This window comes from Falco cherrug, chromosome 3, assembly GCF_023634085.1.
Source record: "Falco cherrug isolate bFalChe1 chromosome 3, bFalChe1.pri, whole genome shotgun sequence".
NCBI lineage: Eukaryota > Metazoa > Chordata > Aves > Falconiformes > Falconidae > Falco > Falco cherrug.
Window position 1 is genome coordinate 44,693,690 of NC_073699.1, and position 72,089 is coordinate 44,765,778.

Consider the following 72,089-nt stretch of genomic DNA (forward strand, 5'->3'; position numbering starts at 1 on the left):
CAGCCTCTCATATCCCCCCCTTCAGAGCAGACTGGGCTGAAATTGCAGTCCCAGAGCTCAAGGTTTATCCCCGCGCATCATCTCCTCTGCCCTTCATCCTACCTCATGTGGTTCAAAGAAGAGATACACTGCAGTCAGGATTCCAAAAGGCACAACTTTTGACATGCTCAGCAGATGTTTCAGTTTTCAGCAGAAAAAGGCTCTTCAAAGGCATTCCTTATTCACTTGAGACCTGTCTGTGATTCTTGCTTGCTGGACAGGATTGTTCTTACTTTCTGAAAGGATGAGTACTTGAATAAATTGAACAAAAACATGTATGTGGAGACAGAGGAATCTAGCAATTTTTGTGGTTTCCCACAAAATGCTGTTTGCTGAAAAGAAACTTGCTTGCATAAATGTCTTAAGCTGAACGTAAAAGAACGAACATGTGCAACTGAAGAAAATGCATTATAAATTAAAAAAAAACCAAAACAAGTTGTATGTAATTTTCACAGTTCTGTTGCTCTCTGAACTATTTGTCTCCTTTCTGTGCTTCTCCATATTGTGGTATAGATTTCTGACGTGGCAGAATTATTTCTCTTCATTTAACTTTGTACGGGATCTCAGTCCTCATTTCTAATCAGGACCAGTTGCAATCTTCCTAATAAATACTCAGCTTCTGTATTCCCCTAATATTCCAGGCACCTTTGCAGTTTCCATGCAGATAAGCTTGTGTAGTCTTTCATCTTTGCTCCTTCACATCCACACATGAGCCATAGAATAGCCTTCATCTTGCAGGCTCATTTGTTATATCTGGAAAAGCAGCAGTGTTTGTAGCTTAAGATGGCAAAAACAGTCAGACATTTTCACTTCTAATCTCTTGTTTTCCTGTATTTAGGATTTCCTCAAACTTTTGCATCCTTTGGTGACATTTCTTCAATGCCAATGCTTGCTCCATCTCCAAAATTGAGGGAAAACAAAAACATTTTTATTATATGAAGGATATGTATTGCTGAAGCTTGTAACATGATGTAACATGCCTTTATGGACTGCTAGTTGTTTGAAAATGGATTAATGTTAATAGAGTTAGTACCTGGGGTGTATTTATTTATCCATATTTTTGAATCTGTATATGCCTGTGTGCAAATCACCATGCAGACAAAAACAATATATCTGAGCTCTGACATGCATTTAATCATAAATATCCAGGAGCTGTGATTCTTTGCCTGCAGTTACCAGAACATAAACCTTGCTAAATGTTCTTCTATCAGTCCATAAAATCTATAAAGAAATTATCTTTGCCTTTTCCTTATCTCTTTGCTTAAAATCAGAAAAATTAATAAAGATAAAAGCTTTTGAATCCTTTGATTTAGAGAATTTATTTCCAGCAATGTTAACAAAGCCATTAACATACCCTGATTTTCTGTTCCTGTAAGCTTACGATGTTACCGACATACTGTGGTCTATCTTATTATGCAAGTTTTTCATAATGACTGAAGGAACATTTCAAAGAAGGACAGAGGGTTATTTGTATAGCAATGCGTTTAGAATTTTAAAATATTTTTTAAAGGAAAAAAATGCTGATTCAATAAAACCAAACAGTGAGACAGTACCTTTTAATAAATTACCCAACTCAAAAATACCTTGAATGAATGGATTAAAACACCTCGTTTTGAACATTTTTTTTAATTTGAAAATATTTCTCTTCCTTTTCTGTTTCTCCCTGTTTCTCTCTCTCCCGCTCTTCCTCTTTCACTTTCTCTCTTGTTCTTGCTCGACTTTCATTCTTTCTCTTTCTCTCATTCCCTCTTTCAAAACAACATTTTATTTTACAATTGTCATAGTTTTAGAGCCCAAAAATACATGTGAAATATTTTACTTGTTCCAGGCTGAGATCCGTTCTGTTTTTTTCTTTAATTTTTTTTGAGACTGCAGCATGTTAGAAAAAAGAATCAGAATAATCTTTCTAGTAAGTGAATTCAGTTACTCACTCTTAAAATCAGGCTTTTCCTACTTCACCAGCTTATGAGAGGGCTATTTATGCATTTACTTCCCTTGATGCTTAGATTAGTTTGTTGGTTTTTTTGTTTTCTTTTTAAGATAACACTAGTGCTAGCATCCTGTAGTACAATTACTTCCTTGCCTATCCCAGTGTTCTTCCTTCTTGGGTATTTACCAAGAGCCATCATACCTGCCCTCTGACTTCACTTTGCTGAGCTGAAAAATCAAGTTCTTGCGATCACATCATGGACCGGAGGTTCTTCATCCTCTTTGCTGTCTTGGCAGCCCTTTGCCTGACCATAACTCATCAGATTGTACATAATATTCCCAATGAAGGCTTGCCTGCACCTAGGGTTACAGTATAAAATAATTTCCTCTAATAGCAACCAGCTGGCCTTTTTTTTTCCAGGTGAATATCACATACCTGGCATACAGATATCATGCAAGCAAGCGACACGCCAAGTCTTTTTTTCTCCCACTGCCTCCAGCCATTTGTGGTCCTAATTTATAACACGAAACAGTTTCATTAATTCCAGAGTCTGATCTTCCACATTCTCATGCAACATTTAATTCTGTTTCTGTTATTCTCGGTCCTTAAAGTAATTCTCTTCTTTCTTACATAATATCCCAGAAGTCCTTCATTTTTCATAGATCAGAAAAAGTGTTTCTGGGCCACCTCTACTATTATTATGTGTTTCTTCTCTTAATGCAGAATTAATGGTCTGTTTTGTGCATATATAGTATTAGGAAGCCCCTGGATGTGTTTAGTTGACTGTGCTAAGCACGTAGTGTGAGCACTGGCTTTGGTCATACCTGTTACTCGTGTGAGCAGTATGAACCTTCAGTCCAAGGAGATTCAACAGTCCCAAAGTGTCTGTGCAATCCTGGCAGTCAGCGGGACTCTGAGCATCCAGCGGCTTTTACCCTGGTACAACACGGCGGGACCTGAGCACAGCTGGGAACCACAGTATGTGCCGCAGTGACATCTTAAATCAAGGCTTCATGTAGGGAAGGATGGAAATTCTTTCCAAACATGTATTGTATCCTATGTGCTTTGAATCTTCAACCTGTGTGCTCAAACCTCGCTCTTGGTCTTAAGAGTGCAACATCTTGTTAAATAGTCAAGCTTACTAAAACCAAGCTTGTGAACATATAGGTGCAGAAGTTCTACCTGAACAGGCACATAAGTTGTTGTGATTTTATACTAACCATGATAAAATTAACACTTCCATCTTCTTACCTGACAGGCTAAAAGGTCAGGATTTTTAAGTATTTCTTAAATACTTGTGACTTGAAGCCTATACCGGATTTCATTGGTTTGACTAAGGCAGGGAATCTGACATTTGAATTGCTTGCAATTGAGCAAAAGAAATGCAAAGAAGGAACCCCCTCTGATTTTTCTGTTTTCTTTTGGGGTTTCGGCACTTTTTTCAAGGAAATTATTTATTCTTACTGGCCTTTAGAATCCCCTACAGAAGAAAGATGAGGAACTATAAATCTTTAAAATAGGTCAGCAACTCACTAATTATTGCTTTAATTAGTGACCGCCACATCATTATTTTTTTTATTTTGTTCAGTTTAATAGGAGTCAGAGATATCCCAATTTTGCTAATTTGAAAGAAGCGGTGCCCTTGATTTTTAATGGACTTCATCCAGTCTGTAAGATTGCCTGGAAGTGTACATGGTAAAAAATGTAAAGGCTGTGCCTTTAGTTTTCCTGTCACTGCTGCTCTTTTCATTTTATCTGCAAATATTAGTAAACTGAACATATTTGATCTAAAGAAAGAGCAAACAGCAAAAAGGTCTTAATTAGGTTTGAAAAACAACAGTATGAAGGTAAGAGCTTTTTGCAGTGACCTGTACACTCTGTAAAAAATATTCTCTTCGTTGATTGTCTCATACTCTGGATGTATAACAGTAAATCAAATCATAAATCTTTAAACGCCCCCAAAATACTTTAAATTCCTCTAATAGATGTAGTTTGTGAGATCTGCATGGTGTATGGAGGCAGTTTTAGGTTCAGAAAAGACTGAACAGTTCTTTTATGCAGGTTATGCAAAATGACATATCACAGTGGTGTGTCATAACCCTCTGAAGCAGGGAAGACCTACTTACGTTAGGTTTTCCCATGTTACAAGGACTGTAAAGATGTCTCCAAAGAATTCTGTAATTCTCTGCTAAAATTGCTAAGAAATTAATTCTATTGCCTTGCTTACTAACTCCTTTACCAGCTGCATTCATTAAGATCAGTTTAAATGTACACTAGTTAGCTGCTGTGAATAGAGTATTTAATCTTGTATTTTCTTGTATGAAACACTTGCACAAAACCTGTTAGTGATAGAGTTAACAACCTTAGATTACATTTTAAGTACTTTTGTACAAGTATTAACTGTGTATTGAAGTTAATATTTTAAAACATGCAACTTGGACTTCACTGCCTAATAAACAGAATTACCTTAATACAGTGACTTCTAACCTTAGCATGAGCAGTACATGAAGTTAATTGGGTAGTTTCCTGGTACCAATCAAATTGTCCTTAAGTTACATTTTCAAACATTTAATAGTAACAGTGTCTTTCAAATTTTGTATTTCTTCCCTATTTTCTCAGTGTAGGACATCTCTGGTCATGTTTTTTAAAGACTACTTCAGGCACACAAATATTTAATATTAAGAAATGCTGTACTCTTAATACCCATCATGCTAGTACAACAGTTCTTGATTAAGAGAGAATTAATTCATGTTAGATTGCAATTGCAAAATCTCGATTATCTCACTCCTTAGTTATTGTGGTAATTTACCAGCATCAGAGGAGCTAAGCAATACAGAAGAAATGTAAGGCAGTTTGTGCAGAGTATGAAAATGAGTCTCTTGCCATACCTTGCTGGCTGGCTCATCCACTCTTCTGCACTGGGGCAGTTGCGGTCATGCACCAGGCCTTGAAATACCAGACATGGTGCTTCTCCGCACCCTCTCGGTGGAAGCTCCTGCTGCTGGGACAGGCTCTGCGGGGTGGAGGCAGCAAGAGAGAGTGCTTGTTCTGCTGGAGGGCTTGCTTCGCTTTGCGCCTGACTTACCTGTGCTCTACACCCTTTGTAGCCACCACCTTGAATATAGGACAAGCAAAATGAAATGAAATGTTGGCATTTAATCAACCTGATTCATAAGCTAAATTAAAGGCTTCATTTTAACTTTTTGAAGAGGACTGGTCTGTGTGTAACTGGGCAATACCTGCACTTTGCCTCTTGCTATGGTAGGACTGTTTGTCCCTGAGTGAAACTGATGCCCTAGATTGCCACAGCAGCTGTAGTAAGCAGGTAGTAGCCCATATTTTCATGTCACAGCTGGTATTTGAGAGCACTGAATGTACATGAGGGAGATAGCCTTGATTTCCACTGGGCAGGCATGAAAAGATAACTTTCCACACTCTACATCACAAAGCGTTCAGAATGGCGTGCACTTACCGTCTGAAGGCCATTTTTGATTCGGATTGTGGCTTCTTAATTGTTCACACTTGAAATTCCTCGCGTTCCGGCGCGGAAGGAGCGCTGCGCCGGGCTTGCGCTGCGCCTAGTTTGCGCTGCATCGGGCTGCGCTTGGGCGCCGGGCGCTGCCGCCAGGGGGCGGGGCAGCGGCGGCTGCGGCGGCGGCGGTGGCGGAGGCGGTGGCGGAGGCGGAGCGTCCCGGCGCGCCCTCGCGTCCTGCCCGGCCCCGTCTGGGGCAGCGCCCGGCCGCCGTGGGGCCAGGCTCTGCTCTCGCAGCTCTGGGCAGGCGTTGCTTCAGGAAGGAAAAAGAAAAAATAATTAAGGAAAAAAAAGGGGACGGGGGGAGGGGGTGTCTTAGCGCTTCGAACTGCAGAGGGGGCTGGCAGGCAGCGCTCCCCCTCTCCTCCCCCGGGGAAGCCATGATTGAGTTAGTCTCGGAAATCAGGCTACCCCGAGGAAGAATTGCTGAGAGCAGGGTTTTCGTTCTGTTTTCAGAGCAGGAAGGAAAGTGATGAATATTAAATGCAGGTTACTTTCAGACGCCGCCACCAGAACCTCAATACTCCTACGGCAGCAATATGACATCAGAAGGGGAAATGCATGGCTCTGGATGGCACGGTCCATCACTTGGGTCTTCAGACCTTGCTTACATCCATTTTTTATGTGCTACATCATCATCACCACCATTATTACTGCTACTGCAGTTTAGAAGACAGCAAGGTTCCCTGTCTCTGGAAGCTTTCCAAAAGAAAGCTCCATTTACTCCAAAGAAAGTTCCATCTCCTTCCAAGCGTTAAGAAATATTTTAAAGGCTACATTGAGAGATTGGCAGTGGCAGCTTCACTTACATATTTATGTTTCTTTTGCTATGGAACAATATAATGTTTACAGTGAATCTTTAGCATCAATTTCCAAGAAGAAAAAACGAAGTGAGTTGTGCTGGACATAATGCCTTGGTGCAGGGGTGGTTAGCTCACGTTTCTAATCCTGCAAACAGTTTAACTGAGTGCTTCAGGTCGCTCAGGTCACATTGCATTTAAAAGCCCTTCCCACTCTCTACCTGTGTAGGGGTCAATGTCGGCTGCACCTCATCCTGGCTCACACATGAGCAAGTGAAGATGGACTTTTCTCTGTTCCCTGTGTAGCTCCCCTGAGATCCTGCGAAGTTCTGGGTCTTATAAAGGACACATAAGCAAGAAGTGGTGGTGAATAGAGATTATGACAGTCTGAGGCTGCATATATAAACACACACAAATGTGCATATGCATGTGTAGATAGATATATACGTGTACAGGTATCTCGAAGCAAGAAATGAGAAGTGCTATGTGTCATGGCAGGAGCAGGCAGTGCATCGGGAGAGACTCGACCCCAATTTGCTGAGCTGGAGGGGTAGGACAGAGTAGCCCATGTGCTTCATCTGTCCGCTGGACCACGCAAAGACAATTACAAGGGGGTGAAGAGGCAAGAGGCTGGGGAAAGGGCAGGAATTGTTCCCTTTATTCCTTTGCAAAGAAGGGCCACCAGTCAGATGTGCAATTCAGTCTCTGGCAAAAAAACACCCACGGCTATCAGCACTGTCTGCTGAGCGCATGAGGAAAGGGGGTAAAGCCTCCAACCTCCGGGTGGATAGTATTGTTATCATTATTGTTCTTTTAGTTACTTAGTTGGTTTGCCTTACTTAGTGTATGAGAGCATCCCCCGCGCTTACTGGCTGTGGCCGCCGTTTGATAGACGGCAGGGCAGTATTAGGCCGCGGCAGATGGCAGCGGACTGAGCCTGGATGGGAGCGGGACCTGCTTCAGACCCAGCTGTCTCGGATGGGGGGCGGAGGCTGACTTGCCAGGGGGGATACGCTGGGGACCCTCCCGGGGCGCCGCTCCCGGGGGCGCCGTCGGGGCGGTGGCTGTGCACCGCGCTCCGGCGGGGGCGCGGCCCGAGCCGCTTCCCTGCCGTCCCGCACCCCGGCCCTGGCCGCAGCTCGTTCCCCTGCGCTTCAGCACCGTTGGGACGCTGGGCTTTTCTTCCGCCGGGGACGCTCCAGCCGAGCGGCCACCCGATGCCGCAGGGACGTGCCTGCTCGGCCGGGGACGGGCGGTCCCGGCGGGCCGCGGCGAGAACCCGGTGCCGCCGCCAGCACCAGGGACAGCGCCGGCAGCGGCCGACGCCCGGCCCCGGCCCGGCCCCGCCGCTCCTTTGTTCCGCGGGGCGGAACAAAGGCTTCCGCCGCCGACGGCGCGGGGACCCGGCCGCTCCCCTCCCCGCCCCCGCGCTCCCCGCTCACCCCGCCGCCGCGGCCCCGCCACCGCCGCCGCCTCCACCGCAGCCGCGTCTCCGGTGCCCCGGCCGCGCATGCACCTGCCCCCGCGCACGCTGCGCTGCCGCCGCTGCCCTCCCCCGCGCGCAAGCTGCCCCGCGCATCCGCTCCGCTGCCGCCCCCCGCTCCGCGCTCGCGAGCTGCCGCCTTGCGCCTCGCCCTGCCGCCCGGCCCCGCGCACAAAGCCCGCACGCCGCTCCGCTGCCTCCCCGCCGCACCGCTGCCCTCCGGCACCGCTCTGCGCCGCTCTCCCGCGCCGTGCCCCAGCGCTGCCCCCCCGCGCCCCCCGCGCAACCTCCGCACGCCGCTCTGCGGCATTGCCCCCTCCGTCCCCCGGTATCACCCCCGCCGCGCACCAAAGCTGCGCAGGGCTCCGCCGGCCCGCGGCACAGACGCTGCTCCGCTGCCCCCTGCGCGCCGCTCCGCTGCCCCGGGGCCCACATTCCTCGGCTTCCAGAGGAGCCCCGCAAGAGGAGGAGCCATTAGCGAGCGGGCACTCCTAGCTACCGGCTGGGCGATGCGCAAAGAACAATCCTCGGGATGATAATATTAGAAAACGTATTTATTTCCCATTAATCAACTTTACATGGTTTAGCCCAGGAAAGCTAGAGGTCGAGCCACCACTACCTTGACAAACCACCACGGCTACCGCAGCGCTCCAGCACTTCCCCCGGCCCCGTTACCTGCTGCTGACAGCTGCCCCGGCGGGCCCCGTCCCGTGGCAGCCGCATCTCCTTCCCGGGCCGAGCCGTTCAGTCCGCCGGTCCTATTTAGTCTCGATTTCCGTAGGTGAGTACAGGCTGTCGAGCTCTTTATTGGTTTGTCTCTCCCTTCTTAAAATTTATTTTAACTGATTGCTATTATTTTTATTATTAACCTTATTGCGATGCTATGTTCTAGCGAAATCTTTCATGCTTGCTGCCTTGAGGATCCGCTCTTGGCATTCACCGCGTGCCTTAATTGTATGACATTAAATCAAGGTCCGCTGTGAACACGGAGAGTCAGAGCCTTGGAGCGCTCTCTCTCTCCCTCTCTCTCTCTGGAAGCAGAATAGCAACCGATCCCCGAAAAAAAACCGGTAATTTCTCTCTGCCCTAGTCCTATCCTGGCCTGGGCTGCATGTAATTCACGTTCGAGTTTTCTTACTAGCCTGACTGTTGTTTGCAGTGCCCAGGAAGCTGTTAAATACGTATTTAATGGATTATAATAATAATAGAAATTAGGCGTGTGCCTATTACACACTTCCAGGCGAGTGCTTTAATTTCGCCAGCGTCTTCGCGTGATTTTAAACGCAGGAGTTGGCTGTCCCCGACTCGACGTCTGTGATTTGGCATCCCTGGCTGGGAGGGACCGTGTCTCTCCGGCTGCCTCGGTCCGCCTGGTCCTGCGGCTCCGCTGGAGCGCGGGCGGGGGGAGCCCGCACCCCCAGAGCATCCCCGCTCCTCTCGGCCGGGGGCGGGGAGACAGGGTCTTTCGGCGATGAAAAATGAAAGGGCAGCACGTGTCATCTTTCTTTGTAAAGCGGAAAAAAATTTACCTCACTCGCACCTGCCCCTTTCCCGGGAGGGTCTGGGCAGCCCATCTGGCCTGCCTACGCTGAACTGGGCGAGTGAGGAAATGAGGGGTAAAGTAATCACAATAATAACAAAAAAAAAAAAAAAAAGAATCAGCCTAAGCTTTTTTTAATTATTATTACGCTTATTGCCATCTTTCCCCGCTCAGGACGGGGGCCATTCCTTTCCGGTGCTGGTGGCACGTCGGGGAGGAGCGGGGCGGCCGGGCACCGTGCACGGCCCTGCGGGCTCGACCCCGGCCGGACCCCAGGAACCGGGCGGGCTGACCTCGACTGCTGCCTTGGCGCCAGGGCCCGGGAGGGAGAGAGGAGGCGAGGCGGGATGCGCGACGACGGCCGGCGGCGGCGGCGGCGGGCTGGGCTTTCCGGAGACTTTCCCTGTAGGCTTGCCGGGGCATGCGGGGGCAGGCTGGGCAGGCGGCTCCGGCCCCCCTCGGCACCGCAGCTCCTGCGTGCGGCCGCCTGGAAAACAGACAAAGCGAGAGCGTTAGGCAGGCAGGCGGGGAGGGAAGGAAAGGCAGACGGGGAGGGAAGGGCGCCGGGACCCCGCACGCCGCGCCGTTGCCAATGACAAAAGGGAGAGAGGGGGGAGTCAGAGCAGGGGAAGGGCGGGGAGGGAAGGGGAAGGGGAGGAAGAGAAGGAAGGGAAAGAAGGGAAGGGGGGCCACACGGACTGACGCGGAGCTGGGGCCGGCCAGACCCGAGCCTCTGGAGCTGCTCGCTCCGTGGCCGAGGAGAGACAAGGCGGTACGCCCATCACCGCAGCGCCGGGGCGAGCGGGCGCCTGGGTCTCCGCAGCCCGGTGGGAACCAGCTAACCGCGGGGAAGCGCAGAGAGCAACCTTCTTACCCGCCGCTGCAAAAATCCCCGGAGAGCAAAAACGGGAAAGCTTAAAATAAAATAAATAAATAAATAAATAAATAAAAAAGAATGAGATGGAAGGGCGGGGGGACAGCAGTTCCTCCTTCTTTCTCGGCTTGAAGAGCGAAATCCATGGGGAGAAATCCAAGCATCCAAATAAAACCAGTTATGAACCCACTCCAAATATTAAAAAAATCATAATAAAAAAGAAAATGCCCAAACCTGCCGAGGACTGGCAGCTCCTCCGCCCAGTCGGAGCCGCGGAGCGCAGGAGAGGAGGAGAGCCCCGCTAGGTGCTTTCGGGGGGTAGGAAGCGGTCCGGTCTCTCCCCCTCGCTTGCTGCTCCAGAATTAGGGATTAATGCCTCTCCAGCCAAACAAATAAGGCATCTGCCTTCAGTACAAGAGGATTACACGGGGTTGCTGACGTCACCAGCCAGGCAGATGTTGGCTCCCAAAGTCCTGATCATCTCCCGTGTCCTTGAAACCCGGCACAATCCCAGCCCCGCGCATCCCGGCCGGGTCCTTGCAAGGTCGAGGGGGACCTGCTCGGAGGGGACCCCGCCGAGCCGCTCTCTCCCAAAACGTCCTCTTGCATCGTCGGGACAGAAAGGTGTGAAAAGCCGAGCCCGGCAGAAAGTTCAACCCTCCCCCTTCCCTCCGGGTCCTCTCCCTCCCCCCCCCCCGCCTTCCTCCCACCTCCCCAACCTCAATGTCACATGAATCTGTACAGTCATAGCGAGGAAGAAGAGCCTGTTTCCCGGCTCATCCAGAGACCACCCTCCCCGCACAGCAGCCGACCCCCCCTCACTGCAGCACGGCTGCGCCCCCCGGTCCCGCACCGCCCCAGCCTCCGGCCCGTCCTACCGCGGGGCCCGGCACCGGGCCGGGAGGGCAGCGGAGCCGGGCCGGGCCGAGCCCCCGCGGGCTTTGTTCCCGCTGTTCCCGTCGCGGCGGGGAAGCGGCGGGCGGCTGGAGGCGGCTCGCTGGCCCTGCGGGGACAGCCCGCTCCCGCTGCCCCGGAGCTACGCCGTGCCCCTGCGGGCAGGCAGGCCCCTTCGGGCGGGCGGCGAGCCGGGCCGGGCGGGCGGAGAGCGCGGAGGTGGCTCAAGGCCTCCCCTCGCCTCGGGGGCCGGCGGGAGGCACGGAAGCAGAGGGTTTTTTTCCTGGCAAAAGGACTTCGAGGTTGCGTTTCTGCAGTTCTTAGATGCTGGCAGAGCGGCTTGTCGTTCTGGGAGCTCAGCCCTGAGTTTGCTGATGGCTCTTCTGGAGCTGTGGGGTGGGTTGGAAGTGCCGCAAAGTGCATCTGAAAGGGGAGTCCAATTAGACGCGTGATCAAAATAAAAAATTTGCCTGAGAGCCATGTCTGTTGCCTTTGCTGTGGCATAAAGTCCATGACTCATCATCGCTAGTCCCTTTGCATCAAACAATGGTTTCAGTCATTTCAATACCGCAGAAAGGCAAACTGGATGATGTGACATAACGGAGTGGGATGAAGAAGGGATCGCCAGTACCTAGGTTCTTGTTGGGTTGATGTTGTTGTTGTTGTTGTCCGAAGGAGCTGTTTTATAGATCTGTTCCGTATTATCCTTGTCTCTCAAAGTGGCATTTAATTTTTCCAATTGTGGAACCTGGTCACTGATAAAATCAGTTTAATTTACACCACTGTCATTCAGCCGATCCGAGCAGTAGATTTATTTTTGGCTCGGAGTTGAAGGGAAAAAAGCAATCGTATGCAGAATGGAGAGATCCTTTTACTTCTTTTGCGGGCAGTAAGAAGAGAAATCACTAGCTTGGCATTTTAATAGACTTTGCTCTCATGCAGGAGAATGATAAATGTAATTTCTCAAGTCTTTTGTCTGGAAACTTGAGCAGCCACACGAGAAGGAAAACAGGAAAGGCAGACCAGCTCAGTTGCCCAGCGTTTGGGGGGTGGGGGGGCAGGCAGCCCTATTCACCCCCTTTTCTCCCGGGGTGACCACGGGCCCGGGCCCGGCCCCGGCCACGCACCCAGTCCCTGTCCATGGTCCTGACCCGCCGGCGGTAGCGCGGCGCTGCTCTCCGCGCCCGGGCGGGCGGCACTGCGCGCCCCTCCGCGCCCGCGCTGCCAGCCTCCGCCGAGGGGCCAGGGAACCCGCCGGTTGTCCCAGGGCACTTCTGAAAACGCCCGTGCTTTATTTTTATTATTAATAGCAATATTTTTAAATTCAGCACCATGGGAAGAGGTGGTGGTGGGGCATTTGCCTTTCTTGGGTTTTATTTGCTAGCTCGCTTGTTTCAAAGTGCTTTTAATCACTGGCGCCTGGGCAAGCCCACATTATAATGAAAAGTGTTTGATATCGGACAACGGTCTTTAAACCTCGGACTCTGATTTGTTTCCTTAAACGGATTAATGTGGAAATTCAGACATGGGTTTTGGTAACTGGTACTTGCTTACCGGCTGACCTGAAAAGAACTGACAACACTGCAAACTATTTCTTTCATTGCATGTTACAGGGGGATTAACTTGCACAGAATGGTTAAATATGCTCTAAAATCTCACGTTACATATATACGACCTCTTTCCGAGACTGAAGTTCTTCCTTGCTATGTGCCTGCGTGCATATGCACATACTCTCTCAGAAACACACATACATGTATGCACACATAAAGTTTAAATAATTTAGTGGAAAAGTCAAACTGTCGCTCAACGGTTCACAAGTCTTTCCTCAGATGATCACTACCACCCCGCCACCACCACCACCCCCGCACTGGTTAACGTTGCTCCTTCTTATCATTTTAAAGCAAGGACAGGTCTCTGATTATTATTTCTTTGGTCCCCTCTACTCTCATAACCTGCTCCCCTCCGTTGAATAACGCGGGCTAAGAGCAGTTGAAACAGCTGCTCCGTTGCAAGAGGCTCTGAATGCAGCAGCTTTAGGAATTGTGCACTAGCCCTGCAAGGAGCAATGAGTGGGCTCTCTCAAATGTGAGGTACTGCCGGCTGGGGAAAAGGCAGAGCTGCAGCCATTCACACTTCGTGGGCTGGGAGACTTCTTTCAAAAGAGCCCTGAAGTATTTAGGATTTGGGGGGAAACCCTTGTACCGGAAGAAAATGGCCTAAACACAATAGGACTCGCCATTTTCTCCTTCCAAAGCACAAAGCAGCGCCGCGGCTTCAGCACCACACAAAGAAAGCCCGGACCCTCTGAATTCTCTTACATTTTCCCCCACGTTTTCAAAAGCCTTCCCCTCTAACCGATCCACTTTCCCAGGAGCGCTCACACAGAAATAAAGAAAGAAAGGAGGAAGGGGAGGGGGCGAAAAGCGGCTAGGCTAGGCGAGAGCGAGACCGTTCTGATTTAGTTTATTTAAATCAAATCCTGCCAGGGAAAAGTACCACTATTGGGGGGCAGATCTCAAAAAAACGAACCAGCTGTGGAAAGCTGCTTTGACCACCGCATTCCTTCAAGCTGGGCAGACTCACGTTGCACCACACAGACTCGAGCAGGACCACACTGCCGGAGGATGTGTATGTACACACACAGGCGCGCACATCCCCGTGCCAGGAAAAATGCATTTGCAGCCCAGCTAAGCCCACAAATTAATGTGGAAAACAGTCCTCTGCCCTCTGCAGCGCCGGCACCCGGCATTCCTCCGCGCCGCCCGCGCCCGCGGGAGCTCCGCACCCCCGGCTGCTGCTCTGCCTCCGCGAAGCGCTCAGCTCGGCTCCGCCGCCCGCCGCTCTCCCTCCCCAGGCTTGTACCTTCTTATCTAAGTAACTCGGCAGAAGATTGATAAAGAGGGGATGATATTTAAAAAAAAAATATAAAAGAAAGAGAGAACAACAAAGAGGCGAACTAAACCCGAACAAGCCCAACCTAAACCACAACAGCCTCTCACTATCACTTTGAAAAGCAACAAGAAATTTTGTACTTACAGCCAGCGCTGAAGTGAGTAATCCTCATCCCAGCCTGGTTGGATGTATTTGTTTTGGGTTTTTTTCCTCTCTTTTGGGGTTTTTGTTTGTTTTTTCTTTTTTTTTTCTTTCTTTTTTTTTTCCTGTTTTTTTTTAAGTACTCGTTTGTTCCCATCGTCCATGGCTCGGAGTGGATGCAAGCAAAAACGGCCCGTTAGCAGGAATAAAAATAGAAGTGCTTTCATTCTGTAAATGCAGCAACGAGACAAGATGCTGTGTTTCTCCTAATACTTTCTGCTTGGGAACCAGAAGCTCTCAGCTCAGGAAAGCAGGACTCTGAGTCTCCCCCTCCTCTTCTCCCCCCCCCCCCCCCCCCCCCCCCGCACACGCGCGCGCACACACACACACACACACACACACTCTCTTACTTTTCTTGCTTTTTTTTTTTTTTTTTTTTTCCCCCCCAAAAGAGGGCAGGTCGCTCCCTGAATCCCAATGAGTTAAGTCAGTCACTTTCCTTCGCATGCATCACAGCCTCCTTAGAGCTGCAGGCACAAAAGAGCATTTAGCTGCCTCCAATTTGTGTAGAAGGCCTGTCCTTAATTTTTTTTTTTTTTTGTGGGGGGGGGGGGGGTGCGTGTGTGTTGCTTTTTTTGAAAGTATATTTAAATCATGTATTTCACTCTATATAAAAATACCACGTCCCCAACTTTGACGACTGAACCACTAATTGTAACCTTTTAAATACATTCCTGAACTTGTACGTGTAGTTAGCTGGTCTGCAGGTGCTTCACAAGAAACTGATGCACAAAATTTCTGAGCTGTGCAGACCTGCACCCTGCTTCCTGCAAAGGTCAGAGCTGTACAATCCACAATTACTTTCCAATGAAGTCTTATATCAACAAAATCTCCTTGAAAGGATTACAGGCCTTTCAAATAAAGCTTTAATCTTAAATATACATGGCAGCATATTCCATTTCAATCAAATATGAGGGATTGTTTAAAAAAAGTGACCGCACACACACCCACACCCGTCTATTTTCATGCAGGGTTACTTTTTCCAGGCAGACAGAGAAAAGGATAAACACGGTCCTCCCCACTTCACATTTCGGCGGCTATGCTGATTCTTTCTTCTAGCCAGTAGGAACATCCATGTGCATGTGTGCATACATATATACATACATATATACTAATTTTATTTCGCTATTCATACATATAAAGAAAAATACGTACACATTCGTGTATGACAGAGTGTGGCTAGCCTGGCCACGGTAAAAGCTGAAACCTGCAGGGCTGGCAGAAGCCTGTCGTGAGGCAAACGATGCGCCAAAGCGACCCAGCGGTGGCCCTTGCCGATGTGGAACTACGGCGAGAAGCACGGCAGGTCCGCGCCGGGGCCGGTGGGCACGGCCCGGCACAGGGCCACCCCCGCCGCCCCGCTCCGCGGCTCGGGCTTCGGGGGCCCTGGGGCACCCCGGGGGGCTGCAGGGGGCCAGGGCCACCCCGACATCTCGGTCATCTCAGGGAGTTCTTGGCACTTTCTTTGCATCCTTGTCATCTCCTAATTCCAGCGGCACTTGCTCAAATGGGTGATAATCCGACTCTAGAGGAGATTAAGGAACCAGAGATAGCTGCATTTAGGATTACCGAAAGGAAATGAAGGAATCTAATCCACTCCCACCCCTTACGTTACTGGGTTTCAATAAGACCTTATACCACCTTTTAGGATTTTAAACAAATGAAATCGCTTCGAGAAGGGGACAGAAAGAGACCAAGTGAAGCAGAGTGTGTTTACCCATTAAATTAATTGAATAGCAGAGGATAAGGTGAATTGCACAAGCGGCCAGGGCCGAGCTGCTTTCTTCTGCATCCCAATAACCGCGGTACTTGAGCGGGCCCAGGGCTCGCAGCTTCCTCAGCGCTCCTCTCAGGACCAGGGCAGGCTCAGGAAGGCCACGCTGGAGATCCACGTAGGAATTGCGAAATCAATCCAGTACTGATCTGAGCTGCAAACCACCCCTCCGCCAAATCTCACACCTCAAAAGCCCAAACCCCATAATATAATGTGAGCCTGTAAGTATGTTGTTTCCAGTTAATAAGAACTATCAGCAAACCTTAGAAGATACTTAGCTTCAGAGGATTGTTTCTGCTCTATTCTGATTACATAAAGCCAAGAAAATAACTAGCGCTTACTACAGTGACATAAATAAAAGTCCTCTTGTTTTTTCCTAGTTTCACTTTAAACCGAGGAAACAGCACATCCTTTTACTTCCAAAGATACAAGCAGTCTACAGAAAGAGGACTGAGCTAACCTAGTCCTGAGACCAGTTTATCCTTCTTTGGAAAGATTGTAACATAAGTAACACAGAATTAAAAAAAAAAACAAAAAACCCACAACACAACCACAAACAAAAACCCACAAAAAACCCCAACCCCAACCCCCGTGAAATCTAAGGGTGTTTTCTTTTTTGTAACTTCAAATAAACCTTTCATTTTCCCAGACGATTCTTATATTTGAAGTGCTAGACTGCCGACAACAAGGCTCTCTAAATAATATTTATGTATGAATATACTTGATTGTATCGGACTTCTTCATATACTGATTATCCTTGGTGCATTATCGGGGTAGTCTAAAATGCTCTTCGGTTGCAAGAAAAGAGCCTTTATATGAGGGGAAAAAAATGGCTAGTCATCCCTGAGTAAGATTTTGTTTTGTAGAGTGCTTGTCATGGTCCTTTGCAAGCCGAGAAGCAACGTGAATCAAAAGCCTCGGAAGAAGACCTACGTCGACAGAGGCTCCATATATAGTAGGCGCTAATTATTAAAGCTCATTCTCTGATTTAGGACTCTATTTTCCTTAGCAAGCCCATCACCCTCACACAACGCAGCTCAGGATGTTTGTTCAAAGCTTATGAAAATGTAACCCAACTCATTGCTAGAAGTTGTTGCTAATTAGTTGATAATAAACTTCTCCGGCCAGGACACAAAAGTCTTTCAGAAGTGCAAGGTGTTCTTTGTGATGCCCTCACAAGGGGAATTAGCATATCAATTCGGCGGGGGAACAATACATGAGGGCGCTTGCCTCCCCGCCCCCCGCTCCCCCCTTTCTCCCCTTCCTAACGTTTTAAGTGGATGTGGTGGGCATGAAAGTGAAAGGCTGGGGTCCCCGGCGCTGCGCCGCCCCGGCCCGCGGCTGCGGCTGCGGCAGGCTGCGGGCTGAGCCCGCCGCGCTCATTGCACTTGTAGCCTCGTCCCGCTTTGGAAACCAGCCCCTGGGAATGCGGGGCTGGCGGACCACCGGGCAGCCCACCCCTCCACACCGCTGGCTTTATGACCCCTCCTCTATGGCGCTGACAAATGGAGATAGCTGGGGGGTTGCGAGCCCCCGCCCTGCCTCCCCCTCCCCTCGCCACCGATGAAAGGGTTTCAGCCTGAAAGCCTTTTGCAAATGGATGTTTTACAACGCCTCCCGCCCCCGCCAAGGTAATTCTGCTACCCAATATCCTTAATAAAGATTGTTGTTCCCCCTCCAGTTGTTAAAGGTTTCTCTGACAGACTGGTCTTTTCTCTCTCACCTCCAAAGGGTGGATATCTAGACCTCCCTACGCAGGTGTAAACACCAAGAGAAAGCAATGGTCCTGATAAAAAATGTTCAGTCAGTTATAAATTCAAATAACTGAGGAGGAAGAAATCCCATTCCTAGCAATTTAACAGAAATTTGTCCCATTAATTGTAACCTACTCCTTCTCTTCCCCCCCCCCCCTTTTTTTTTTTTTATGCCCAGTAAATTCAGAACAAGGCACAAAACCTGCAAACACAAGGCACAACCAAACACCCAATCCTCCTAGCCACTTGGTGACATATGTAAGCGGATGCCACAGAAGAATGAAAATATGTGTATAACAGGCCAGAGAAAGCAATTAAACAAAACTCTACAATCCTGAAGCCTCTGATTCATCTAGCTGTGTTCCTACCCAAAGGCTCGACAGCTGCAAGAGTTACTTATCCACATGGTTAGCGTGCAAATAAATGCCTAGGTTAGAATGAGAAATGTGGTTTGGGCCCTACAGGTAAATCAGAGCAAGTCTATGGAGTGGCATTTGCCCTCCTTGGTGGCTGCAGATGAACTCTTTGTTTGGAGCATGGGGAAGGGGCCAGCCTGCAAAGAGATAAAAGCTAAGCTTGCCTAATTAGGGCAGAAATAAACCAAGAGATTTCAATATTCTGCTTTTTTTTTTTTTTTTTTTTTTTGAAAGGAGCAGCATTCTCCAGTTGGCTCCCCCTCAAAAAAGAGGATGCTTGAATACAGTTATTTTTAGGAACTGTGATGATATGTAGTGTGCTTTAACGCAGTGATACGCTAAGAAATAAAAGAAAAGAAATCTTATATTTCCTCTTAAATTGCTAGGGAAGACACAGCCCAGGAAAAAAGTGCTGTGTAATTAAAAAAATTAAAGTATTTATTAAGAGAAAATGTTTGTTTTCTTGGGTTTGTATAGAAAGTCTTGAGCTATGAAAATAAAAGCCCAAATCCTAGGAGTTTTCATGAAATTCAGTTAAGGGGGAGAAAAAAAAAAGTTAAGGATATTTGTTTCCTCAAATGCAAAACATCAGGGTGGAATCTGAAGAGAGCTTTACTTTCTGTGCAAAATCTCCATTGTTGCTTGGCAAACAATGGGAGCTCTGGGCGACTGGAAGGCTGTGAGAATGAATAGGGAATCCGCAGGATGTGTGCGGGTCAGTGCTTGGGGTCTCTGTCCTAAAGCCCCTTTCTCAGCTTGCCACAATAAAGTAGCACAAGGTTTAGTCTTTCCTGGGTCACTGGCCATCTTCTATTATTCAACACTTCACAACAAAACACACTTATTAATCAGCACTGACCAGAGGCCCCTTTTGAAACAAGAGAAGGGGAGAAAGAGAGGGGGGAGAGAGAAAAAAGAAGATTGAGAAACCCTGAACAGACCCTCCCAATACAAGAGCAACCATAGGCACTTTCTCAACTGGCCAAAGAGATTTTTTTTTTTTTTTTCTTTCTGCCACAACAAAGTTTCCAATCAGGTCAGAGAGGACTGGACTTTCCCCCTACCCCCACCCTGTTTTCGCTCTCACTTGCTTTCCTTCTTGCTCTGAAGATGATGGAGACTTTGTTTTGCAAGTAAGGATGGCTTTAGGTCAAATTTCCAAGGTCTGATCTTAGAGGTGTATCCTTGCTATATTGGAAGATAAGGCTGTTTCTCATCTGGGCCTCAAGTCTGGAGATGGCGTAGGAGAGAAGAGGTTTGCTTGTGGGGCGCTGCTCTTGTGCTTTAAGAGCTGATGGATGAGGTGTCAGGGCAGTAGTTGTGTGAGGACTTGGTTCAAAATGGTATGAGAGAGAGTCAAATGTGCCATTTATTGACTCTGCTGAGGGCAATCCTAGGCTTGTTGTTGTTGATCCTGGCTTTCTAGCACTGTGTATTGCAAAGGGCTAAACGGTGAGCTTCGGAGCGAAAGGGAACTGGTAGATATAAGAGAAAAACTTTGTATTCCTCTGTGCAAAAAAGGATTCAAAGGCAGCGGTGAAAAGGAACCTAATACGTGATAATTTAATTTGCAGGGGGAGGCGGTTGTTTTTTTTTTTTCTTCTTTGTTGTCTTCTGATAATTTTTCAGGATCTTTAATTATTCTTAAGTAAGTTGCTGTTTCTGTGTAATGAAATATGCATAGATTGTCACACAGCCCACATTATGATGTTCATGCATCTTACCCCCATGAAAATTATCTAAATAACTTTGTACAGATAAGTTTAGTTTGTTGGCTAAAACTATTTTTTGAGTGGAGAACATGACTGAAAAATGCAGGTAGTTCAGACTTTGCTAACAGTACAGGTACAGATGTACCTAAGAGAACAAAGCAATTTGTACTATTTTTTTATTTAACAAATGCATAGAGACAGCAAATATTGAATCCCCTGTGGATTACCTGAGAAAATGAAATTGTTCTCTCAAGAAAAAAAATTAGTCCACAAGAAAGGTAAAAACTTATTTTGCTTTTCTGCTGACTAAATTGTGTGAGTGCGTGTGTCGTGGGGGGTGGGCTTTTTTGTTTGTCTGAAGTCAATGTGCACATTTTAGCTAGGGTGTATCACTAAATAGTATGAACCTAAGGAAAGCTGTTCCTTAAGCCCTCTGACTATCATAGTTTGTAGCATGTAAGCTGTGACTAGTGCACCACAGAACTCCTTACTAAAGGATTTTGTTAGTGGAAACCAGAATGAAGTGTTATTTGAGGGGTAACCTCAGTGGTGCTTTACCACAGCTTACATTGCAAACACCAGGCTGACGTTCATGTTTTGTTTGCAGGAAATGTATTTTACTTAAGTGATTATAGTAGAGTATTCTCTCTTTTCCCCTCAAATATTGTGTTACTCAGATTTTGCAGAGCTTGACGTTCCAGCAATGGAGTAATCAAGTGTTACCTAAATTATTTAAAGCCTGGGATTAAAGGCCTTAGCTCTGAGTGCTGACAAGCTTTCAAATGTAGCCTGGGAAAAGTTTTGTATCCTTTCCTGTGTGTGTACACTTTGGAAATAATTTGGAAAAGTACAGTGAATTATTTGCAAAATGTATGCACAGAGAGAATGAATAATTCTTTTACAAGTTGCTCTCCAAAGGAATGAGTGACTATTAAAAATACAGCAGCAATGTATACACAATAATATTGTGGCACCTGCAATGCTATTTTTAACAGATCTATTCCTTTCACCGGAGCTTGTTTAAAGGAGCTCTTTTGTTTTAAGACTTTGGTTTGGTCTGCAACACAGAGAAGGCATTAATTCAACAAATATGACCATTTCAAAGGTTAAGTTCCTTTATGTTTTGAGGTCTTACCCTTCATTTCTTGTTCCTCAGAAGACTCAGTGGCTTTACGCTTCTGTGTACTGAAAATTAATCATGCTAACATATAAATACCTTAAAATGTTGGATAATATGCATAGAAGTGAATTTTCAACTAGCTAAATTTTATTTCCACCTGTATGTGCATTTGGTGAGCTATGTATGTATTTATTTATTTGCGTTCTTTGTCATATCTTTGTTTTGTGAATGGACAGATTGTTGGTGTTAAACACAGATAATATATTTCTTCTTTTAGATAATATACCATTTCTGCTATACTGTAATATAAAAACAGATGCATAGGTCTGTTGTATTCTGAGCTTTCATTGCATGACCATAATATATTTTGGACAATATTCTTTAGAGCTAATGTCATTCACAGAAATGAGCATTTTTCTAGTTTGTCAAAAAACAAATAGCAATGACAGTTACATTTTTGCTAAGGTTTCATCATTAAGTAGGTTGTTCTGTGCCATCAGAAGACATATATTAGAAATGTTACTACATAATGTCAGCTTCTCTTTCCATTCTTACTAATGGCTGATTGTGTGAATAAGTCCCATTTAAATCAGTGGGACTATTCAAAGGCCGAGATACTACTCTACATGACAAAGGGAATGACAAAATTTGGCCCACAGGATTGAATGGGACTATTGGAAGAACAAGATAGCACTCAGAATGAGGAAGGATGCTCAAATCTGTCTTTAGTCTAATGCACCATCTTTACATTGTGCTTTAAAAACACATTTCTGCATATACAAGTTTGTAGCTTCAGCCAAGAGAGGCAAACACAAGCCACTGGGGATAAGCAAGGCATGTGAGGCTGGTAAGGATAGAAAGCGGCGAGTATCGATTGCAGGCAGAAGTGCAGGTTAAGATGGTGAAGACCTGAAGGGAGAGGACACTGCCCATGAAATGTGTATGCTAGGCTGAAGGGCTGGTATAGGGCTGGAGATGGGTTTAAGAGGTAAAAGAAGCTTGAGGTAGCTCCTGTAAAGTACTCAGAAAACAGAAGATGTTCCTCCTGTGTGTCTACACAACATTTGTTCTTTTAAAATAGTTTCACATTTATTTACATTGGTATTTTAAGGTAGGGTTGTTTTGTTTTTTTTTAATACTGCCTTGTCTGTACAGTACACCTTGGTTAAAAATTACTTATTTTACAGTAACTGTTCCAGACATCTACGGGAATTTGGATGCTCTTCTCATTCTTTGATCCAGTGAAGACAGCTTTACTCATATGTGAGTTGTATCCACTCTACTTGCTAAAGGTTTTCCAGACAACTTATTATAGGGAAGGCTTGTTTACAATTTGAAATATACAGATCAAGGTTTTATAAAATGAGTTTCTGAAAAACTGGCCTGGAAAAGCCAAATTTTAGCCTGGTACACAGGTACAAATCTGTCTGACACACTCCTGATGAGCTATACCTTTTACATTTGTTTGCACATATGTATCACTATAGACTGATGAAAAAAAGATCTTGCATGTACATACGTTGGCTTTTAGGTCTGCAGCTTGGATGTGTATAAAAATCTCTGTGTTTATTTTAGTAAGGCTACTCCTTGATATGGGATACAAAGGTTATATTTATTCACTAGAAAACGTGTTATATTTAAATATAGGGAAAAAGGACTTGTGTGTTTACCTCCTAAGGGACTTACTTATTTGTCTACTCTAGAAACGGTAGTGTTATTATGACTGAAGGTGGTTTTGGCAAAGACAGGTGTAGAATAATCAGTTAAAAATGTGGCAGATGTATATCACACTTCCAATTAAGTGAGAGCACAGAATATGCAGAGCTGTGTGGGACACGACAAAATCCGACGTACACAGGCTCAGTGCACCTTCACTCATACTCACACCACAAGTTTTCCCTTCTGTTCTGCTCAGCGGCATTGGACCTTTGTAGAGATTTTGCCCTGCATTTTAATAAAGGCATTTATCTCAAAGGCCTGCGACATGCAGTTCCATTTAAGAGCAGGCTGAAGCCAGCCTAACTGCTGGAAGGTCTCAGCTCCTTGTAGGCCAGGAGTTTGGGACCTGCAATCTCAGCAACTGATGAACTGAAAGCCTGCCAGGAGGAGAGGCAGGGCGTAAAGGGCTAAATCTGTTGGTCAATTTGAAACCTTTTTTTGTAACTTTTTTTTTTTAAGGCGGAATCTGATTGGTGTTCACCAAAAATTAGCATTATCTATCTAAAGAATTCAAAACTAATGAGTTATTCTTTCCAAGGCTTCGATTATTTTTTTTTAATAATGCATTTAGGGCTTGTTTGCCTGTTTTTGAGCCTGGGGCCCTAGTGCTTTCAGACTTTTTGTCTGCAAAGACTGAAAATTTACTTTAAAAACAAGATTTGAGCTTCCCTTGCAGATATCTTGATTGCAGCAGCTGGGGCTTTATGAAACACTGGCTCATGGAAGTGGGAGAGCTGGCAGCATTAAGAAGCTAAGGAAAGGGCCTGGAGTTATTATGAAGTCTTATGGCAGAGAGAGATCAAATAACTATTCAAAAAGCTTTAAAAAGCCTCTGTAATTCTGTGTATGTGTGTGGGGGTTATTTGTGTAGGGGGGTGAGTTTGTTCACAGATCCTCACTAAAGGACTGTGGAAATGTGGGGAGAGTATGTCGGTGAGAATAGAGTTTGTGGCTGATGTGTTGGGAGCGAGGCTGTGTATCGATGGATGAGAATCACTGAGGAGTGCAGGGATGGTGGCATTAACTCCTTGCAGAGGCAGGAGCAGAGAGTTGGGAGGGAAGCTACTGCTTATGCACCTGATGACTGGTTGCTTAAACACATCAAAATTGATAATCTATGCAGCAAAATTCAGTTGCTGCAGGCAAGAAGTGCTCCAGCTTGGCTGCAAAAGCTTGAGCTCCATGCAAGGTTGAAATTGCTCAACTATGTCTTTCATGACAAAAATATTTTTTTAATGATAGATGTCATGGTTTTGGGAAAAAAGTACCAGTAGATGGCGTGCAAAAATATTCAGCACTGTTTGTAGGTTTTATTGGACAAATGTAAGTTCTTGTTATTGCAACTGGCTTTGGATATGAAGACATGTAAGTAGTGAGTTTAATGAGGAGGTTCCAGGGAGGATGTGCATGTAAGGGGAAAAAAGAGAGTGAGATTAATTTAAACTATTCTTCATTTGTTTTCACAAACAGCTTTTCAAATGCTGCTGCTTCTTTTTTAACCCAGCCAAAGCATGCACACTTCGGCAAGGGTCATTTCCTTCCCAGGCTTCACACTACAGTCTCCTCTTTTGTAATGCTGCCCAAAATACATGGTTAGACTTTATCTCGGGCAGGAAAATGTAAAGAAAGAGAGGAGCTTCTTTCTCTGCATTTTATTCAAATTTACAAATGAATGTAATCTGCAGGAAAGATCAAGCATTGAATGCCTCATGACAGTATGAATGCTTTGGGAAGTTATGGGTTCATGAAATAGGGTCTGTTTGGCATTCTTAATTTTAGTTGGTGTTGTTATTATTGCATGTTCATCTCTTTAATCTTGTGTAATCTTTCTGCATAACTGGAAACAGTCACTCTAAAATAGTTGTTTGGGTTTTTTTTTTTTGTGTATATAAAATATGAACAAGAATTAATTTCGTTTATGATGGTGCCAGTTGATACTGCCCACCTGCAGAGGTAAAAGTAGTATTGTGTGTATTTACTGCCAGTATCATTTAGTCTGTTATAAGAAGGTGCTGAAACTGTTTCTAATTATAGATGATCATGGCTGTGTGTACATGAAAATGTAGTGTTTGATAGGTATCTTTGATCATATTAGTGATGCTGTCCCTCCTGCTCAGTAGATCTCCAAGAATGGTATTGAGGTTGGGGGTGTTCCTCACCTGGTCCATGAAAAGAAATTGTTATCAAACAGAACGTGATATGGGTGTCAGATGACCTACAAGAAAAATTGAGTTTGTTAGTAGTCTGATCTATATTTAAAAACCAAAAATTGGGGGTCACTGCTCAAGCCCCCTACCAGCCAGCTTTGTTCAAGCATTGACAGTGACCAAACACCTTTGAAGATGCAGACTTAAAAGACTCTGAGAAACATTATCTTCCCTTTCTGCTCTTACCTACTTAACGTGGTTCACTGAAATACCATGAAGACATATCAGAATCTGCAGAGATGAGATTTCTGTTGCAAGGACATGATATAACTGTGTCCATGCAAAGGACTGAGAGTGAAAGGACCCGTGGACAAAGCTCAGGAATAACTGTGGTGCTCATGGGCTTTCTAGCTCTAACACACGCTGCTGTTCATGGAAGTTCAGACTAGAAAACATGAAACTCTAGATCATTGCTAGGTTCTAACCTGCTGTTTTGCAGAAGCAGAAGCGGGAGTATGCATGCACTGGAGTTCTTTGCTTCCGGGACAGCAAGACAGGCAGAATTTTCTCCTGTAGGAGATTTGCAGTTGTAACAGATTTGTCAATTAACAAATATATTTTGGAAAGTTTTGCTAGTATTTATAACACATGGTTTCTCTATGTCATTTCTGCTTGTTATTTGCACAGCTGTCTTTATAAGTGGAAGGACATCAAACAAGGCCTTCTAAATATAAAAATTTATCCTGTGATGGCTTTTTTTTCTATTACAATTATATATTCTATGTCTTGCTTATCTTTCTGCAGTGTTCTGTCTTAATTAGAACTCATTTGCAGCAGTCTGCACAAGTTGCCTGTTTCTCATGACAGTACTGCCATTTAAACCAAAACCAATAAAACCTTTTCACCATGCCATCCTTCCTTGATTTCCTGCTTTTATGTGTGTGGTGGTGGTTCTTAGATGAGATTATAGTTTGAAGATGAAGCATACACATAATTCAATTAATTAATTTATTTTGTATTTTAGTCCATTTAAATGGTCACATCTATTTTATTTTCTTGACAACTGAGTATTCCAAGTCTACCAGCAAAGTAATGTACACAGTGATGAAATGGAAGTGGAATTTGCTGAATTCTGCTCTGTTGTATACTTCCCCCCATTCAAAACAAAGCTTGTAAGTATCTATACTAGATGAAAAGTTAACTGACAAGATTTTAATTTTTTATTGCTTACTTGCCCTTTTGGCAGTGGAATTCAGTAGGAGTATACAATCTGAGTTTTCTAGTGCAGAGCTTCAGACTGGTGCTTCTCTCCTAATCTGCAAATTCTACTGGGATTTTTTTTTTTTAATTTAAATTTTTGTGAAAAGTAAATGCTTTTTCTGTCAAAACAGGAGCTTTTTGTGGGACGCAAAAGCTGATTTTAATGACTTCAGTTTATTCGAATCACGATTTAGTGTTTTTTACTAGGGCACAATTCTGTGAATTGATGAATCCCATCACTCACAGGAACAAATAAACTGTCTTTTAGGAATTGTTGCTTTGTACGATGAACATTGTATTGATTTTATGCTTATCAAGGATCAGTATTTATAATATGCAGTAAAAATTATTTTTTGTGTTTCCATTGAGAGACAATATGGTTTATTACATGTCCATTAATGGCTTTATTGGGTGCCTTGACACACTTATTTGGGAAACACCAGGTAACAGTGATAATGGTATGTATGAAGGAAGATAAGCAGCGCTGTTGAAAACCATCTAATTTAATAAAGTCTAGTTGACTGAAATCTGAGATGAACTGCTTTTTAGTAATATCCAGCCTAGTCAACACCCTCCAGTTTTTATGGATCTTTCCTCCCCCCTCTTCCCTTTTAAAGGCCAGTCAGCTCTTTGTGCCAAATAATAGTTACCTGAAAGTTTTTTGATCTCTGAGTAAACAACTTATGTATATACTTTATCGCAGAGCAGGTTTTTGTAGGCAGGGCTGGGACCACCGCTCAGGACACTAGCCTTAGTTCCTCAAGGCCAATTCAGAGAAACAGCCAAGCCAACAACAGCAGAATATGCAAGGTTAGGAAATTAATACTCTGCTGTGATTTAGAATAGCTTTTAAGTTTAATACCATTTTGCTTGCCTTTCCATGGATACTCAACTTCATTTCACCAACCAGAGAGACCTACTCACATCTAAAAATAACAATTTCAGAGTTCATGTCTCTGTTGTGCTTCTTTCATCCCTTGGGTTGATAATCTGACTTTGGACAAGAGGATCAAAGTAAGAGGGTAGAAGGGCATTTTTTAACAATTTCCAAAAATGTTTGGGATGACTTCTACATTTTGCTTTCAGACTAGTCAGGCTCAAAGCCAGTTTTTTGTCAAAGGTCCAAACCACTACTGTTACATTTAAAAGTTACAACTCTAAAAATCTCTAAAAGTTTAAGAAAGATGTGGGCTTTTGTCTGTGTTCTTGCTATAAATCCCTGATATTACTTGTACTGAAAAGTTGGGTCTCCATTCTTCAGTACTGCTCTCAGGGCTAGCATCCTTGACTATATCTTGTATCCAATATTTTTCCTCTGTTCTTGCCTTACTGCGTGGAATATCACTCTCTGTCACATTTATTTTACCTGTATAAATGATTTCTTTCAAATTATCCTCTGTCCTCCGAAGCATTTTCTTTTATAATTTTCTAGAATCTTGTAAATACAAAGGTTAATTAACTAATAGTCAGATGTTGGTTTGACAGAAGTAAGTGTTCTCTCTGCTTTAGCCTAATAGAGAATGAGGGAGAGAGGTTAGAAGACCTGGCTGGCAGGAGAGGAATTTGATTCAGAGGTTCTGAAGGTTTTTTTTTTTTCCCTCCTTGACCCATGTATGTAGTCTGACAAGGGGAAAGCTTTTTAGAAAGAGGTGTTGCATGGTCTACCCTCTCTATATTTTGAAGAAATAGAGCATCCTACAAGCCATGATTTCTCCAAACTTTAGCATCCTGGGTACCATGAGGTGCCAGGGAAGGTCAGGTTGCAGGGCAGGAGCAGGACCCTCTGCGTGAGCTATCACAGAGGAGTGTGGCTATCTGAAGGGTTTCATCTTTGACCTCAACAGTGGTATGAGCTGCAGCTTTTCCCCAATTCTGAGGCCTGAGAGACACCATCAGGAGGGCTGAAAGTTGCTCAGTAAAGGGGAGTCTGAGCCCAGCTACAGTATGAGAGAAGAGCCTGTTGCTGGTGTTGCGTGCATGAGGGCCTGCACAAGCACCCTACTAGCAGTGGTAGGCAGGGCAAACATCTCTCACACTGTTTTGAAGGTTTAGGGGCTCTTGCTAAAATGACTTGCACAGCGGTTGTGTGCTGACTGCTGGAAGCTGGAAAGCTGGCTTTCATCTCAGCCTCACTGTCTGCTCTCCGCTTGCCCCACTAGGTGACATTTAGCTGGAACTAGCATTGGTGAGCGGTGTTTGCTCTTATGAGGCACAAATGGAAGGGGCTAGAGCCATATAATATAATGTGTAAGAGCTAAATCCAGTAGAGGTGCTATAGCTGGCTTAAGCTGTAGATTTGCCAGAACAAGGCTTTGCTTCTTTTTTGGGATGTTGTGCTCTTTAACAAGTTCAATAAAGAACATTAGAAAAAAAATTGAAAACCTTACTTCATGTGATACTGTTTACCGAGTCACTTAGTCAAAGATACATTAAGTTCTGTGTAAATGGCCTGTGAGAAAACATACAATCCTTTTCCCCCAAACCCTCAATGTTCTTGTAAATTTTTGTAATTTTTTTTGTTATTCAGATATGTTATTTAGCTTAAACTCATTAAAATTTCAGCTAAATTGTTTAGATAAATTGTATCTTTTCTGCCTGAAAGAAGTGGACAAGTTACAGGCCAGTGCAGAAGGAGCTTTCTGACAGCTTTGCTTGTGCAGTCATATTGTTAGGAGTAATCATAAGTAATGATTTATAGATAGACCATTATATAGATAGGTGTTTGAATATGAACAAAAAAAAGCACAATGTTTACTTATCTGAGACCCCACATTTCCTGAAGATGACATTATCAAGGTCTAGCCTAACTAGGGTGGGAGATTTCTAAACCTGATTCTGCCTTAGTTAAAAACCCTTTGCTATTGCATTATGTCCATTCAGCACCTCTCAGAAGCAGGCTGAAAAATGTGTACAGGGTGTTAATATTTTTATGAGAGGAAACCATTGTAGACCACAAACTCTGTGAGGTAGGTTTCTTCTCTAATTATCTTTTCCCTGAGGTACTTATTATACTTCATGGTGGAATAAATTGTATTAATAATTTTATTCATTTAAATGGGAAATGGTTTCTCAAAAGGAGAAAGTAAAAGAGACAGGATCAGAAAAGGAAATGAAGGCTCCACCTTGATACTAACAAGGTTGATTTTTGAATATCCTGCAGTTACGTATCTCCATATGATACCTTGGGTAAATGCACTTGCTTTATTTCATACAAGAAGTCGTACTGACTTTAAATGGAAGCTAATCATGTGAATAATCCCCACAGTACTTTTAAACACCTAGTTTATTTTAAGGCAAGCTTTGGCTATAACTTGTGTTACACTATTAAGACCTGTATACCAAGCAGTATTTTGTTGCATGGTCTAGGTGAGTGCTAATTACTGCATTCTGCATTAATGGCATTTTTAACTTCATTGCAGTCATACTAAATTAAAAAGAGGACATTGATAAGCCAAGTATGGTAACTTGGTACGATTTAAGAGAATATGACTGTGTAAAGAGGGTCAAGGCTCTATCCAGTGGTGGGTAACAGAATTAAACCCGACAGGGGCAACTCTCTCACCTCAAGGACTGCTTGGTGTTAAATGTAGGTAAAACTGAGATTTTAAGTGACAAACACTGAATTGGTAAATACAGTGTTGTTAACTAATTGAGATTAATCACAGCTTCTGAGCAGAAGGACTGTATTCACTGTGATCATCTGACCTAACGAGCACTGTTTGTGGGACAGTGGTGCTGGATGGTTATAGTAATGGCCTTTCATGTAGCTGGCTGTTGCTGTATGAGATTATTGCTGATTGATCAGATTAAATCTCCCTGTACCTGTATTGCTAAGGAAATGGTGGTGGTCAACAGGTGTGGCCACCTGGGGTCGTGTAGGTATGGTTAAATGCAGAGTCTAAGGCTGAAGAAGGGAATTTACCACCTTCTGTCACATCCTGGGAAATGCCATGGGAAGGTGAGGAGTGTTTGAAGGTGGAGACAAATGAGATATTGAATGAGAAGTGTTTGTGGAAATGGCTACAGTATGAGATTGCAGGTTTCGAGCACAGGCCCAGGGCAGTTGTGCTAGCCTAAAATCTGCCAAGCAATGCAGGAATGGAAGTTCCTTAGGAAGCAGCATCCCCTGCTTTTCCCCATCAAAGCCAGAAAATGTGAAATGAGCTCAGTGTGCCTTTGAATGGCTTCTTCAGGAGAGGACGTGCCGGGGATCAAACAGCATTCACAGCAGGTCCCCTCTGCTATGTAGGCTGACTCAATACGAGAGCCACCTACATTCCCAAATTTGTGCTTGGGTGCTTCCTGGTGTAAACTTGCATTAAAAGTTGTACTCTTTCACGCAGAAGGCATCATTATGATCATGCTTTGGAATCTCACATGACACAGTGCAGAACCTCACCCTAAATCTCTGTGTCCATCCTACAGGATGAAGCCCATCTTTCAGACAGTGAGAGCTTCAGGAGTTGTGTATCTATATGTAGACGTGTATATGGAGTTGATTAGCTGCACAATTCCATATATGGAATTTGTAATTAGATTGTCTCTGTCATGTCACTAGGTAATCTCGATAGAGTGAACCTCCTTCTGTGCAGTAAGTTTGTTCCCTTTCACACGTGGATACTACAGCCCAAGATGGGTTCCAGTAATGACCTTGTTAACAACGTACACCAGAAGGCTTGCACTGATGCTTTGTCTACTTCTACGGCTGTTACCTCTCCTTATAGACTCAGGGACCCTTTCAGTCACTGTGTCACACCAAAAGCCCAAACCGAGCTGCACCAGGAGGTCCTCTCATGGCAGTAGGGACATTTTTAAAGCATGGCTTGAGAGTAAGTGGTGCAACATTGTTGCCTTTTCTGAGAATCCTCTAAAGAAATAGTTCTATGAGATGTAATTTTTTTCCCCTTTTAAGTGGGATTTAACACAGCCCTAAAGATGAAAATTCAGTTGCCAATGTAGTTTTCCCATTTCTTATTTTATTTTTTATTTTTAAACCGTTATCCAGCTATTGCATTTATCCTAGACTCTTAAATTGCAGTCTATGACTTCCTGAGTGCACAAGTTCTCCATGTGTGTATTCATTTAAAGGTATGCAGAGCTTCTGACAAATGCAGTAAACTTGGAGAACAACATGGCAAATTTGGGTGCAGCTTCAGTGAAAAAGCATAGTAACTTGTTTGTGTGGTTCCTGAAAAGGCAAGTGACAGTCTCAGACCCATTCTTTGGTGAGTTAGGGCAGAGCTTGGAAAAAAAGGCTTGATCTTGGCTCTATTTTGCATCTATAACTGAAATCCCAGTTAAGAATCTGTGACAAGCAGGTGAGTATAGCTCTAGTATGGAATTGAGGATGGTCACCTCAGAAGACAGCCTCTGTCACACTGAATGTTTGGTTGTTTAGGCCAAGCTGAACAACATCCCTAAGGAATAGGTCTTTCCCTGACTCTCTGCCAAATTTTGATAATGTCATGGTTAGGGCACTATGCTGGTAGGTAGGAGAGGAAAATGTGTACTTGAGTTTTCTATTTCACAGAGAGGTGCCTGTACTACTGGAATTGGTACTGGAATTAAAAGGAGATTCTCGTTCTTGTAACTCTCTTCCTGAAATTTCTCACTTCCTCAAATTTGTCCCCTAACTAAAATAATTTGGGGAGTTTTACTGAATCCAGCATAGATGAAACAACACTTTTGGCATACAGATTGTGCACTGAAGAAAACTCCCCTCGCTCTGCACATGAATAATTGGCATATCCTGTTCCATGGAGAACTAATCAACGGCAGCAGAGTAACATTGCAGCATAAGTTGCTATTGCTGGAAGGAATGGGAAAGGAATGGTATGGTAAAGAGATTGCTCAGAGTCTGAAGCTCTTGGACTTTCAGTTATTAGACTGATCTCTTTTCACAGTGGAAAATGGCAAATGTTTTGATGTCTGAGAGATCCATGGTCTACCTCAGAGATGGGACTCAATACATCTGTGTTCTTGATGCTCTGTATATATTATTTACATAGTTCATGGATATAAAAATAGATATAAGTGAACATTTCTTTCTCTTCCATTCCCTGTAAAGCAAATTGATGGAAAATATGTAGGAAGAATTTGCATTACTATCTAGGTACGTTCTTCCACAAAAAACCAGCTGTCCTGAAAGGAGAAAGACTCCTCAGAGTGATCTGCCCCTAAGCTCTTTTCATCTGCTGTGGTTCTGCATCATTTCAGTTGCACAAAACTAAACCATCCACACTTTCTTTACATAATTTCCAAACAATACATGCTCTAATACTGTGATATACTTAGGGGATGGGACTTTTATTTCTTTCACACCTGACATCTGGACTGGGTCTGTGAGAACTTTACACTCTCTCTTTAGACTGAAGTCAGTAACTATCCTGAACAAAGGATTATGCTTACATTTTTAAAAACGTATATGATACAACAGTAACATCATGTATGTCTTTCTCTGTGATTGCCCAATTTGACCTGAGGACGGTACTAAAAACTGGTTGTCTTACAGACACTTCTTTTCTGGCACTCACAATTAAAAAAACCCCACACCTTCAAAATTACTAGCATTATAATAAAATGGTTACTTTATTCCTGACCATTGTTCACTTCTCTCCTCCAGAATGTGACCTTCGCCGGGAAATGTACTTAAATGATTTTAAGGGCATAGAATAGACTATTTCAGTTAGAAGGGACCTACGACAATCATCTAGTCCATCTGCCTGACCAGTTCAGGGCTGACCAGAAGTTAAAGCATGTTGTTAAGGGCATTGTGCCAATGTCTATTAAACACTGACAGGCCTGGGGCATCAACCACCTCCCTAGGGAGACTGTTACAGTGTTCGACTGCTCTCTTGGTGAAGAAATGTTTCCTGATGTCCAGTTTAAACCTCCCCTGGCAGAGCTTTGAACCATTGCCATGCATCTTATCACTGGATCCCAGGCAGAAGCGACCAGCACCTCCCTCCCCACTCCCCCTCCTCAGGAAGCTGTGGAGAGCAATGAGGTCGCCCCTCAGCCTCCTTCTCTCCAAACTAAACAAGCCCAAAGTCCTTAGCTGCTCCTCACAGGACATGCCTTCCAGCCCTTTCTCCAGCTTGGTTGCCCTCCTCTGGACGCATTCAAGGGCGTTCACATCCTTCTTTAGTTGTGGAGCCCAGAAGTGCACACAGTAGCAGTGAATTTTTTTTCATAGCAGTGGTTTTTAAAAGTTGGGTGATAAACACAAGTATATGTGGAACTGCACAAAGAATTGAGGCGAATCTGTTTAAAAGTAATTGCTTTCCAAATATTGTCCTTCTGTTCTCCATGACTATTATTTTTTGGCAGAGGTAAAGTGAGAAAGGAGAGAATTGTAGCTAGACAAAATGTGGGGCTGAGAGGCAGGAGAGCTGGAGAGGAGACCACAGAGGCTAGCCACCGTGAGCAAAGGGAGGCTGTGCCCTGCTGTGAGGTAAGTGGAGAGGAAAAGAGACTTGGGGTGTAAAGAAAAGAAGATAAAAAGAATAAGAAAGCGAATGAAATAAGACAAATGTTTAGAGATATGAAAATAAAAAAAATATTTTGAAGATTAGGAATCTAGTATTTAAAGAAGAGTAAACTAAGAGAAGTGCTGTACACACATTGGTGGAACAGTAGGCAAGGGTTCATTAGCTTTACAGAGGCCCAGACAGGTTCACCTTGCCTCATTGATTTGATTTCTGTGAAGGCTCCGTGCTTAATTAGGTTTTTTTTTTAATACATTCCCAAAGAATTAAAAAAAAAATAATCACCCAAATTTTTGTCCCTGCACTTCAGTGCCCTTTTCTTAGAGAGTAAAAGGGGAGTAGTATTCTGTTAATCCTAGGAGACTCATGGAAGTGCCTTCATTAGAGTATGTATCTGATTCCCCTTGAAATCAGGGAAATTTGGGTGTTTGACTTCCTTTGAGATCCTCACCCTAAATAACCTGCTCAAGGTCACACAAGAAGTGTGTAGGGGAGGTGAGATTTAAATTCAGTGCCTCCGGCTATTGCTTTTGTCTCCAAGACTTTTTCTGCTCTGAGACACAGTAAAGTCTAGAGGCTATTAACCTAAGGGCTCCCTAGTTCAGGAAACAAGGAGAAGCTGGGAAGCACTGTACCGAGTTGATCTAGAAGGGTTATATAAATAGTTATCAGATTTAAGATAAGGAGTGTTGGTGTCTCCCTCTCTTTTTCTCTTACCCATTTCTTTTAGGCTTTGACTGAAATAAGACATCCCAGGATTAATATTTTACTGTCTGGTTGGGGCAGGTTGAGAAAAGCCTTGTGTCTGTCTGTACCAAGACAGAGCAGCACTTCACCTGGAGAAGCCTGTTCAACGAAGGGGCATGGTGCAGCTTTCTGCTTCTTTTCTCCTCCTTTTCCTTTGTACTTGAGGCTATGACCCTGGAGCACACTAATATAATAGAAAACTATTCTGAGGGAAAAGATGGGCATTGAAAAAAAGATGCATTAAGATATTGCAAAGGCATAAAAGATGATGGTAAGAGACCGTAATCCTGGAAAAAACCAAAAGGTTTATTTTATGAAAGTTTATATCATGCAAGTGTTTCGGTGTGTCATCTGGTAAGCGATGTCCCAGTAAAATGTAAACCAGAAACTGTCCTTGGGTCATGGTGGGGCATGCTAAGAGAGCCTGAGGGCCCTTGCACCATGACAGAGGCTACTAGGGAGGATTATCTGAAGACTCAGATGACAGGTACGTAATGCTGAGTGGACAGCATTATCATCCATCATTAGGGACTTTTGGTACCAAACTTCGTCATGTCCCTTTGAAAACCTTCTTATTTTTTCTGAAAAGCTGACATTCCTGGAGGCTTTTTTTGTAACTTCGGAGAACATCCTGTCTCTTGTTATCTTTTGGTTAGTGGATTTTGAAAGTACTGAATGATGTCTCTTTTAAAAAAAAGCAAACAAGCAAAACTGGCAATTCCTTGTTGTTTTTTTCCTTAAATACATAAAATGCTTTGGGTTTTGTTGTTGTTGTTATTTCTTAATAGCTGCCTACAGCAATTCACTAGATTAAGTTGAATTCCTTTTCAAAGAAAATGATATGCAACCATTGTAAATTTGTGTGTTGGTTACAGTTCCCAGTGATGACTAGGCTCTTGTATGGAATTCACTTTGTTCTGGCTACACGAGGGATTGTATTTCAATGTGAAAGATACCCAGAGTGAGGAGGGATTTATTTTAATTTGGAAGGGCAAGCGAAGGTGGAGAGAGAGGAGGATTAAAACTGAGTTTTTCTTGCTGACACTGAGACCAATTTTCAGTCTTGCTGTTGTAGGTTTATGCAAGTCAGATGGCTCATCCAGGAGTTAGCATGTCTTTTTTGTAATTTATATATTATCTTGGGTTAGAATGAAAATAGGATTCAGCTGGATATGTGACCTAAGCTGTACTGCCCAAGCTTAACTAAACCAAGTGAGCAGCACAGTTCGAGTTACTGTAAGGAACCCATCTCCACTGGGTTTAGAAAGATTAAAATCTTACCTCAGTAATGTAGCTTAACCTAAAACTAGACTGACCAGTGGTTGCATGTTTTTTGATGACCTGTGTCTGGTCTCCTGGCCATACAAATGAGAAACCTGCCCAGGTATGCTCTGATTCCTCTCTGATGCTCTTTGGGCCTCTTTGTGGTGGGGTTTAGTGTGTGAGGGGCTGGCACGAGTCAGGCTTGGCTCAGGGAGAAGAGCTCTCTGTGGGTCCAGGCTGCTGTGACCAGCAGGCTGGTGAAACTGTGAGCCCTCCTCCTGCATGACCATGCACAACGTCCCATGGGACCATGCACAACATCCATGTGCTCATACAAAATGTCCCACCTGCTCACAGGGGGCTTTTCCAGGCTGGGCCCTGTCTCTGTTTGCCCCAGTGCCAGAGCACAACGGGGATTCACTGGGGCTGAAGAGAGCGCTCACATTTCATGCTCACATTTTGCACACACACAGTCCCAGCCACATCCACCCCCTGCAGAGGGCAGAGGGTGGAGGCTGGGGGATGCTCTACTGGTTGTGAGAGCTGGAGGAGCCATGGGTCTGCTCATGAGGGGCTACATGTCAGAGCAGCAGTTACTTGCATCCTACTAATCCGAGATTTTTTTTTATATTAAAGGAAGTGTTTTGTTTTGTAAAATGCAGCTCTCTGTTCAATGTGACCAGGAGCAAATTTGTCTTGTTAGCATTTATTTACAACTGACAATTCTCAATTAGCATTTGAGCCTAGATTCCCATTTCTATAAATCCCTAATGAGAGTATAAATTACTAATGAAAGTGCTAAATCTCAGGGCCAAAGTCTTACTTCATTAACACACTAATGTAAATCTGAAGTGCTTCTGTTCTGAGCAGAGTTACACCACAATAACACTGGTGTAAGTGATATGGGAATGAATCCTTGAGGCTTTTGTAGTGGGCAGCATGAAGTGATTTTTTTCTGTGTAATTTTCATATTTCATTGCTCTTAGGGAAAATGTCTCAAATTTTTCTGTAACGTTGAGCTCAAACCCATTTGTCTGATTTGTCCAGCTTCAGACTATTTGATTCCTTTAAATATCTTTTTTTCTTCTTGCACCCACTGCTTAGTGGATAAAGGCTATGTGGAAGCCTAAAATATTTGTCACCTTTTGGTGTAATCAGTAAGGATTTTATATTTATTTTAATTAACATTTAATTTCTAAATGGCATGGCTTATAGGAAATAGGTAACAATTTAAATTTCAGAAATGGTAAAACTGAAGTAATTTATGATCAGTTTTAAATTTCTCATTGGTTTTGAATGTCTCTTGTTAATCTGTGATAGTATTAACAGGCTGCTGTAGCAAAGACCTAACAGTAAACTCACTGTGCTGACTATCCTTGGTTTGAACACTTATAAGAGTGCTAATACTTGGTCTAGAACTAGATCCATGTTTGAAGGTCTTTTAGAAAAGACTTTTAGAAAAGGTCTTTCAGGAAATCGCCTAGGTAGTAACGTGCATCCTGTCAGTGATGCTGTCTTTGGCACAAATGGCAAAAAAATCAGTAGGTTTACCAGGTGTCACAATCTCAAAAACACATTAAAGGCACTGCACTTGGTTCCACTGGGTACTGCTCTGGGTCTGCTCATCACTTGCCGCATTATAGTGTCTGGTAAGGGACTTTTTTATCCTGCACTCTCAGTAAAGTCAATGAGTGTCTAGTGTGAGTTAAAAAGTACATGATCCAGCTTCATATTTGATGCATCATGTTCAAAGTTCAGATTTTAAAAGATTGAATGGTACAGGTAAGAGTTGTACTTGAAGGTAAAAAATTAATAAAATGTGGATTACAGTTTCCTCTGTTAGCTTTGCAAACTCTTCCTCTTAATAAACTCCTTTAGTTAAGCCTATTCAAAGTTTCTTGAAACGTATATGAGGTAATCAGAAATTCTAACTGATATTATAAAGTGAAAATTGTTATGTTTATAAAGAAAGAAAGCTAGCATCATCATGGTGAGTGAAAACAATTTTACTATTTCTCTCAAGTTGGGAAAATTCAAACACATGTTTAGTAAAGGAGAAAAGACTACTAAATATTGAAATACCAGCACAATTACAGTGCAAACTGTTCTACAGCTTTTAAATCATGCTTTATAATATATGACTACGTGAGTTTCTAGTATTCATAGAGTATTAGCATTCAGACTTGTAGAATATTGTATACTGCATATTGCACATAATTGTACTGGTTTACAGGCAACAGGAACAAGTGGGAAAATATAACAGCATATTTTTAAAAAATATAACAGCTTTGACTACACTGAAATGAGCGTGAGGAAGAACACACTTCCAGACCTCAGGATCTCTCTTCTTTCTAGGGAAAAAAAAAGTAAAGAAGCAAAAACTTGCTGCCTGTTAGAGGAAGTTGCATGAATTTAACTTATAACATTCAGCTCTAGTAGAGCAATCACAACCTGGTTTTCTTACTCTCATGAAGTACCGGGCAAGTAAAAGCTGGTTAGGGAAGTTATACTTAGCAGAAGAACGTCTCTCTTGTAGAAGATCAGATCTGAGATACTTAAGATGAGATTGGTCTTGTCCTTTATAGCTGCTGAAGCCATTGCTGTAGCCAGTTAGGTAAGTTAGGACTGTTTGTGTAAGGGCTCTCTGTGAAGTTATGAAGTGATGCATCAGCTTTTCCTCTGAACAACACAAAATATTTATTTCAAACCTCTCTGTGCCTGAAGGTAACATATAAATTTGGTGTCACATAGTTGGCAAAGGCAGTTTCAGAACTAGGCATTCTGAATCCTATGTGGCATGTTTTGTAAGTGGTTGTTTTTAGTCTAAAAAGATAGTTGTCATCTTGCTAATATACCAATATGTAAACAGCAAAATGATGATGTGAAAAAATGGAAGAACAAATATAAAACATTTTGTAACAGCTTACTTTATTTCTTGTAAATACTTCTTTTTTGGTGACATACTAGAATAAACAATCATAAGTAGAACTGTAACAATTTTTGTGAGCACAGTGATATCTGAATAGAAATGAGGACTGGAAAAGATTCTTAAGTCTAATGTTTGCCAAGAATTTGTTTTTTTGTGGAGGGTTGTGTGTGTGTGGGTTTGGTAGGGTTTTTTGGTTTTGCTTGGTTTTATGTTTTTGGGTTCTTTTTGGTGTGTGTGTGCTGTATACTCTGTTCAACCCATGATTGTTTTGTGGTTATAAAAGTTCAGAAAGATGTGAAAATGAAACAAAATGATTGTTATACAGTGCCTGAAACCTATATTAATTCACGAAATATAATCAGGTTTCAAAAGAATAAATCTAATTCTGGCCTTTTCTAGTTAAGAAACAAAACCAATTTGAAAACCATAGAACAAACTAAAAGCAATTTTTTTAAACACTCAGAAGCAAAATCTAGTCAGTAAAACTGTGTTTCATGTGTATACTATATATAGGTTTTACAGGAGGCACTTTTAGAATTAACAGTTTTGTATATACCATAAGTAAATAAACAGATGAGGAAGGATATCTGTCAGATACCATGGTGACGGGCTTTAGTTTAAATCTGTAAGGCAGATAGATAGAAGTAGATTAACTGGCCTTAGTTATTTCATGTTCGCTGTCTGAGTGGTAACATGTATCCGCGTTGAGCTGGAGTGTCCTAGCAGCCTGAAGTTGCAATGTCTTTACTGCCTTTTGATGCATCTTGTTTAACATTTGCTTAACATATTTATTCAAATGAGGCAGCCATTTTTTTATCCCTTATCAAACGAAGTGGGACAGCTCTAGGACAAGAGCAAATCGACAGTAGCAGTAGAAACACTTGAAGATGTCTTCTTTTTTTGTGATAATAGTGAAGAAAATATCAACATCAGAAGGTATGCTTGTGACATCATTTGTTAGCCAAAGTTTGGGTAACTATTGCTCTATCTCTTAAAATGTAATAAACTTTAAAGATTGCAAGAAAGCAAAAATGCAACAAACAACCTTAAACCCAAATCAAAATCATCCCTCCCATTCCCAACCCAATGAAAACTAACTAACCCAACTCTGGGAGCATGTAACCCAATCAAATAAATAAATAAGGTTAAGGCTTCTAGATGGAGTATGATTAGAGTTTAATTCAAGTACTTATAAGATAAAGCTCAAAATAACCTATCCTGTCTGGCAATTGTTTGAATTACCTTGAATAAAGAATTGTGCATAGTGTAGCTTTTAACTTTACCATGATGGTGACACGTGCATGCTCCATCCATCACCCATTCTCATCTTCTCTCTCCTGTTCTTTTTCATACTGATTTCTATTCTACCCTGCACTCATCACTGTGATTTGTATAGACAAAACATGTACCAAATCAGTAACAGTCTTAATCATAGCTGATACTGGGTTCTGGCCTCACCCTTCAGGCATCTTCTGTCCCTCTACTTTAAGGATTAAGTGCCCAGACCTCCCCTCAGATCTATCCAGCAGAGTCCCACAGCGTCAGTGGGTCACACAGGTGTGTCGTGGGGACGGCTGTGGAAGCTAAATGCAGAATGCCTCACTATTGACCCTTGGGGAAAAAGCTGCCTGTGTAGCCACAGTAACTTCCTATGCAATCTTTGCTTAGGAAGGTTTACAGCAAAATCTATGCTTAAGTGTCCCAAACGTGTGAAATGTGATTTCAAATAGGAGAAAGAGTACCCCCTTAGAAATTACCTGCTAACCCTATAGCAGTAAGTAGTCTCACATAAACATGCTAATCTCCAGAGAGCATGAGAGGAAAAGATGTCTTAAAAATTATGGTGATTTAATTTTATTTTGCCCTAGAATGACATCCTCCTGAGTATTTGTGAAAATGAAGATGAATATGCAGGGCTACATTTGGTTGATTTCGCGCCAGATGGCCAGTTGCAGAGGCTGAACTAAGCTGAACTGATTGATTCGTTTTTGCCATATTGAATGCTGGCGTTTACCAGAGTTCACATCATTCAAATACTAACATTTTTGGTGCTTTGTCTTTTTATTTATTTATTTTTTTGTTTTTCTCAATTTCTTGGGAAGACCTCTGCTTTCATAATAGATTCTCCCTCCTCTCTTTTCTGCCTCAGTCTTTAAAGGAATCAGTCTCTTTCCTACCAAAGTTTGTTTTGTCCACCCCCCCCCCCCCCCTTGTCTTTAAGAAGATTTAATAAACTGCTCACAGATAGGGAAAGGGGAAAATGCAGAGGGCACATGTGCATTATAGTATTTTTATTCCTCCAGAGGTTTAACTTTCTCTTGCACTAGATTATTAGATGTTAACAGAAAATTCAACATCTTGTATTAAAATGGAATTCTTAAAATCCTGTTGTTTCAATTTACCTGTTATTTTTGGGACCATATAGCAAATCATTTCAGTTCCCAATGTTCTAACTTTCATGGAGATGTTCCATTAAAAGCTAATGGAGATGATCTCAATGGTTCAAGAGATATTACTCCAGAAGCTTATGGAAATTAACAGAAAAAATAATCTTTCCATCTGTTTTGAGCTATTTTTAAGATATTTATTATAAACAATACATAGGGAGTAGGATACCATGTGTGATTGTGCACATATGCATCTTATAATTCAGAACAGGTGTATTTTAGGGGAAGATTTAAAAGACCTAATGAACATGGGTTTTCTTGTTAAGTTCTGTGGGCTTTGGAGAGGTTTCAGTAAAACCTTATTATAGTGTCTTTCTATGAAAGTGGCAGTGTACATATTTTTATTAATTTCTATACCTGTGCAAAACCTATTGGAACATGAAAGAAAGTAAGACCTACTCAAATTAATTTTAAATTTTCATGTAAAATACAATAGTTTGTTCATGTTGTAGAAGGGAAAAATTATATCTGAATATATACTAGGAGGTAAATATAAGCAGATTAGTCCTTTGGCAAAAGAACATCTGCATTTGTGAGTGGAGTCTTTTCACTCAATAACCAGCTGTAACTCTAAGTGTAATGTCAGAAGCCACCTCTTTGTTAGGCCAAGTGATTTGTAAAGCACAATTCCTTACTGATTTCATACCTTAGATAATGAGGGCTTTGTAAGGTCAGAGAAGGAAAGAAGTGTTGAGATTTATGCCTTATGGACAGCACTACCGGTTGATTAACAGGAGAAATTTGGATCAAAACACTGGTCAAAAAACAGCAGAAGATGGCAAAGCCCTACCTTGACAGAAGCCAGTAGAAATTTTACTGTGGACCTGAAAGGTACCAGGATTTTGCAAAAAGAAGTTTGGGGCATGCTCATTATACAGGACTGAATCTACAGATAGAGCCATCAGCTTAATCTCTAGTGTGCTGCAAAGTCTACCCAGTGCTTTGCGGGGCAGCTGACCTGCGTGATTGACATATGCTTGTGTGGGGCTGGGAATCCTCCATATTACTTCAGAACAGATATTTATGCTGGCTAGCTGGCATAGACCAGGTGATTTCTTCAAGAGCTACACCTATGGAGGGCATGACTGTCCTCAGGTCTCCCGTCCAGCTTTAATGCAGCTCAGCTGGATACTCCTCACCAAAATTTTCTTCCTTCGCTCAATGACACCACGCGGGTTCCTCCACTGTGCTGGGCAATGCAGAGGCAGGAGCTCTGCTTGCCCTGGGTCACACACCTCTGCTCTGAAACACAGGCTCTTGGTGGCCCCAGAGCTCAGGTGCAGACATGTTTCTCCACAGGCATCCACTGATGTGGATGACAAATGGGAAGGGGATTTTGAAGTGTGGAAGTGCACATATAAAACAATGAAAAAGTTGATAGAAAAATATTTCTTAGATATCTAGAGCACCACGGATTTACTCTTCAGCCCCAAAACATTCTCTGAATTTTTTCACATATTTTAACAGCTGGCACAGTGAAAAAAGTACAGCAGTAAAGTTTGCCGTCTACCTCACCCCAAGCACCTCGCGACACTTGTGCTCAAAAATGCACGGTAGGATTGATGTAAATCTCAACTTTTCTCAGCAATTCTCTGCACATCTTTGTGACCTATAACAGTTCCATGAGTCAAACAGAGCAGTCAGAAACCCAGCCTATAGGATTGAGAAGGATTAAAAAGGGTGAACCTACAGTACTTTATTGACCTAGGTCCTCACATTAACCTGATCTGATCCTTTAATTACTATGAATAGAATAGGGCTTACAGTCCTACTTAATAACACCCCATGCTTTTTAGTCTATAAAGAGCTTTCCTATTCATGTGGCCTCTTCTTTTCAGATTTACAGATTTGTAGCAAGAAGGAGTGCATTTTTTTTTCTGGCACTCCAGGGGAGAAAGCTACCTAATGTGTATGTGAGAGATACTCGAAAGCATAACCGCAACCTTTCTGGCTTGAAAAAAATTATTTGAAAATCAGTCCTTGTTCAAATTATTTGCTATTTGGCAGGAAAAGGTGAAAGTGGAAAAGGCAAAGGAAACATAAGATCTTAATTTTATAAAGGTAGTAGAAGGAGCTTGGCAGGGTTTTTATGCTAATTGGAACTGTAATGAAATAAGATGCATACCTTTCCCCCTTCCCATGCACGTTTCCCCCCTTCCCATAGGCTCAGAGAACTGGCACGTTACTGTAATCTAGGCAGACTGATATATACACATATGATCACATATATGGGTGATACATGATACTATAATTAATAACTGGTATTTTCTCTGAATTGAGGAAAGCAGCTGCAGCCCACTGATAAGGTACTTTATGAGAATAAAATCAAAGCCGAGCATTAATGATTATAATTTGTTGTGATCGAGAACTGTAAAACAATCAATTTATTTCTTGAACTGAACTGAAATATGAGTGGGCCACTGGGTTAAAAATGAAAAGGGGAAACAGGTTGCGATTAAGAGCCTAAGAAATGGTGCTAAAAGTGGTATAAAAAGTGGGAACAGTCTCCCTAATTTTTACATGAACATATTGTGTCTAGCATCTTGCATGGATCCACACAGAGGCCAGGCTGAGGGAGCAATCCAAACTTGTTTTCAAGTTAAAGAAGGAATGAGTGACAGTAGATAAGTAGAGGGTTTCGGGATTTTTGGCGGGGAAGTAAGAGAGAAGGAAGATTCTGACCAAAAAATTGCTGGAGGTGGGAAGAACCCAACCAAAAGCAGCTTTTTCTCTTTCAGTCATCACTTCCAGTATGATTTGCCTGAGCACACAATCCTTGACTATTGTAATTTATAAAAAGATTATAGTTGTATACTGAATTTGGAAGAGAAAGACAGTATGCTGTAGATATTTTACCATTTGGAAGTTTTTCTGCTTATTAAGGGACAACACATTTCAGTATTATTTTAAGGCTAAAACTTGATCAACATGCAGCAATGAAAGTGGCCTCATTTTATTTGACTAAAATTGCTGTAAATAACACTGTTAGTAAAATAAATACTGAAAGAATATGGTATTTGACAGCAAAGATGTACTTAAAATGTTTTATTGTAATTCCTTAGCTTTCACAAGACAGGTATTGTTAGCAGCCAGTCTGATTAGTCTATCAAAGAACATTGCTGTCTCCTTCTCCCCCACCCTCCACCCCCCTGAAGATAGAATAATCTTTACTATGCTTTTAAGGAATAAGGATTTAAATTGAAGCAAACCATGAAACTGCCAAAGCATGCTTATTATTGACAGGTTATACGAAAATGATTGCTTAAAATTCCACCCGCAGACAGACAGACAAACAGACATATATAATCCCTACTTTAGCATTACAGTCTTTCTCTCTATTGCTACTCTATGCAGCTGTAATCTCAAAAGACCATTTATTAAATGTGAAATATTGTATGCTCCTGTAGCCTTCTTCCTTGATTGTGTTCCTAGGGCCTTGTTGGGCAATTGATTACTCTGTGCACAATCCCACTGCTGTAGGTATTAATGGCAAAACCCCCATTGTCTTCAGGATTTAGGCCCTTTATGATTTTTTAGAAGTTCATTATATTTTGCAAGCAACTGAGTTTAAAATCTGTGATTGGAAAGACTTACCCCTCACATCTTCCTGTGAAATGTTTTACCTTTAGAATGAAAAAGCATTTGGAAACTGTAGAATGGTTTTGATCTGCAGGATTAAAAGGAATCAGTTCTGAAAATGGATTCACATCATTTTCTTTTTGGGTACCCAGTCCTTGGGGGGAGGGGGAGGAGAGAAAAAATAACAGCTGATTTAATATAAGCGGGCTGAATTCCCTCTCCTGGTGGGTCTTTCAAACCTCCAGTTTCTGTTCTTGCCATCGCTCTGTGAATATCCCCCTCCCCTTTTTGTTAAAAGGCATTTCCTATGAAAGCCTACAAAAGCAGCTTTCAATCTGATTAAGCTTCTTCCGTAAAAACATACAAAAATAGGGATATATTTGGGTCAGTATCACCCCTCTATTCATCTGCCTTAATTTGCCTAGGCTACTTACTAAGGATACAGCACATGAATGTGAAAGGCTCCTGCAGTTGTTAGGGGCTACCCAAAATTTCATTTATGACATTCCAAGGGGCAACAATGACCATAACTCAAAATCAAATTGTCAACTGTGGGCTCACTGCTGGCAGGGACCAGTTTTCCAGCCTTACCTGGGAAGAACTGTTTCCTGACGGAGGTGAAGGGAACGGTTGTCTTCTGAGATCCCCATCGCTGGAGGTGTCTGTCTCCGGGTGTTCCCCCCTCGTGCATAGGGGCAGTGTCTGATCTCACCCTCCCAGTCCATTTCCACAGCTTGCTCACAATTGACCCTCAGTTGAGGCAAACCGTGTCCCACCTAGACTACCTACCTGTAGAATGGGTATTTCTGTAGAACAGGGTGATTGTTTCTAACGGGTTTTGTGAGGGAGGCTCAGTACCTGAAAAACTTCTCCAGTGTTGACTTTTCCCAACATCAGCACCTGTGTCTCTCTCTTGCCCAGTTATAGACATATGTATAATATTTGTCTCCAGCAGATTAACATCTGTGTGAGATATTTGTGCAGCACTTTACAAAGGTGGTGCGATAACACATCTAAGCACTTTAACAGGGTAGCACTGAAAAATAAGCTTGAACTGGAACTGTGATTTGTTTCTGCCCTTGCAAGAGGTTTGTAATCTTTCTTAGTATTTTTTTTTCTTTAGTACGCGGCAATGTTGAAATGTAATCTTTATTACTAAATGAATGAATGACTGGTGTTGCTTAGGGCACAGACTAAAAACTGTTTTCGTGTGAAGCCCAAGTATTGTTGCTGTTGCAGTTGTCCTGTTTTTTTTATTAGCTCTGAACAATGTTGGACTACTCTTGAAATCTAATAATCTCCATAAAGTGTCTTCCCTCAGTAGCATCTTTGATAATGGAGAGTAGATTCTAACAATACAATAAAAGCATAAAAGAGAATATCATCATAACTGCTTTCAAAAACTAGAAAAAATGAACAACTAAAAAGGAAGCAGAGTGTATAGAAAGCAAAAAGAAGAAAAGATACTAGTTTTTAATCACTTTTGTTTGTATTTATGATTTAATCTGTTAACAGCCATGTTAAGTACAGCTTAGGATTTGGTGGATATTTCAGTGCCAGCTGCACATCCTTTTTTTCTGAGGAGAAAGACAGAGAATTAACCAAAAATGTGATATGTTTTACTCAAGTTATTAGTTGAATTCTAAAAAAACCATATTATTTTCTTTTTTCCTAATGGCCATCAGTTGCCATTAAACATGTTTAAATGGAAAATGGTTGTTTTAAATAACTGTTCTGTATATTCCTTTTATTAGCTAAGCATCTTATGACCTCTGAAGAGCAGAAATGGCCTTTGAGACAAAATCATCTTCACAGTGTGTGTGTGTGTGTGCATGCGCAAGCATGCGTGCATGTCTGCCTATGCATTTATAGATATGCATGTGTGCAAGCCAGAGAGCTTCACAGGTGATAACTGGAGAGCGAACTCCCGTAGTTTTCATTTGATTTTTAAAAGCAGAAAATATGAATTGTGCCCTCAGAATGCAAGAATGTTACAGCTCTTTTGCTACGTAAGTGGAAGATATATTTTTTTAATTATAATCTTTTATACCAGTGATTTTTACATGAAGCAACATTCAGATGTTTTATGTTTCACATTTATTTAAACAATCATTGTCTGTCTCAAAATATTTTCCCTGAAACCTTATGTACAGGTAATAAAAACCTTGTATTGGAGCAGGCTCATCTGATAATAGCAATACAAGGTTGTCTGATTATGCCAAAATGATATTGGAGAAAGGAGATTTTATTAACTGACTTAGAATGAAATCCATAACATCTATGAGCTTTCTCTGTTCTAAATGGACCAAAAGCTTCATTAGAGAACAGAAACCTTTTTTTAAAGGATGCATAGTAGAATATAAAATACATTTAAAGTGAAGTCTAGGGAACAAATGATAACTATTACATTTCTTTGCCAGAAAGGTATTCTTTAATTTTACTTCCCCCCACCTCCCTAACGCCCCACGTTAACATCTTGATCCAGCATCTACATGCTAGCACTTTAGGCAACTCACTTGCCTGTTTTAAGTAGTTTGAGAGGTAACCTCAGTTCACAGAGCATCCTAAGACCCAGGTTCAGCGCTACTGGATGCCACACGTGCAAGATATTTTTTCTTGTGTCTGTATAGGTCAGTAGTACCTAGGTTCTGCCATCCACATCAGGCTTTTGAAACACTACTCTTCCTGGTGCTTTTGATGTGCATTTCACCTCAGGAAAATACTTGTTCCAGAAGGGATTTTGCCTGGCACGTTTCTGAGCAGGAACAAAAAAATGAGGGTTGTTAGCTATGTTCCTGTAGAAACAAGGTTTTTCATCCCCGTGTTTACAAAGGCAGTTGCCCACTAGCTCTGGAAGCAATTTTTCTCACTCTTTGACTATCTGCAGGATGACATGTCAGCAGGAGCTGTTAGTAGAGAGTTGTATGTAGTCTTCTGCTTGCCTAATGGTTGCTTTTTGCAGGAGCATTTTGCCTCAGATTGGACTCTTTCTGGTTTTGTAAGGCAGACGTTAGCAGAAAAGCACACACTGGGGAATGTCCTTCAGCCTTTCTTCCTTTGGCTCTGGCACATACCCCTTTCCATGTCCCAGAAGGGAATCCAACTTCCCTTTTAGGACCTTTACAGGACTTCCCTATGCTCAGGCTGAGGAGGAATCCCTGGTATTCAGGAAGGCTTTTCTCAGGGCCCCTTCACTCCAAGCTATTTGCTACAGTGCACAGGATATTTTCCAAGCAATGTACTTTGCAGTTGTCATGTTAGAAAATGATTTTTTCCTAAATATTTTTAGCATGGGTACATACTACATTTTTATTTCAAAAGACTTTATTTGAAAATATGAGGATAAGTGATTGTGTTCTATATATGAAAGGGTATTTTGCTTAAAAACAAACCCCAAAAGACTTAATACTTCTGCAGAAGTTTTAATACAAGCATTTTGGTTGAAACACTCAAACACCTAACATTCTGTGCTTCAGTAAACAACTGACTGCTCCCATAAAATGAGATATAAAAGTCCAGCATTTAAAAAAAATTGTCAGTAAATTAGGGGAATACATATTTTAAACAAAGCAAAGAAAAGCAAACATCAAAACTTTTGTTTTGTGGTGATTAAAAATAAGGCCACTGTGGGGAAAATATGTTGATTGATGTAGTGGAAATGGTTGTGTGTTGCTAGAACAGAAAAATCTGAAAAATGCTTTATTTTGAACATTACAGTTATTTAAATCAGAAAAAGCTATCTTGTAGCTGGTAAAAAATTATACTGAAAGAAGAATTTTGCAAAACTGACGTTTTAAATTTCGGACATCTTTTCATGGGAGATATGCTATTCATTTCACATTATTTCTGACCTTGTTTAAATACTGAATTCTCAACAAATTCAGCAAAATACTGGATTTTGCAGATGACACACAATAAAATACGAATTCTGAATGCTTGCTGCAAAGGTAATATATTTTGGAGAATTGAACTGTTTTGATAAAACTAAATTGTTTTCAGCAGCAAAATAGTTGTTGTTTGTTGCTCAAAAAATGCATTTACTTTAACAAAACTTATTTTCTGTTACATAATGTAATTCCTTCAATACTGAGTCTTTCTACATTGCCTTGCAAATACTTTGCTTGCTTCTAACCGTTAGATTTTGTACAGCCATACAGATTTGCAGCCTTATATGTTTCTCTTTCCAGGGCCTTATTCTATAGCTTCTGAATATACTTTTAGCAATAAATTAAATTTCCAACATGTGAATGGCCTTCTGAGATGAGCCTTGCTAAAAAAAAAAACAAACCCCAACAATATGGTAAGAGAATTCATAAACTACTCAATCTGTCTAAATTTGTTTAGATACCATTGAGTCTCCACTATAAATGGAAACAGCAGTGGCCATGCTTGCTTTACCAGAGAAACCTTTTTTGACACTCAGGAGCTAAGTTTGTCTTCAGTGCTGCAGAGCTGTGCTATTTGAAGACAGAACTGTGGTCATCGAAGGGTTAAAGCCAGTTTTGAATTTGAGTTAATCCATATGCTAATCTATTTTAAATATCCCTGCATAACTACCAGTGTATTTTTAGCAGCGCAGTTTGTTGTTTCAGTTGCCAGCTATTTTTGATGACACAACAAAATAGGGCAGATATAGTTTTAAGGTTTATTTTGGCCTCTAACATTAAAAAGGGCAAAATCCCCCCTTGTCCAAGGGTATTTTTGATTTGAACAGTCTATACCTGCCCTCTGCAATCAGCCAATTATTGTAAGCAGTGTGATGGGCCCAAGGTATTAGTGCTGAGAACATTCCTGTTGTCCCTCGGGTTAGGGATTGTTTTGCAATGATCACCCGTCCTGATTTGAAGATTGCATGACAAGACACTATTAAAGTAAGGGCAAGAAATTCAATTTCTTGATGTCATTTTGCCTGGCCTGGTTTTGAAAATAGGTCACTGTATGCTATCTGGATTTGTATATTGTAACAGCACCTGCTAGCATTATTGTAGTGAAGGGTCTAGCCATATTATCATTATAAACCCCTATTTTCAAGGGTTTATAGACTGTAACTTGACCACAGAAAGAAGTTTCTATCTAAACGGTGGCATGCAAGGTCTCTTCTAAGGAGCATGTTTTTTACTCTGCAAATCTCAACAGATACATGTTTAGCCATTTCTTTGGCAATAAAAAATGAAAACATATTTAAGCTGCAATTTGGTATTAGTAGATTCCTTAAGAAAAAGATACCATGTTATGTTTATCTTTTAATTAAAATGATATCTAAAAGAGCTGGATTTCTCATGCAAATCTGAATAAGAACCTGAGTAAGTATAGGTTATGAACATTGGTGACTGGGCATGTATATTTTAATTATGCAAATCCACAGTAATAAATGCCCTTGTATAATGGAAGGATTTAACAAGGTCAAAACCTGGTTGTTTGAAAAGGTTGGTAAATAAATCATATGGATCTGAACATCAAGTTTACATTTATATACTCATTTATACCACTTTTTCCCATAATGTGGAATTGTGTCTGAGGGAGTCAGCATCACTCTGTGGCCTAATATTTTAAATTGTGAGTAGATTTTGCTTACACAACTGAATCAGCACAGCTGTGCACATTTGTGAGTTTAACACTGATTAAATACTTCCACCTATACATTAAAAAATCCAAACCAGAGTCCCTTACTACCCCTAACTGTAGGTTTTTGCAGAATAGCTGCAGAGGTGCATTTCATCACCTGCCATACACTTCCCAATGCAGTTTACTTTTTGTTTTTAATACAACCAGAAGCAGTCAGGCAGCAACAGAGCAAAATGAAACTTCTCCTAAAACAAAGATAATAAAGTATGTTCGAGTAACATTAAAGGATTGTCTGAAGGCTGCCGATGTAAGGAAATTCAGGGTTAATGCTGCGTTACTTCATTTCGAAGCCAACCCCATTGCGCCTGTTTATTGCAGGGGTCTTCAAACAGCAATTGCACAACAATTTGTCAGAGGCTGCTGCAGCACCACGTGGGCTGAGCCCACCGCAAAACTTTCAGATGGCTGAATGTAAAATTTCCAAGTATTTTTTGGAGGGGAGGGGTCCCAGGGAGGGGAAGAGGAGGAGAACGGTCCTGGCCAGCATCAATGCCTGTGGCTGTGCCATGGGGTTCAACGCAGTGCGAAAGAGAAAGGTGGACAAAAATCCAATGCCCGGGACCGTGACTCATGTTGGCTAGACCTTAAGATTCCTAGAGGTATTATTTTTACCCAGTCCTCGAAATACCCACCGGTAAACCAGAATCCCCCATCCCCTGCAAAGCCAACAGTTTGCTACTTAAATGGGTTTAGACTTAATTTTAATGGAAGTGAAACATAGTCGATGGAGGCAAATTAAAACCATATAATTTTGTAATCTTAGTTTAGCTATAATTGCGGCAATAAAACAGTGGAAAGAATAATTGGGGAACATATGTTTGTGAGTGACATTATCTAGGTGACTTCCCTTTTACGGCAATGTGCTGCTGTCCTATTTGTCTCCCCCTCCCTATGCATTGGAATGACAAACCTGCGAGCCCGGAGTTAATGCTGATTGCGGCAGCTGCTTACACACCGAGTCTCCATGGCAACCGGGGACGTTGCCATGCAACCGTATTCTTTTAGGGACAGGGAAAATGCCCAAAGGCTTACTAAAAATACATGGGGGGGGGGGAAATCTTAAATTTTCTTACTACTGTTAATAGGTATAAGGGACTGCGCTACTGCTTGAAAGCAGAGGTCGCACAAATGAAAACCCAGCGCTGACCTTTCAAAAATTGCTTGCCATTGCTCGAAATCTCGAGCTTTATTGACAAAGATGACTTTTGATCGATTGTAAAATTGTAGCTAACACGCGGCAGCCCTCGCAGACTGCAAGATACAGCGCCGGCCCATTGCTATTCCGGCGGGGTTGAAGGTCAGCCCGGAGCCATCAATGCTGTATTGATCAGTGGAGCCGAAAAATGCCCGTGTTTACAGCTCGGCACACCGTGGGCTGCCGCCCCAGCCTCCAGCGAGCTCCGCCGCCCTGGTGTGGTGCACGCCACCGAGCAAGCCGTCCTCCCAGCAAAAGTGACATCACTTCACTCAGCTCAGCTGTTTCTGCAGTTTTCTATAAATAGCTAGATAAAAAATTGAAGGCTGCTTTTGGAGAATTTAGCCAGCCAATCTTCTGATCGTCAGCAGATGAGACAGGCTGGTGTTCTGTTTTTTTTTTTTTTACCCTACTAATATCTAATATTGCACTGCAAATTTTTGCTCCTAGTATTTGGAGCTTGACCCTGAATAACAAAAAATTGTGAATGTTACATGGCTGCATTCTGGATTGTCCTGGAATGGATATTTAATTCACCATTCATCACTTCTCTAGCTGTTAAAATGTGATCAGATAGGAGTGAGGGATGGAGGGAAGAGAAAGTGTCAGTGTAGCTGTATGAGATGTGCAGGCCTGGCATTATGCTGATGCAGCATGCTTGCTGAGCTCAGTATCACCCCTACCTGCAGAAAATCCCACGTGCCAGGCTCCCGGGTGCCCCCCTGAATTGAACACACTGCACTGAAGTCAGAGTTACATCAGGGCTCTTGCTGGTCGTAATAAGAGACAAAGTATTTGAAGGAAGCAATTAGAAAAGCAAACAAAAGTGCTGTTAATAAGCACACTTCCTATTTTTCCTTGATTCCAATTTTGCTGCTCTGTTTCTTAATTAGCCCTCTAAGATAGCTGATGAAAGAAAAACATCATCTGGTCTGTAAATAACCCCTTGCTTGATAGTATTTCTTTCTGGAAACAGGAGCAGTAAGAAGCTGCAAAACACAAAACAAAGTATTGAAACCATTTGGATAAAAATGTGCATTCTGCAAGTTTTATGAAGTTTTGGAGACCATGGCAGCTCTTTTGGAAAAAGGAGAGGAAAATAAATTTATGAACATAAGAAATAACAACTGATCCACATGGAGAAAAGCACGTTCTCTGCAGACTCAATCAGCAGGTAGCCATCATGGTGAGTTCCTGTTGCTTACCATGCCTTTGCCATCCCTGGGTTCCATTCCCAGTAGGAAACGAGTGGGTATGAGGGAAGAGGAGAGTTTCACGCAGCCCATGAGCCTTGCTCAGCTTTCCAGATTTCCCAAGCACAAGCCTGTGCTCAGCATCACACAGGATCAATCTGCAACTGACCCCATCCTTATTGATTTGAACAGGGAGCTGAAACTGCTTGGCAACAGAAAAGATGGAAGTACTTTGTTTTCAAAAAAGTTAATGGCACTAGAAATAGAAAACAGACAGCTCCTTGAAGGTGGAGAAGAGGAACCAACAGGGTTTCTCTCCTGGCTGCAGTGCTGGTTGTGGTGCAGTGGGTATTGTGAAGTGAAACGCTATGGCCTGCGTAGTATGAGGGATTAGAGCAAAGGGCTATAGTAACTCATGCTGGTCTCTAAATATGCATCTGTCCCTTAGCAATGGAAGTGTGAATGAGTTGCAAAATGTATGTAAAATTATTGATGTATGGGACTTTAAAATACATTTGTTCTCAACAGAAATTGATCTAGAAATGATCCTGAATGTATAATTCAGAGTCTGTTCTAGGGATGGAGATCAGTGAGGGCGGTATTCTTAAATATCTTTTGAGTGTCTGGGTTCACGTGATTCAAAACCAAGCTGCAGCTGTTTGTTGAAATATTTCTGCTTGGGTTAATGTTTAGTCTTTTTGAATGGTGAATTCTGATGCTCTGACTTGGGAGGGGAGAGAGAGAAGGAAAATGACAGAATGAGATAAATCTAATCTATCTTCTCCGCAGAGTAGGCGAAGTAGTATTTGACCCATTAGTTGAATGGAATGCAAATAAAACAGGCTAGAAAAGACAAAAGAAATGGAATTTTATAACTTGCTGAATTTCCTTTGTTGCAGAGAAATCTAGCAGTTGAAAGATGGAGTTTAATCGTGCCCAGACAAGTTATTAAAAATTTATCCTACTTCCAGAACAACTCTTGGCAAAGTATTGCCATAAGAAAAAAACCCCACCAAAACCAACAACACAGTAGAAGTTATTTACCGGGATTGTATTTAAAAAAATAATTATGTTTTAAATTTAATTTATTTATTTTTGCATATAAATAGATGTTTAGCCCTTATAACTTGCTGAATTTTTCAGTAATTTTTATTTTTCAATAATTTTCACCCTTTCTCGTTATTATTAAATTCCATAATGTGTTTTAAATAGTACTGGTTTTTAGATGTGTCTCTTCCACTTTGAAATCCTCACAACTGGGATTTTTGGAGCTGAATCAAGTTACTGGTCTTCCTACTAAAAAAATCACCCATTTGGTAAAGGCAGAATAGAGCGAGCTGAAAATAAATAAGATCTTCCCACATTCCTCAGCCCAGCATCATCTTGTCTTATTAGTCAATACAGCCGGTATGTATTGAATACTGAAAAGTTGGATAACTGCTTTTATTATCTTTGCCTGATCTCAAGCCAAACCCCTGATGGGGACAACAGTCTTGACTCTGCATTCTGTGACCTTTTCTAAATCTCATATTGAAAATATGAGTGGATTAGCCAAAGTTGTGAATCACAGACCTGCTCACTAAGTCAACAAGAGATCGTTTGCTAATTTCAATGGAAGCAGGAGCAAATCCAAAGTTGGATTGTGCTCCAGCAAAACTCCATTTGACTTCAGGTCAGGATAAAATTCATTCCCATCATCCTTATTGTCCTTTTAAGTCTTTTTACTGGCAGATGGACAAGGAACTTGACTTTTCTGAATCCTTTCCCAAGAAAGGAAAGGCGAGTCTATCACTTCTATTTCTGAGCACACAAACATCACCTGTGTAGGACCTCCTCTCAGTCCACTGCTGGAAGAAGGGAAAAAATGACTTATAGTGTTGGCAAACACTCGTCGAGTATTTGCTGGTATGATCAAACCTGATATTTGTCAGGGGGAGAGAGGAGGAGTGCCTCAGGTAACAGTTCCTCATACTACCCTGAGCACATGTGGAAGACCCTTGCAAATGCTGCTGGGCTCTGTGTTTTCCCTCTCACTCCCTAGCAGGGCAGGCAAAGCAGCAGTCCTGTAAAGAAAAGTTCTGAGAAAGTGTGTCCTAAAACACTGTACGACAACATGTGGAAGGACAAGGGGATTCCCTCTGCTGTCTGCAATCTTCTCCTTGACTTTATTCTTTAATAAAGTCCTTGTTTATTTTTATTCATTGTGGTTTTCTTTTGCCATCTAGTAACCAAACTTTGAGGATTTCTCCAACATTAGAGGCTGACTGAACAGGAACGAGGATGTAACTGTGTGTGCACAGACACACATGGGGACATCAGCAAACATGCTGCTTTACAAGGCTGTTTACCAGTGGAACTATAGACAGAGCAGCCACATTACTGTTAAATATCTGTTTATTATCTTACAACTAAAAACAATAGACTGTCTAAGGCTGATTTTTTTTTTTTGAATGAGATGAAGCCTTTCATAAAAATTCCTTCTTTATCATTTTGTATGTTTGTGTCAAAATATCTCAGGGCACAAAGCCCAGCAGAAAGCCAACTTAAAGAAATATATAAAAAAATCTTTGTAAGCGCTTTCATGACAGTGAACCATTAAATCTCCTGAGTAATGTAGGGAAGAGCTGGACCATGCATAGATTGCTCTTTACCCAGGATGCACCGTTGCCTGCAAGATTCTGAATAAAGAGACACACCTGCTAGCTAGCTGATAACACTCTGGGGTCATTTCATTGAAGAAACTGTCAGCCAGGAGGTATTTAAATAAAGCCACAGATGAATTCATGACCTGCACTACTGAGACTAAAAAAAAGGTGTTAAAGCAGAAAGAGAATGCAGATAAATGCACATTCCTTTGTATTGCAACAAAACTTTTCCATGTAAATCAACTGAATGGGAAAGAATGGGGAAAGAATGTGTTTCTCTGTACGGTAGCAGGGAAGTGAGATGGTTCAGCTGCACATCTGGCTACTGGCCAAAGCAGTCGTGTGCCATGCTTGTTTGCCTACTAGTGCTGCTTAGATTGGCAAATGCCCATGCAGTTTGAAGAGGGCAGGCGCATGACTGGATGGCTGCCAGTAAGCGTGCGGGACTGATGCCACTGCTGGACGCCATAGCCTGGTAGGAATGAGGAATACAAAGGCATTCAATAATCTGAATGTCCCTTTGCTTCAAGAGAGTGGTGCCAGGCAGCATTTAATGAGAGATTGCTTTGTTACAAAGTCCTCGACATCAAGTGGGCTGGTGAGCTCATTAACCTGACTGCAGCAAATAAAAAAGGCGCACTCAGAAGACTCCCATGATAGCATACTCAATAGTGTAAGAGTCCTTTTGCTTCCTTTATGGTGATCCATTAGCAAGCAGCAGTGTAAACACCATAAAGCAAGCCAGTTTTCTGATTGTTCAACTAAAGTCTGTTTTCCCTTGGGGATTATGCCACCAGTTGATGCAGAGACACCCCCAACCCTCGTTATCTATTACATAATGACCTTCTATGTAACGAAGGATTTTCCCATATTTCTTAGGAGCGCAACTGCAACTAAGGAAACTACTGACAATTCACATCTCTGAAAGGCGAAAGGCAATGGTGTAGGGCACATCAGAAAACAAATAAACCACAAAGTGATGCCAAGGGGAATGGAAAATACGATTATGCTTATGTTTATACAACTTCAGTTAGAACTTATGGAAATGGTACCTATCTTTTCTGTGTCGCCTTTGTTTCTGTTTACACAGGGCTCTGCATCCATAGGAGAGGCAGCTGACCTTGCTTACCTAACTTGGTTCTCTGCATTTTCCACGAATGCTGTTTGCCCTCAGGAAAATGCATGATAAAGTAGTGCTTCCAGAACAAGTGCCTACTGTGTCTCCATTTGAAACACAGCCCTTTGCTGATTTACTAATCAAAGGAAAAAGAGGGAAGAAGCAAATCCCCAAAGAATTTCTCCTTTCAAAACAAAGGGGAAAATTCCTTGTTGTAGTTATTCCATTTAATCCACCGGAGCTACACTAGTGAAAACGTCTTTTTTCCAACACCTGAAAAGGTCAAATTAAAATACCTGTGTTTAATCCCCAGGAACCACAAAGGAGTATTGCTTCCCCATAAGCATCCAGCAAACAGAATGAGAATAATAGCTAAACAAGGTCAATGATTTTTCAGTTTTTGGCAGGCAGATGATCAACATGGATCCAGTGCACACTGGTAGCAATGATTTTTGGTTACTCAATTGCACAGTCAAGGTCCTATTACTCAAGTATCTATCTGGCACAAAATAAAATTAAAAATCCCATTAGGCACTAATTAATACCCTTTTCAGAAGAATTACATACTAGTTACAGAGTTAAAATGTATTCTGTTCTCAGTGACAAGATTGTTTTTAATTCTTTAACAAATTGAAGAATTCTTTAAGGATTTTCAAGGTGCTGCCACCAAACAGATCCCATTATAGGATCAATTTAAAGTCCCCAGGTGGTAGTTACAGCACCACTCTTAGTATGTGAAATTGCGGAAAAAATACCAAAGGAAATAAACTACTTCTTCCTACCTTTATCTACTGTATGATAAAATAGTCTGAATTGTGTTTTGTCTGCAATGTTTAGACAGTACTTCACATTTGTAATCAAAAGATGATTTGGTCTCCATTTCCATATGTTGGCTCCCATCCTTTCAGCCAGCAAAATGTGGTTTAACTGGTGCAAAAAATCTGCAGTGGGCTGCTGCAGCAGAACAGGTGCAGCTTCTTCCAAACCCTTCAGTAACCGTGAAAGGGAGGTAAAGGAAATTATCTTAAATGCTCTTTGGAGATTTTGTGCTCTTAAGTTTCAGAAGTGGATGGAGATGGCATGCTGGACTGAGGCCAGTGAAGGCCACCAAGATGGTCAATGGGCTGGAACACATCATGTATGAGGAGATGCTGAGAGAACTGAATTTGTTCAGCCTTAAGATAAAAAAGCTTTGGAGGGAGCTTACTGCTGTCTACAACTGCCTCATGGGAAAGTGTAGAAAAGATGTAGCCAGTCTCTCTCTGAAGGTGCATAGTGATAGCACAGGAGGCAGCAGACACAGCCTGGAACACGGGGCAGTCCTGTTACATATGAGGGTGGGTTTTGCTGCATTTTCACCATGAGGGTAGTTATAAATTTCAGCAGGTTGTCCAGGAAGGTGGAATTGCTATCCCTGAAGACATTAAAAACTCATCTAAAAAAGACCATGAGCAACCTCATGTGACCGAACCTGCTTCAAGCACAAGGTCCAGTTGGGTGTCCTTCAGCGCTCCTTTTCAGTCTAAATTGCTCCTTGTTTCTGTGCCTGGTCTGGTGAGGGGAGATTGGTCAGGCACAAACTGAGATCCCAGTGGAGGCTGTTGTGCAGGACTGACCTGGAACAAAGAAAGATGGCACCACAGGGTTGCTCTGTTACACAGATTCACAGAACCATAGCTACAGAAGGGTGCCGTGTTTGCAGTATTTCACAGTGCTGTCCTACCTCTTGCAGCAAGTCCTTCACACGTAAAAAAGGTCACTAAATGCAGGCAGCAATAGCACGTTGTCAATACAGCACCTTACACTTGCATGTGAATTTTTTATTTGAATCATGCAACGTCTGATCCAAAGGCAGTCCTTGAACTGCAGACTCCTGGTGAGAGGACATTGCCAGTGATTTAACCTGACAGTGTGCTAAGATGAAAATCACTAGATCTGCATGCACTCATAATCAGGCCTTAAGCACAACACTGGAAAAGAACAAAAGGAGTGGAAATGCAGAGGCTCAGGGCCACCATGGTAACTATGAACTGAATACTGTAGCAGAACATAGCTTTTTCCTTTTTCTGTGGCAACTTGAGCTGATGTTGAGAACAATAAGAAAGAATATGATGAAGTTGGACCAACTACTGACACATTAGAAGACAACAGGGAGGAAGCCAGGCTCTCTCAGGAGCAGTGTTGCTCTGGGAACTGCTGTGTGGCACCTGACCTGCAACGAGGTTTGAAAGCCAGGGGAAGCAAGCAAGATAAGCTTTAAGAAAACCAAAATGGAAACATATTAAATACTACCAATGCAACCTTTAGCCCAGCAATAGAAAACAGAGGAACAGACATTATCACTTTTGAAGGAGGATAAGGGCAAGTATTAAGCACAGCTAGATTAGACCCAAGATTACATATTTTTCTCTCTGTTCTCTTGCTGTTACATGAACTGCTCTCCTTCAAGCTTGCACAAGGTTATGTTGCAAAGCACCCTATGCAGTTCCTCTGAAAAGTAACATGGTTGTTTGACTATGCTAAGATAACAACTGCAATCACAATGGTAAAAGTCTGATTCACGCATGCATTTGGAAAACTGCTTCAGACAGTCCCAAGAGTAGAGGGGGAGATCCTCATTGCTGCAGCATATGCTGCTTTTAGCTCCCTTGACTGACTTTCCTTCTGTCTTCCAGGCATGTTTAAATATTTTGACCTTGCTGAGATAGGAGTGAAGCCTGTTTGGTTTAAAGCTGGACAAAGCATTTTGAGGGAAGGAAGGAAAGTATAAACAGGAAGGTTCAAGAGTCATTCTGGCAGTGCAGGGCTTGTTTCTCAAATGTGTGATGGACCAGCACTAGTAAATAAGCAAAGAACTCTTTAACTTGTCTTACAAAACTTTGATTCCTTTTTCTCTGCTTTGTTTGCCTTGCCAGCTAAAAGGATTGCACAGAAAGCTGTAAGGGCATTGCCATTTAGAAGCACCCCACAGCATCACTTGTGCTGGGCCAGTGGGCACTTCCTTTTAAGCCTTTCTCCAAAAAACACTTTTAAAGGTGGCTATGTGACTTGGTAGAACTTTATGATGAAATGTTCCTAGGATATCAGCTCAACTCACAGTTCTGATGTTGTCCAAAGAATTGCCAGACTTTGTAACCAGTGTCTACAAATCAATAAATAATTCTCTTCATGAGAAGTGGAACTTTCCTCCATGTAAATCCTGCTGTGGTGCCAAGTTGACTGTTGGGCAGAGGCAGCACAGGTTCATCAGAGATTTTCAGCTCTGTTAGATTACTGGACCATATAACGCCAGCCTTCAGCAGTGCAGAAGACCTACCAAAAGCTAGTGGCCAAGGTTCAAAAGGGTCGGGGTATAATATCTTCCTATGCTGCCTAGACACTAATAATGTGTGTCTCCTGCAGCTTCATCCTCAAGACTTAAGGCATCCTTGTGAATTCTGATTGTGTGCTGGTTCCGCTCTGGGAATTTAATAGCATTTGCTGGCTCTTCAGTTATAAAACAATGTAGGAACAGCAGCACTCCTCTGCTCTACAGTGCTGCCTGTTTTGATGTTCCTACTCATAGCAGAAATATAAGCAATATGTGTAAGGTGTTAAGAAAGATCATTCTCAAAGGCAGACTGAGCTCAGACTATTTCAGTAAGCACAGGTAGCCTCTGCCCATGTTAACAGACAGGTTTCAGACAGGGTTTTCAGAAGTCCAGAGAGTGCTGCTATCAACTGAGTGTGCATTTTGTATGTGAACAGAACAACATTACTCTGATAGATATTTATTCTGGCCCAGATGCACTGAATCATTGAAGGGACAGAATCTGACAGCTGTTTCAGAAAAAAAAGTCTTCTCCTTGCCACAGTTGTTTTGGGTTTTTTTCTTTTTTGTTCTTTTTCAAGTAGAAAAAAGTGGCAACCTTGATTTTCCTAGCTTTAAAGTGCTGGAGAAGCTAGTGTGATAGGTTATCATGTTAAGACAGGTCATGGGTTTTCATTTCTCTGGCCCTTCTGGCTGTCCTGATGTTTTAGTTCTTTATTCCCTTTGACCCCAAATAAACAGACCCACTTCATGCTGCCAAAACTTCCAAACAGAACCTGAAGCACTCCAAATATCAGCAAGCTGTCCCTGTTTAACCATTTGGTTTTCCTGTGTGTGATATCCTAGAGCCTCTTTCAACACTTGGGCCAAAGCATGGGCATCAGGGAGGAAGGGACTGCATCATGCCTGCAACAACTTTTTACAGATACTCAAGAGCTTCGGTCGGTGGCAGTGGCTCTTGAAGTACAATACATGGGTAGGACAGAGTGAGAGGCAGAAGAGCTATAGTAATTCTCTTTTTTTGAGTAGTCAGTGATATTTTTCTAATTCTATGATTATTTAAAAGATCACAAACTGAGAAGTTATTTAATATATATGTGACCTGTCTTGATAGTTAATTTCCTGTCACGCATTCCACAAATTTTAACTGAATTTTTTCTTCATCTTACATAAGTTTGCTTAAGATAATTAAGTTTTGGGTAATGTAGGGAAATATTCTAATAAAGAGGATTTTTTTTCCTCTTATGTTTTGCATCTGTTAAGGTGACCATTAGACATTTTCCTTTTGCACAGGATAAATTTCTTTCTGCAGCAGGTACTAGTAGAGGAGACTGAACATGGATGAAGAGCGTTTGCTCAAATCTAAGTAGGCACGATATGATAGCCTTTTAAAACATAGAAAAATAGGTGATGTTTATTTTTGTCTTTAACTATTATGCCATATCCTTAAAAAGGGAGGAGAGGAGATAGGTCTCATAGTTTCCAGTCACAGGAGAAACCTAATTTTGACCTTCCTAATGCCATTTATAGAAGGAAGAAATTAAAACTACTTGTGACCTAGGATAATTTCCTCCCAGGTCTATGTATTAGTTAGTAGTCACAAAGGTCACTAATTTCTGGCAGCACAAAGCACCTAGCATATGTGAGTGTAACCCTAAAAATCTGTATTTTTTTTTGTCTTCTGTGCCTGTAGAACAGAAAGAAAAAACAAATCTTCACTGATATGGACTCAAGTCTTTTTTTTTTCTTTTTTTTTTCTCTAGCTTCAACTGGCAAAGAGGAGTAGACCTGGTGTGATTGTAGCTTGTCTTACAGCCTCTGAGAGCAGAGGGGACACTGACTACACTGGCATGAGAAAATACAGTGGAACACTGGGGTCCAGTTACCTTTAGAAAACCAGGATGGTTTTTCATATCCTAAGAAGCTAAGGTTAGCCTGTTTGCCTAGTATTAGTTTTGGGATGTTTTTGGTGACCATGTGAAGAATCACACAATGTTCTACAGTATTTTAAATCTTGCCTGATGGCACTGATTTGTGCTGGAGATGCTATTTCATCTCACATGTTCAGCTATATGTCTTGTCTGGAGTTGTTCCTCCATGCTATGAAACCACATTACTGAGAACTGTTGGAAACCCCAGCTTTCATCCTCAGATAGGTCATTCTTGGCCTGTTTGAATTCTTACCATCTGCAAGGACAAGACCAGCTGCCAATATGCTCTTTGAAGTAGCAAAACTTCTTCATAGCTTTATAAGTCTGTTCAAGAAAGTCTAGAAAGTGACAATATTCAGATAATTCTTTTCCCAGATCTGGAGATAGAGGTCAAGACAGGCATAGAAGTGAATTTCTGCCTGTAACATATTGTTTGCCCCTTCCCCTCCCCTTCCCTAATGTCCTTAGATGAGAGCAGGTTGGGTATTGTTAAACCAAGCAGGGTCAACACCAGTAACAACAGGGCACTGTATTAAAGGATTCATATCAAATTCTGGCCCCACATCTGCCTAAATACCAGGGATGAGCTTATTGTGCTCCTTCTCCTCAATCAAAGATTTTTGTGATAAAGTTAATTTGAATCTGAGTTTTGATTTTTGTCACTTGGACAAACCTTCCCTTGCCTGCAGTGGCATGTTCTTAAGATTGAGAACTGAATGCAGATAGCAAGGTTTCATCCTCTGCTCTTAATGCAGCAGTTAAAAAAGCACAGGTTTCCCAAAAGCTAGCACAAAATATGCATGAGGTAGTATTAAAAATAGACAGAAATGTAGGAGTGGTAACTAACTATGAAATTAGCAGCAGAAGAAAATAACTGTAAATAAAAATAATCAATGTTAGTTTTTTGAGCACTCTGGCTAAGCAAAGTGAGCAGGGTGAAGAAGCTGTATGTAGCTGTGAGTCAGGAGAAGCAGCTGCGTCCTGCAGCCGGGCTGCAGGGCCCTCTTCCCTCACATCCCACCACGCCATGCCATCACCTGTGCCTGCCGCAGGCACAGCTCCTACTTTGGCGAAGTGGGAAAATAGATTTTACTGTCCCCAAACTACTCTGCTTGCCAATTGCCACTCGATTTTGAGGATCCCGGTTGCCAGGGAAACACAAATGGGTGTTGCTGTGGAAACTCTGCTTCGCTGACCACCGGGTTTCCCTGCCATCAGAGGAGGAGATAGGGACTCTCTGCATCCATCTGTGCTAGCAAGTGCTAGGAGATGGCTTTGACACCGGTGCTACTAATAGAGTTGCAAAACAGTGTTTATAGCTTTTACTTTCAGTTATTTAAGCCTCCTCTGCTGTTGACTTTTGGAGGGAAAAAAGCTGAGAATAATCCATTTAGATAATAGATTGGAAGAAAAAGTCGGAGTAACAGGAGGCATTTGTTTATTTATTTGCTTCAGAAAAGTTTCTAAGACTTTTTGTGCACAAATTACTTGGAAAAAATGAACTGGAAAGCCTCACAAAATGTACATTTTTACATTGCATTAATGTGAGCTTTTTGAAGTTAATATAGCTATGCCTTTGCTATTAATGTTCCTGTGTACTCAGTTGGGTTAAACTGTTCATCTCATAACGAATGTATGCTGTCAGTAAAAGCAATAGTTGCTGCAGCATGCATTAACTCCTTGTTTCCAAGACTCATGCCAAGTAGAAATGGCATTGACCATGTTTAACCTTGGTTCCATATTTTGGGGCAAAAGGGGTTAAGAAATCTCTGAAACATAATTCTGTAAATTCCTCAGTTCCTGGCCTCTTCTGGCTTTGGAAACAGAGCGGCGGCTAATTTTTCTTTCTCTTTTAAGTAACAAATTGAAAAAACCCAATGCTATTACAGCTCACACTGACATCAAGGAAATAATAATAATACTAATACTTTGCACTTATATGGCAGCTTTTATGCCAAGTTTTCAAAGGTTTTTTCAAACATTAATGGTGTACCACTTTATTCTCTGTTGGCAAGGTGCTCACATGGTGGTGCGGGAACCGCAGAGGCATAAGACAATTTGTAGGGTGGTGGGACACTAATGCAGATTTTAGGAAGCACTGCAACATATTGACAACAGCTCTGTGGCTAAATCATTTTTAAGATAAAATAGTCTGTCTAATCTATCACTGTCATGGTTTGCTGCCGTAGAAATGGATGAAATCTCCTCTGTAGTCCATTGATTCTACTGCAGATGCTACAGTGAGGAAAACCAAATTCAGGCTGGTTTAACAATATCTCTTGATCTATTTACTTTGTCAAATGCTGGTGGTGTTTTTTTGTTCTTCCTCAATACTTAAAAATGCATGTGAAAATCTGTAGGAGTTCTGATATATGTACCTATATTCACTGAAGGCAATAATAGAGGGAAAATGCAGAATAATGTAAATAATTGTCCTGGTTTTTTTACACTTTTAGAGCTTCCAAAATATTCTGTGCTTGAGCTTACTCAACGAGAAAAATTTTTGGCAAGTCGGGGAAAATATGTCTCTCTCTTCCCTCCCGCCCCTTTTTGTAAAATTAGAAAAAGTACTTTTTTCTTTTTTTCTCAATGTAATATATTCTCACAAATTTGATATTCAAGTGAGGAAAGGAAAAAAAGGTTGATCTTTGATACTGGAAAGGTGACTTATAAGTAGCCATGTTTTAAAATGCACCCATGTCCAATTTATAAACAGCCAGTGCTCTGGAGGCATCTCCTAAGTGACTTTATGGAGGCAGGGAATACTATGCTATCCAAGGCTCACAGGAAACCCTGCCATATCTGTAACTAATATAAATCAGAGAAGCTCTGATGAAATCTATGGAGCTACACTAATTTACACAGGATGAAAACCGTGCTCAACTGTTCCCAGATAAACAAAGGCAAGCAATTCCCCATTTGCCTCCACAAAGGCAGATGCTCTACCTCCTTACCTGCTCCATTTGCTTTAATGAGGTGTTCACAGCAAAGCTTAAATGGTACCATTTAGACGTCAACATTAAGCATGGAGATGTTTTAAGAGTAGCACTTAAGGAAATTAAATGCGTAATCTGAGCTAATGCAAATGTTAAATAAACTTAAAATGGACAAAGTAAAATTCTCTAAATGCCTCTGAATGAAGACATTTTAAGTTGTCTGTTATGGCATAATCTTGGTATGCTGAAAATTTATCTATTCAGATTTTTAACAAGAAAACAGATGATTAAGAAGACTATGTCTGTGCCATGATGTTGTTGCAACATGTGAAAGGTGTGGAAATACTGAATGTTATGGAAATGCAACTTTTGGGGAGGGACTGTGGCTGTACTGTGTGTGCAAGGAGACAGGTGCTCTATTTTGTGCCCATTTCATTCCCTCTGTCCCCATACATTACAAACCTAAGTAGCAGAGATGTGATTTGACAGATTTACTCGTGATGTATGTGGCATCTTCAACTACGCTGGAATTATTCTAGATTTACTTCTGTGTGGAACCAGAATTGGGACTAGCTAATTTAGCTTAGCATGCTGTTATGAAATACAAAGTGAAAATGTCATCATTTGTGTTTCTTCTTATACTGAGAAGCTGCTGGAGGCCTTGTAGGGATGGAAGTGTTGGTAGTAACAACATAATGCTGTATATATCCATGTGTGTATTTATATATATTATTTTCAATATATTGGTTTTAAAACTGTTGTTAGGAACTGATAAGACATACCTCTGGTTACTGGCTAATCATGTGGTTACTAGCTAATCATGTTTATGAGACCCAACTTCTGATTTTTTGTGTGTGTATATACATATATTAACACGAGGACAACGTCAGAGCCTTTGCTAGACTCAGTAAAGCCCTGTATTCATGGGGAAAGCAATACCACAGATTAAAAAAAAAATCTGATTTAAAATCATTTTCAGACCTTTCTACTACTCTTAGGTTAAAAAAAAAGAAAAAGCAATGAATAAATTAGTAGCTGCATCTTTGTTCCAACAACCTAATTTCAATAGTATCCTAATAAAAGGACAAAGGTCACAGATTAAAGTATAGTAATGGAAATGCAAAATCTATATCTTCTTATAGGTATAGGACTCTGTTTTAAAAGATATTACTACTTGTAATGATTATCATTTGAGTCTAGTGTCACTAATAAGAAAATAGTTCTTTTTCATTCTGATTCAAGAACCAATATTTACAAGTGTGCGTGTATACAAGTACAAATAAACAGTTAACAACTTCACTGAGAATATCTGCATGGAGTTCTGGGTCAGCCAAAATACTGTTTGTCTAATGCTCTTATCAAGACACCTGCTAAAATTTAATTTTTTTTTCTCTTTCTCTTAGTAGGGGGCAAGTAATAGACTCAGGATGTGGATAGAATAGGAAAATAGGAGTATTATTTTCCTGGTTTCTGTCAATATGTTAAAACGCATCAAATTTATTATTCATAAAATGTCAAAAGTATCCACAATGCTTTGCCTAAAATCACAGAGAAGAATGCAGCTCAGACCTACCAAAGTGTGAGATGCAGAGTCCTATATCCTAAATAAACAATCCTGTTATACACGGTGAGAGACCCCAAAGTGGCTTCTGCATCAATAAGTGCAGAAACTTAATCTCTCCCTCCACAGAGAGCAGATAGAATAATTTCCTATAGCTTGAATGTAAACAGTTCTCTTCCTTATGCCTACTGTCCCTCAAAGTCAGAGGCAAAAACGTGTGGAGGAGGCTGGCACAAATACCAGATGCATTAAACTTTTGTCTGTAGTATCTTATGTGTGGTTATTTAAAGGGGGATAAATAATAGTGACTTCCCATAGCACAAAAATAACTGACATTCCCTCTACCTAATGTGATAGTACATAACATGGAAAAAAAATATTGTTTAACTTCTGCCATTTCCTAACAAAATGCGTAACATGCAGTTTGCGGTGCCAAGGCAGTGCTGTAGGACTCTCTCTCACCAGAGCAGAACAGTGATAAACACCTGAAGCATGCTAAAGATCTGCGTTCAGGGGATCTGTTCTGTATTGCGCATCAGGTGACAGATCTGGGGGACATGAGAACATGCGTCGGTGGGAGGAATCTTTTCGTCTTCACCTGGGAACGCAAATGCTTGCAATCCTGCTCTATCAGCTGTCAGCTGTCTTGCTGCGGGTTGGAGGACAGCAGAGAGAAGCGCAGCCTCTGGCCTTCCACATTCTTTTCACGCACAGGAGTAGAGCCCTGACTCGTGAGGTGTTGTGATGTCTTGTGGTCACTCCTGGTTCTCTGCCCTCACTCTCCCTCACTGAGGTTATGAGTTTGAGAGCAGAGATACATGAACTATGGTGTTTGGGTGCCATTAGTGGCACACAGGATGCTTCAAAGCCATACAAAGTGGAGGTGCACAATGTCTGCAGGACTTTTCTTTGTCCACCTTTGTTCTTGCACTCTCAAGTCTCCTCTGTCACTAACAGGACTGACCCCTTAGTCTGAAGTGCTGCCTTTGCAAAGCACCTTCTCGTTTGTCCTGACGTGTTTCGAGAGGAAGGGTGGGCAGAACCTCTCCAGCTTCTGGAGGCCAAGGTGGAGAACGGCAGTCAGCAAGGAGCAGGAAGGGTCTGTTTCTCCTCCTGGCTACAAGACTGCTTTGCCCGTGTGGAACGGCCTTGCTGGTGACAAGAAAGGACCCCTGACCAACTTAGAGATTAGAGGTGGAAACCATAAATCAGGCTTATACAACCTTTTCCTAAGAATGAGATGTTTTGGAGTAAGTGGCTGCTCTAAATGGATGTGTGTTGATGGCAGGGCGCGATGCTGGGATGAGGCATATGCTGTGCTGACGTTCAGGCGATGTTTGTGTTAGCCTGTGTCTTTACTGGTCTCTCATGAGCCAGCCAAACTACTTTATGAGACACAGCTATAATTTGGCCTCCTCTGCCCACCTAAATGTACCTCTGGCTAAATACGCTCCGGAGATCACAGAAAGTCACAAATTTACATGGTAGAAGCTGGATCTGTCTTTCTTGTTTTCAAGACAAGAATCTGGATCTTTCATGATTTTCAAATCATGAAAATCTTTCATGATTTTCAAAGCTAAGCAGATTTGGGCCTCATGAATGTTGGAATGCATAAAAAAAATTGATTTTTCTCATAGTACAAGCTGTAGCCAACTATTTTCTACAATATATCAGTAGGTATATCTTTGTAATCTTTAGAGAGTAGTATTTTGTATGGTGATACTTAATCTGAAAACACATAGAGCTCTTTAGGCTCCACACAGAGGGCCTGGCCCTTCAAACAAAACTATTAAAGAGAGGTTTCCAAAGCATTTATTCTGGGTTTACATTAGGGAAGGGGAGATGATTTGGATATTTTGTTCACAAATGTGGTACATACTGCATAAATTCAAACTCCTTCAAGAGCAAGAGGAGCGCGTTGTGTTCATTTACCATTTCTTCCCACAAAGGTACCTCAGGTTGGAGGATTTCTCATGTCGGTGCAGAAGATGCAAATCTGAGTGCGTACACATGTGCCTGTGTGCACATTTTAAAGAAAAGCTGGATTTTTCCATAGAAACTCCTGTAGTAAACTAGTGCAATGCTCTGTGCCCTGCTTGGCCTCATCCTTCTGTGCTATCACAGAACTCAGAGACTGAAAACAACCTGCACATCTTTTTTGGTGTATTCTCTCTCGGTGTTCTGTTCTTTGCACTGTACTGCTCAGGTTTTCCAATTTGTTTTTAAATAGCTTGTAGATATGGCTTCTCCTTCTTCCCTTGGGATACTATTCCACAATCTAATGGTTCTCAAAATTAGAATTTTTCCTCCATCCCAGGTGTAAGACTTTGTTTATAAAGCTGTGAATTCACACAGTAATGTGCATGGTGCAGATGTTTCACATGGGGACATTTATGTGAAGTGCTTCCATTGAAAAATGGGGATAAAACCAAAAAACCTTATTAAGTGAATTTACAATATATGACGTGTAAACATGCTTTTATTTTGCAATTTCACTACAAAATTAGCGATACATACAACTGTAATACTGTACTGCTGCATAAAAATTAATTACCAAGAATTGTATTTTTCCAAAGCTTAGGATCACAGCAAATTAATTAAAATGCTTCATACAAAAGGAATTTCATAATAAGTTTTCACAAAATATATGTATAGTACATTTCAACCTTTTTAAATTTTTGACTGTAACATGAGCTTTTTTTCTTTTTCTGCATTTTTAATAAGGCAGCAATTGAGATCTATCAAGTCCATAGCATATATCACTGTTTTTATTCAAGAATTCTTGTGAAAATAAAGCACTTCCTTTATTCACAAAAATCATAATTGCAACATACATAAAACCTGTCAAAGCTCCAATTTCCAATATTCTAATGAATATCAAAAGAATCCAGCATTTCTGACTTTGACAAATTGCAAATGAGGTTTTATTCATTAAGAGGGCTGCTAATGTTTATTTAAATGCAATTTACTGTTGCATTATTGATTAGCTACTGCAAAATTATCTTACAAGGAGCACGTGTAGCAAGAAGATTTCAGGTTGAGAAAGGATTTATCTAGGGAAGGCCTGTAGGCTTGATTTAGGCCCCAGGACATGAGAGTTTTAATTTATCTGGAAAGAAAGGCCTGGTGGAAGGTTTGCTTTGTTTGCATTTAGACAGCAGATGAAAGGGGTTTTGATGTTGAGCTGGGAGAAAATGGCTGCCACTCTTGTTATTCACAGAGAGAATTGAGCAAAAGAAAAAATCTATTATAGGGGGCAAGATAAAAAAGCTGCCCCCCCACCCCCCCACCCCCCCACCCCCCCGCCCCCCATATTCAGCATCAGGCTATATGTGGCTTGTTATTCTCCAAAGAAGAAATAATAAAAAAAAATGTTGCTTGTTATCTAAAATCTCTTTTAAAAAATCCATGTTGCATTTATTACTGAACCCTTACTTCTTCTTTCAGTGCCATAAAACTCAAGCAAGGTTGCTGTATCTGACCTGAGAGTACAAATTAAATTTGGGCCTATATATTTTAATGAAACACGAATGTATAATGTTTTCAGTGTTACCCAATGTAAACACTTTCTGGCAATGACTCATGGAACTAATTGATAACAGCTCAAAGTGCTGGAGAGTGAAACAGAACCTCTTTAGCTTCTACCTTAAGGAAGGAGGCATCTGTAGTACTTACTTGTTTTAGCACTGTTTTTGTCTACCAGAATCAATTAGTCATGTAAACCACGAGCGTGAATCCTATCCTTCCTGAGGGGTATGGCTGCAAGATTAAATAGGACTCCAGAAAATGCATATCAGTGATAGAGATTTAAGAAATTAAGGGTAGTTATCCTATCAATCTAATAAACAGAAGCCTGTGAACACAAACAATGCCACTGGATCAAGTGGAATCCAGTGAAAGCCACCATCTAGTCCTGGAAAAAATTATTTTAAATTTCCATCTTGGAGAAAATGTGCTCAACAGAACAATGTGATACTTCAAAAGACATAGTTCAGGTACACAGTATCAGGACCTGAATGTCCTTTTCTGGACTCATTACAACCTGACAGGGCTTTTCATTTCAAATGACAATCAGGAAACTTGGAAAGCTCTCAGCCAATTGCAAGGAGGAAGAATGATCCTACTGAAATTAAATCTGAAACTCAAATATTACACCAAGACCTTTCAACTTGCTCATTATTCCATTAAACCAACTGTAAAGGCACCATTCTTCATCTGAAATTAGTTTAGAAAAACTTTCATTGTGTGACTTGGTCCACAAATGAGAGTGACAAGAGCAGAATGATATTTTCCTTCAGGGTTTATACCTTTAGTGACTCTGATGATGATGACTAAGTATCAGTTCTGACAAGCTGAAGGTTAATTACTTACTCTGTGTTTCAGGTCTGTCAGGGCAGAATATCAGCATCGATTTATTTACCAAAAGTCAGAAGTATTTGGTATTTACTTTGGGCATAGAGAACTGTTGTTCTAAAGACCTGTTGTCTGTTTTCTGCTGGTCTGCTTCCCATTTCTGCCTCATTTAAACGTCCCTCTTTTCCTTAACTTTCAAGGATCTCTTGGTATTTTTCCTCTTCACTTTTGGTTCTTGGCAAACAGTATGATAATTTACATCACATCAGTGAGGATCATGAGCAATTAGAAGGTTGAGACAGAAAGCAAAGTAGATGGTGCAATTTTGAGATGGATGAATGCATGCATGGTGGTCCATCAGAAAATACAGAAAACCTTAAATCACATTGTTAATGAAAAAGTCTTAAAAAATCAGGTAGGTGACAAAAGTCTTTCCCCATGAATGTGACATATTTGGATTATTAACTTCAAATGGTGAGGAGAACAGGTTAGGTGGTGTTAACGCTACAAAAAAGAAAAGGATGTTTGAAATACTGCAAGTGAAGCTTTGCTTGGTAAACTAGGCATGGCCTCAGGCTTTTCCAATTTCTAATTATTTTGCAGACCACAGTTCAAAGGGAAACAAAAAGTTATAGGAAAAGGAGTCTACTTACATCACAATCCTTTACAGACCTCTGGAGCCTTCCTTAGAAGCAGTGCTCACATCTTTTTTCTGACCCTGTCCTTCATGTGTCCCCATATCCCTCTAGCTCCTCTCTTTACCCAGCACTTAGGTTTCCTCTCATTCTTTTGTGGTTCTTCTTTCTACTCCTCTCAGACATCTTCTCCCTTCCTGATACATGTGTTTAGTTTGACTTTATTTGGGTGCAGTTAATTAAGCCTGGATTTCACCTGGGTCTCATTGCAAACAGACATCAGAATTCTACTACTGTTGTATGACTAAAGCCACTTAAATATGGATGCAGTGTCCTATTTCCTTCTTGTAGACTCTAGTATCCTGTTCTTGTTTGTTTACTCAGACTAAATATAGAGCTGCTCTTCTGTTTCCAGAAAAAAATTCCTTTGCATACATTATCTATCTATAAATCCTCTTTGTTGTGTAAAAACCTACAGCTACAGTTGGAGTCAAGTTATGCTGAGATCCCTGATCAAAACATGCATACTTCAATAGAAACATCACTCATTGGGAATTTGTTCTGATGTTGTTTGTGACAAACATTTAAGCACTGGGGTTTTTTCTGTATATCTGACTTTATTTTAGAATCCAAATGTCCAGTTAGTTACTTGTATATTTAATCCATTAATAATAATACTGAAAAATGCCTTCTATCTAACTACTAGGTCGTAACATTTTTATTCTTTTCTTTTCTTTGACGTTCTCAGTATCCCCAGCCTTTAATAGGAATGTTCTTCTATTTCTTTAAAAGGTTGATGACTATCCCAGTAGGTATTTAAGTCCAGGGCTCGAAAACAGATCTTATTTCTTAACTTTTTTCTCCAGCATCTTTGTTCCAAAGACAAAGGAGAACTTCTCTAATGTCATCTTCTGAGCAAAAAGGAGTGTCAAACAAAACAACATTCTGTGAAAAATCAAGAAGAAGCTAGACATCCATATAAGACCTTGGGGAAAAATTTTACTTGTGTATGTTGAGTCTCAGTACTTTGCTCTACTTTGAGTAATTTA

At 41.6% G+C, this 72,089-nt stretch overlaps 1 long non-coding RNA gene across 2 annotated transcripts; it reads right to left on the reverse strand.

Annotated features, from left to right (window-relative positions):
* Positions 1 to 8,320: 8,320 nt before the first annotated feature.
* Positions 8,321 to 16,299, reverse strand: LOC129735770 (uncharacterized). Of its 2 annotated transcripts, XR_008731628.1 has the most exons (5): positions 15,903 to 16,299; positions 15,341 to 15,710; positions 14,129 to 14,353; positions 10,433 to 13,962; positions 8,321 to 9,811 (listed from the first exon to the last, which is right to left on the reverse strand). It is a non-coding gene; the product is annotated as an uncharacterized LOC129735770 (long non-coding RNA). The 2 variants fall into 2 exon arrangements; XR_008731627.1 differs by lacking the exons at positions 15,341 to 15,710; positions 15,903 to 16,299 and having other exon boundaries at positions 14,129 to 14,450.
* Positions 16,300 to 72,089: the final 55,790 nt, after the last annotated feature.